At 43.3% G+C, this 66,536-nt stretch overlaps 1 protein-coding gene and 1 long non-coding RNA gene across 4 annotated transcripts; one reads left to right on the forward strand and one right to left on the reverse strand.

Moving 5' to 3' along the window:
- Positions 1-7,308: 7,308 nt before the first annotated feature.
- On the reverse strand, positions 7,309-39,928 carry LOC143817282 (uncharacterized). Its single transcript, XR_013224103.1, has 5 exons — positions 39,841-39,928; positions 19,856-20,122; positions 18,567-18,620; positions 16,169-16,282; positions 7,309-8,095 (listed from the first exon to the last, which is right to left on the reverse strand). It is a non-coding gene; the product is annotated as an uncharacterized LOC143817282 (long non-coding RNA).
- On the forward strand, positions 8,855-15,092 carry LOC143817270 (uncharacterized). 3 transcript variants are annotated; one of them, XM_077298536.1, is made up of 4 exons: positions 8,855-10,404; positions 12,706-12,837; positions 13,691-13,909; positions 14,897-15,092. In XM_077298536.1, exons 1-4 carry the CDS (start codon positions 9,144-9,146, stop codon positions 14,917-14,919), a joined length of 1,635 nt encoding a protein of 544 aa, XP_077154651.1. In that variant the 5' UTR covers positions 8,855-9,143; the 3' UTR covers positions 14,920-15,092. The 3 variants fall into 3 exon arrangements, with proteins under 3 accessions (XP_077154651.1, XP_077154660.1, XP_077154645.1); XM_077298545.1 differs by lacking the exon at positions 14,897-15,092 and having other exon boundaries at positions 8,857-9,192; positions 9,949-10,404; positions 13,691-14,490; XM_077298530.1 differs by lacking the exon at positions 14,897-15,092 and having other exon boundaries at positions 8,859-10,404; positions 13,691-14,490.
- Positions 39,929-66,536: the final 26,608 nt, after the last annotated feature.

Here is a 66,536-nt window from a genome sequence, read left to right on the forward strand (position 1 = left end):
TGTTTTGTTTAAAATTCATTGTGGTAATGTCTATAACCAAAATTAGAAAAATGTTGTCTCTGTCCAAATATATATGGACTTAACTGTATATCTATCCATTTATAGATAGATAAATCTATCTTTCTATAGATATATCTATCTAGCTATAGATCTATCTATAGATATATCTATCTACCTTTCTATCTATAGATCTTTCTATCCATCTATCTATAGATATATATATAGATAGATATATCTATAGATAGATAGATAATACCAAGCCCGATGTTTAGTAATAAACATAATAAAATGGTACATAAAGAGTTAAATAAAGACACACACAGAAAATCTGTGTTAGGCTGGGGTCACACTTGCAAGAAACTTGCATGAGTCACACACCTCAGTACCCGGCACTGCCGCCGACACTCAGACCGGAGCGTTCAGCTGCATAGAAATATATACAGTCGTACACTCTGGTTCCGAGTGCCGGCGGCAGTGCCGGGTATTGAGGTGCAAGACTCGTGCGAGTTTCTTCCAAGTGTGACCACGGCCTTAAACGCAATATCTGTTTAATTTAAAAAAAGTGGCGTGGGAGCCATGCAATTTTCTGTACCAGAGAGGGAATGCCAGCGACTGGGGACAGATGTTTGTAGCCTAGGAAGGGGTTAATACCCATGGATCTTCCCAGGCTATGAATATCAGTCCGCAGCTGTATATTTAGCCTTAACTGGCTATTAAAATAGGGGGACCCCCCAAAAAATGATGTGGGGTCCCCCTATAATTAATAGCCAGAAAAGGCTATGCAGACAGCTGCAGGCTGATATTAATAGCCTAGGAAGGGGCCATGGATTTTGCCCCCCCGGCTACAAACACCAGCTCTCAGCTGCCCCAGAAATGGCACATCCCTAAGATGCGCCAATTCCGGCACTTAGCCTCTCTCTTACCACTGCCCTATAGCTGTGGCATTTGGGGTAATAGTTTGGGGGTTGATGTCACCTTTGTATTGTAAGGTGACATCATGCTGGCTTAGTAATGGAGAGGTGCCGATAAGACACCTATCCATTACTAATTCTTTAGTTGTTAAGGGGTTAAATAAACACACAGCCAGAATAAAGTATTTTAATGAAATAAAACACTAAACAGTTTGCCATCTTTATTGTTACTCCTAATCCATGCGACGTCCTCGATCTCTTGTAAAAAAAATAATAGTAAACCAACAATATACTCCCTGTTCCAATGGAGTCCTAAATAACGAGTGTCCCATGACGATCTTCCCTATAGAGCTGTCACATCAGGAGATGTGACTGCTCTACAAGGCCTCCAGTGACACGCTGACAGGAGTCAATGGCTCCTGCAGTGTTATCATTGAGGGTTCACTGGAGTTCATGTTCTCACTTTACAGCACTGCTGTGTGAGAATTTTCTCATGCAGCGGTGCCACAAGTGACAGCTTGAACTCCATTGACCTCTGATGGCAGAGCGATACAGTGTGGGAGGATACCTACCATCATTGTATCACCGGAGCCCCTGGAGAGCTGTCACATCTACCAATGTGACAGCTCTACACGGGAGATTGTCGTGGGACACTCACTATTAAATGGATTACGTCGGAACAGGGGGTATACTGTTGGTTTATTATTTTAGTTTTTTACAGATGATCGAGGGCGTCAGGGATTAGCTGTATGGTGAGTATGTATGTGTATGTATGTACTGTATATGTACTGTATGTGTATGTGTGTATGTGTTTTTTATCGGCTAGCTGTCACTGTAGCAGGCATAGCCGGATGCAACTAGAAGTCCCATTGGACGATGCCTGCCTACATACAGACCCACACACACACACATCCCCACACACACACACACACAGCCCCGCACACACCCGCAGACCACCTTATACATGCAGATACATGCAGATGCACACAGACACTCCCCCACACACAGACAGCCCCGCACACACCCACAGCCCCCCCCACACACAGATACACACAGACACCCGCACACAGACACACATATTCTCCGCACACACAGTCTTCTCCCACACACTCTTCCTCCTCCCGATCTGCAGCGTTTCTCGCAGGCAACTCCGCAGCAAAACCGCAGATCTTTTTAAACCTGCGGTTTTGCTGCAGATTTGCCTGACTCAATGGTAGTCAATGGGTGCAGAAACGCTGCAGATCCACAAAAAGAATTGACATGCTGCGGAAAATAAAAAGCTGCAAATCCGCACGTATTTTTCCACAGCATGTGCACACCGATTCTCAATTTCCCATTGACTAACATTGGTGGTGCACTACACTACGGATTTGATGCAATTCTGCGCGTCCAAAAACGCATAAAAATCCATATCGTGTGCACATAGCCTATACTTCTGTCTAGTAACACCGGTAAATTAAAAGTGGTTTAAGCACAAAACATGTCAGTAGGTTGGCAACAGAAGGCACCCATTGTCCCATCACAGATGTCTGTATGGTGTATGTGGCAGTGATGCAAATACAAAGTACCTGATTTGTGAAGATTTTTGCAAGGATTCTAGCATAAAATAATATACAAATGTCTGTGAAACTTAAATTTGCTTTTGGTGTTTTATGCCAGTCCTGAACACCTTCACTAAAGTGGGCAAAGCTGTGGAGGAAAAGGGTTTGCTTAAGCTTCTTTGTCTAAAGGCTCATACAGACATATGTGCAAATAATAATAATAATCTCTTTATTTATATAGCACCAACATATTCCGCAGCGCTTTACAGACATTACCATCACTGTCCCTGAGGGGGCTCACAATCTAAATTCCCTATCAGTATGTATTTGGAAAGTGGGAGGAAACCAGAGTACCCAGAGGAACCCACACAAACACGGGGAGAACATACAGACTCCTTGCAGATGTTGTCCAGGGTGGGATTTGAACCCAGGACTCCAGCGCAGCAAGGTTGCAGTGCTAACTACTGAGCCACCGTGCTGCCCAAAAATCAAATTAATCTGAGCATGGACCACTAATGAACAGACTGGCCATGACTCTCCTGAATGGAGCACGACAGCTTTACATATTTCTATGAGGCTGTCACACTTGGATTGAGAGACCCACAGCCAGTCGGTGTTTAGAGGTTCGAAATCCGACAGATCCACAATCATCTACATGAGCCCTAAATAGTCAAAATTTATGCCAATTTAATGGTGTAAACTTAGCCAAAGATGTATTCCAATCTCTGACTGGAGTAACATTTCTGGCAGAGATGCATGCAGTTGTAAAGTGCGCCATGAAGTCATGAAGTGGCGTGCGCCTCTGTGAATTAGACGTATCTTACTGAAGAGGTCAAGTTCATTAATACTGGCATGCAAAATGCTAGTCTTAATGAATGAGGCCCAATGTATACAGGAGATAGGAGTATGAGTTGATCAGTAACAGGATCACTGTGGGTCTCGAGCACAGAAATAAACAGCAGCATCTTCCAGCTGAAGGTCACTTATATCCAGGTATGCCGTGTTCTTACTATTATCTGTCCTCATATTAAATCTTCCTGTAAATGATTCTGTGAAATAAGTATATCCATTCATAGGTTGTATATATCCCATGTACACAGGCTGATTTATTTGAACTTGTTTGAGCCAAGCAATCAACTCATGAGAAAACTTATATCCAGAAGTATTACATGATAACCGGACTTGTCCCCCATATTGTGCAGATACTGATTCTGGCTGAAGAAGCTGAACCTCAGCTCCGACTCCTGAAAACACAGAGAAATAGAGAAGTAATGACTGTATTATAATATATCTCCCCACATCACATGTTCTCTTACCCAAGTAATGGAGCAGGAGAAAGCTGCTGAGAATAAGCCTCATCTCATCTGTTACCACACGGTATTTCCTCTCTCTTTATATATACGTGATGTTTAGAGGTCGTATCAGTACAAGGTCACATGGCCAGAACAACTCTTCTTTACTTCTGACTTACATATAGGGTGATGTTACTCGAGTTGTTCTCCTTTAGTCCCTTCTCTCATTGTCAATTGTATGTATTTGTGCTCAAAGAGCCATAACTTTGTTGTTTTTCCATCAACCTAGTTGATTAAGTGCTTGTATTATTTCCGGATGTTTTCCAATTTTGAATGAAAGCATTCATCTTACCATATAATGTATTGAAAAACTGGGAAATAAATAGCGAGTGGAGAGAAATGGTGTAAAAAAAAAAAGCACAATTATGCGATTGTTTATTTTGGGTTTCATTTTTACAATGTTAATTGTGCTGTAAAAAATGATTTGGCAACATGATCATCCAGGTCAGTATGACTATGGCGCTACCCAACTTGTAAAGTTTTTTTTCATTTCAGAATCTAAAAAATCTAAGCTTTGTAAAAAAAATGTGTGTCAACATTTTTTGAGATCCATTGATGGACCTGTATGAGGGTCTGTTTTTTTCATGGCGAGCATACATTTTTTAAATTTAATTTTGGGTTACAGTGATGCAAAGAGAAAGTCTTGACTTTAATTCTATAGAATTTTATGAGAAGACCTGAAGCAAGTATTATGTAGAGGGCCTATGTGAGGGCCATTATATTATGTGAAGGACTATGTGGGGGCCATTTTACTATTTGAAGGGCTATGTGGGATTAAATATACTGGGGCAACAGGCCGTCCGCCCTGCTGGTGCATGGCCGCTGCGGCGGTGGTTGCCGCACGGCTCCGCTCCGTTAGGGCGTTAGGACCCACTACGAGGTTTGCCGTGAAGGGGCAGTGGGCTTCATACAGTCTGATCAGAATGTTAAACTGAAAACCTCATGTTCAGTATTTAAATTTTTGCCTAGCGGCTTTAGATCAACGTATGATTTTGGGATGTGCGGTTCATGCTCTTTTTTTTCTTTTTGCACATAGCATGTACTTGTCTCTTTTTTTGGACCAGCACTCCTCCCATTTGGCTCAGGTGATTTTAATTAGCAGGAGACTGCAAAGTAAGGGGTCTAGCCCATTTTGGCTCTCATTGAAGAGCTGGAGGAAGGTGAGTTTAAATGCTCCCTTCATTTTGGTGCTGGTGCTGTGTGGCGGCCATTGTTGCTGTGGCTTTGTGCTGGTGGGGCGGCGCGGTCTGGAGTCTTGGGGACTCAGTCTCGCAGCATGGGTGCTGTGGGGCAACAGGCCGTCCGCCCTGCTGGTGCATGGCCGCTGCGGCGGTGGTTGCCGCATGGCTCCGCTCCGTTAGGGCGTTAGGACCCACTACGAGGTTTGCCGTGAAGGGGCAGTGGGCTTCATACAGTCTGATCAGAATGTTAAACTGAAAACCTCATGTTCAGTATTTAAATTTTTGCCTAGCGGCTTTAGATCAACGTATGATTTTGGGATGTGCGGTTCATGCTCTTTTTTTTCTTTTTGCACATAGCATGTACTTGTCTCTTTTTTTGGACCAGCACTCCTCCCATTTGGCTCAGGTGATTTTAATTAGCAGGAGACTGCAAAGTAAGGGGTCTAGCCCATTTTGGCTCTCACTGAAGAGCTGGAGGAAGGTGAGTTTAAATGCTCCCTTCATTTTGGTGCTGGTGCTGTGTGGCGGCCATTGTTGCTGTGGCTTTGTGCTGGTGGGGCGGCGCGGTCTGGAGTCTTGGGGACTCAGTCTCGCAGCATGGGTGCTGTGGGGCAACAGGCCGTCCGCCCTGCTGGTGCATGGCCGCTGCGGCGGTGGTTGCCGCATGGCTCCGCTCCGTTAGGGCGTTAGGACCCACTACGAGGTTTGCCGTGAAGGGGCAGTGGGCTTCATACAGTCTGATCAGAATGTTAAACTGAAAACCTCATGTTCAGTATTTAAATTTTTGCCTAGCGGCTTTAGATCAACGTATGATTTTGGGATGTGCGGTTCATGCTCTTTTTTTTCTTTTTGCACATAGGATTAAATATACTATTTGGAGTTCTATATGGGGGACACTATACTATATTGAGGGCTATGTGGGGGCCATTATACTATTCGGATGGCTATATGTGGGACAATTATAATATTTAAAGGGCTATGTGGGGTGTATTGTACTATGTTGAAGGCAATGTCAGGTGCATTATACTATGTGGAAGGCAATGTTTGGCGCATTATACTACATGGAACGCTATGTGGGGGCCACATTATACTAAATGCTGGGTTATGTGGAGAGCATTATAATATTTGAAGGGCTACGTGGGGGTCATTATACTATATGGTGGTCTATGTGTGGGGCAATTATATTTGAAGGGCAATATGGGGACACTGTACTACATGGAGGGCTATTTGGGAGCCTTTATACTTTTGGAGGTTTATGTGGGGGCCAATATTCAGTTTGCAGCGCAATGTGAGGTGCCATTATACTGTCTGCATGGCTATGTAGGGGGCCATTATACTGTTTTTAGGGCTATGTGGGGGCCATTACAGTGTTTGCAAGGCTATGTGAGGGGCCATTTTATTGTTTGCAGGACTATGTGGCGGATCATTGTACTGTCTGCATGGTTATGTAGGGGGCCATTATATTGTTTGCAGGACTATATGGCGGACCATTATACTGTCTGCAGGGCTATGTGGGGGGGTTATACTGTCTTCAGGGCTATGCTGAGGGCTATTATACTGTTTCCAGGACTATGCTGGAGGTCATTATATTGTTTGCAGGGCTATGTTGGGGTCATGATACTGTTTGTAGAGCTATGTGGAGGGTCATTATACTGTGTAGAGTGCTGTGTGGGGGGTTCACAGTTGGGGTATAATACTGTGTTGGCGTCAACATACTTTGCTAGGGAGAGGTATAGTAGGGTCATCATACTGTGAATGTGGGGGTAGTTAGGAGGAATTCACTTTGGTGTCTCATACTATGTTTGGGGGCACTTTTGTTGGCATCATACATTAGGGAGACAATGAAAGGGGAATCTAGGGGCTTCAGAAGAAGGAAAATTACTTCAAAGTTGTGAGATATGCTCTTCTGTGACCCTTCTGAATATTAATTTTTCTTTTAGGAGGTGAGCTAGGGGGGACTTCTGCTACATGGTCCCATGATTTCTATGTATGCCCCTGAATGCACCTGAGTTATTTTCTAATAAATCAAGGGCATTTTATGCCAGTGTGCTTTATATTAAGACTGGCAGAAAATACACGTGTTTTAATAAACCTCCCGAATTGTCAGGAGGAATGGGCCCAAATTCCGACCAAATATTGTGGAAGCTTGTGGAAGGATATCCCAAATGTTTGACTTAAGTCATTCAGTTTAAGGGCACTGGTACCAAATACTGCTAGACAAAGAAAATAATTAGTAATATCTGAAAAATGTCTGAAAAGTTTAACAGTAAAATGCAAAAGTGCATGTTTTTACAAGCAACATCCAACCAATCAATGAAGATGAGAATATCCCTTTAAGTCCTTTATTTTATTACATGGAGAATGGTAATGGTATTGTTATGAAGGTGTTCTCACTCACATTAGATAAACTCCTTGTACAGACTAGAAAGGCTCTAGCTGCACACCTAAAAAACACCACCTAGGACCTGGCTCCCTAAAAGGCCATCAAGGGGTTTCTCATACCTCCTGAGGAACAAGAGGCCAGGCAACAACACACTACTAAATGGGAAAGACAAGTGTGAGGGGAGATACAAGACCCCAAGGTGAGAAACTAAGACACATTCAAATAAGTAGATAATTAATTACATAGTAGATAATTAAGAAAATATTACATATAATGAATATATGAAATTATGTCTTCTGAAATATTTTTATATGGTTCAAGGATAAAGCAGAAATTCATGTTAATTATGACATACAGTATCTGTCTTATAATATACTAAGCAAACTGAATAGTATACTTCTTTCTTCCAGAAACAACTCCACATCCGACACAGTAGTCCAGTCAATTTTGAGATGAGGCAGAAGCTAGGTCCTCTCCAAAAAGAAAACATTGCCTCTAGGTTTGTGTTTTTTCTGGGCAGATTTGGGGTGTTCACAGATGTTACAGTTGGCACAAATTAAAAGTATGCAGGTGTCATTTTTGCTATTAAAAAGCAGTCAGATTTCCTGGACATGTTTTCTAGATGTAATCTATATGTGAGTCCAGAGAAAGCTGCTGATCGGATCCATGTATGCAGACATCAATGAAGCCAGAAGTGTTACACCTTCACTTGGCACCACAGACGGGTCTGCAAAAAAATTAAAATATATAAGTAGAATGTTATATATTCTAGGATATAGGAAATGCTTTAGAATAGACACAATCATCTACATTATTTGTGACCACAGCCAAACTCTATTTTTATAAATTAAAGAACGTTTCCAGGACCTGCTATTGATGGACTGTCCTCCGGTAGTTGCAGGTAGCAATATATTTACAGTTATCATATCAGACACCGCTACTGAAACCTACTAATAAATAGGGTCCGTAGGGGACTGGTGTCTGTCATGTGCCAGAACATTCATAGCATTGTGGTTTCCATCATACGTGAAAATCACAGCATAAAAATAGCCTTATATTCCCACATATTGCATTGATTAATTGCTGAGCTGTTTAGAAAGTATTCCAATAATACAGAATATAAGGATCTTTGGAACGCTATGGGTGTTTTTGTCTTTTCTGCTCCTTTTCGTCTTTCTTTTAGTTCACACTATATTTAGACTGCATTGTTGCTGATCCTCCTCTGTTATTTTGGCTATTTTTTATCTGCCAAAAAACCTGATAGATCATGTATGTGAAATGTAAACATGTGAATGAGGCCTTATAATATAATGTTATTTCCTCAACAGTTACTGCTCTGTTTCCCAGAGAATAACACATTTGCAATAGGTCTTGGCTGGTTTTGTGCAGTTTAAGATCATATTTGCTTATTTGTAATAGAAATAATTTTCATATAACAGGCTTAAAAAATCTCACCTTTTGACGGTCAGTATGGTACTTTTTAGGGTCAGTATGGCAGGCACCGCACTGAATAAGAATGGTGCCTCTGACTGCGGTGCCTCTTGTCCTCACTGGTTTCCATGTTATTGAGTGTTGTCCCTACACACAGTTTAATAGTTATAAGGGGGCGGTGCTTTGACATGGTTGCGGGCCAATCATTATGAGTGACTCACTATCCCTTCCCCCCCCCCCTTCATGTTAATGGGCTATATAACGCTGGGTTATTTTCCTCTCCCCCTCCTTCCCTCATTTTCAGTGGGTCCCGGAGGTGCTTTTGTGCTGTCCGGATAGGAAGCATGGCAGACCCTCTTTTGGAGGCCCTGCGGTCTAGAATTGACAAAGAAGGTGAGCAGTGGTGGCTGTCCCTGGTTGCTGGACTCAATGCTCATCCCTCCAGCCCTGCGGGAGCGCTTTTAGCGCAACCCCCAGCAGCAGACATTCTCCTCACAGCACCCACAGTCAAACCCTCTGACCCACAAGTAGTCACTCACCAGGCGACGACAGCAGTCGACGGGCGAGGAGGCAGGCGGTCCGCACGGCGTTCCCGCCCTCCTGCACGCCTCAGGGAGAGCTCTCCTGTTCTGACAGGAAAATCACGACAGTGCCATGATAGGAGTAGACGCCCGCCCACAAAACTCCCGCCCTCACATCAGCTCTCAGCTATAGTAGCAGGGCCCTGCAGCAGGAGTGATTCACCTCAGGCAGTATTAACCCCTTCTGCCCTTCCCAGGCAGCCACAGCAGGTACCGTCCAGCCCTTGTAATACAGCTGTCATTACTGCTGTTCATTCTGAAGCCCCACATTCCAGCTCTGTGCCTGCTGTGATTGCTGTGGGGGGAAATCATAGTACACAGGCTTCAGGCTCCTCACGAGAGCAGATTAACCCTTTGCCTGTATCCACTAAAGATGTTGCCTCACAAGACTTACAAAAAAGTGTAACTTCTGTACATGATATAGTGTCAGCAGCTGGGGTTTTACAACACTTTTCTGCCCCTGCACAAGTTCCTCAGCATTATGAAGCTTTAACACCATCTGCCCCAATGTTATTTGACACTCAGCTTCATTCACAGCGTTTACCAACTGTTATTACTACCCCCATAGGTTCGCAACCGCAGCATGACAGTACCTTAGTGACCCATGCTCATGTTACACATTCGCACGAAAGAAGACACGACAGGCGTAAGCGCCGTAGGTCGTACTCAGCATCTTCCTCGTCCCCTCATTCACGCCGTAGCCACCGTACGTCTGACCAGCATAGGAGGCGTTCGGTTCACTCACATAGGAGATCAAGTTCACGTAGATATGCTAATTCTCGGTCCTCGAGGCGACGCTCACCATCATCTTCATATGAGATGTCCAGCGAGTCTGCGAGTCCTGATAGAGAGATTGGACCTGCCCGGGTCAGAAGAGAGTCTCAGGCAGCATCAAGGGTTTACAGCCCGGTCGAGCAGTGTGCACCTCCCGGGGCTTCAAGCCAAGGTCTCAATTTTTCATCTTCGTCTGCTGGAGCCGGAGTTCCTCCATCTATGGGAGTCCCTCCTCCAGTTGTTGGTTCTGGTGAGTGTTCATTTTCAAGCGTTAATTATCCTGATAGTACTACTTTAATGGCCGTTTTTAAAGCAATGTTGGATCAAATTCCAAAAGTGAATTGTCGTGAAAAAGAGGATTTAAAAATTAAGTCACTAGCCAGTGTACATAAAGATGCTTTTTATTGTGGGGTTAGCGCTCTTGGTTCGCATGTAGATGATGAAACAAAAATTAAGATCTGGAAAAACGAATATTTCGATATTTGGTCTTTGATTTCAGTAGATCAGCACACAGTAGATAAAGAAAGACGACCAGTTGAGAGGGTTTTTGATAGGAGTAAGCAAAAAGTGGCAAAAACAATAAACAATTGGTTACAGGCTTTTGCAGTATTAGGGTGTATTATGGGGCAAAAGCACCCCGAACGCTGTTCTGAACTATTCATCTATCAAGATATGATTTACAATTCATATAGGGCATATGGTGGTACGGCCTGGTGGAGATATGATGAGGAGTTCAGGAGGCGTTTGGGTATTCAACCTGAGTTAGGATGGGGGGTAAAAGCCACCGATGTTTGGCTCCGCCTTATGTTATCTCAGAAACAGCCCCCCTTTCCAACATCGACTGCTGGACACACATCAACAGGCACCAATTCAGTGGTCGTACGCAGACCCGGAGCCTGTTGGCTTTTTAATGAAGGGCATTGCCGATTTTTCGGCTTGTGCAAGTTCAAGCATGAATGCTCTGCGTGCGGGGGGGCCCACCCCGCCGCAAAGTGTACTCGTCCGGCAGGAAAATTACCATCCAAACCACAGCAAACCGATCGCAAGGACACCGGTGAGCGTAACCGCGATGGGCCCATGGCTAAATCGGTACCATAAAAAAGATGCAGCTGGGCAAATTCGTTTTGGTTTTACGTTCGGCTTTTTTATTCCGTTTAAACTCCAACGTACAATTTCTTTTTCCAAAAATTTGAAATCTGCAGCTTCCCATCCTGATGTTGTTAGAGAAAAAATTTCAAAAGAAGTATCATTGGGTAGAATGGCTGGGCCTTTTTCATCCCCGCCTTTTCCATATTTTAGGGTCTCCCCTTTGGGGGTTGTACCCAAAAAAGAACCAGGCACATTTCGAATGATTCACCACCTGTCTTATCCTAAAGGTGTCTCCGTTAATGATGGTATACTGCTGGAGGATTCTTCAGTAGCATATGCATCATTTGATAAAGCAGTAGTAATGGTCCGAGAGGCAGGCCCTAGAGCCTGGCTGGCAAAAGCGGATATCGACTCTGCTTTTCGGTTATTACCGGTTCATCCCGATTGTTTTCACCTGTTAGGCTGTCAAGTAGATGACCAGTATTACTATGATATGTGTCTCCCTATGGGATGTTCTATCTCATGCTATTATTTTGAGCTTTTTAGTTCCTTTTTGGATTGGGTAGTGCGTTACGAGACAAGCTGTAATGCTGTTACGCACTACCTGGACGATTTTCTTTTTGTGGGACCAGAGGATTCTAATCTATGTGCAATTTTAATTAACAAATTCAAAAAAATAGCGAGTGACTTTGGTATACCGTTGTCTGCGGAAAAAACAATCGGTCCTGTTCAAAAGTTAACATTTTTGGGCATTGAGATTGACACAGTTTCCATGGTATTTAGATTGCCATCTGAAAAAATTCAAAAAATCTTGAGTTTAATTCAAGGTTTTAGTGCAGTTCGTAAGGTAACATTGCAACAAATGCAATCTTTGTTGGGTTTATTAGTTTTCGCCTGCAGAGTCATGCCGGTAGGCAGAGTTTTTTCTCGCCGGCTGTCTTTGGCTACCAGAGGTGTGTCAAACCCTAGTCATAGACTCCGTATTACCAAGAGTATGCAGGCAGACCTGGAAGTTTGGAAATCTTTCCTGCAGACGTACAATTGTCATACTTGCTTTATGCCAAAAGAGGTTTTTAGCCAGGATCTCCAGTTATTTACAAGCGCAGATGTTTCTTCCGGTTTTGTCGTGGTTTTTGGTGATCAATGGTGTAAAGAAAACTGGCCTACATCTTGGCGAACTCTAGGTATTTGCCAGGATCCTGCCTTCTGTGAAGTGTTTTCAATCGTTCTATCTGTCGACCTTTGGTTTGACAGTTTAGCTAATAAGAAGATTGTTTTTCAAACTTCACACCCAAAAACCGCACTTTGCATAAATTTTATGTCTTGCACGTCCCTTCCAATCTTATGTCTGCTTCGCCGTCTTGCATTGTTATGCCTCAAATATAACATATGGCCTCGGGCTCAACAACTTTTAGTCTCTGATAACAGATTGTCTGACATGCTACCACATTTTGATTGGCAGGTTTTCAAGAACAGTTTTCCCAGCGCTCAACCGGTGGGCTTGCCTTGCCCCCTTTCTCTTTGGGAAACAGTGGCGAACAGTTGATGCCTCTGGTCCGTTCTTCAGTTGTCCCATCAACATGGCAGTCTTACGGTAAGGCATGGGAAGAATGGTGTTCATTGATACGTGGGAGGCCGGTACACTTGTCTGATCAATACAGATTACAAGTTACAATCGAATTCATTAGTCAACTTTTAGACAAAGGTATATCTGGATCATCGGCGCAGCAACGTTTATCTGGTTTAGCTTTTTATTTTCAGTTGTTAGGTTGGGTTGATGTTACTAAAACATTTCTTATCAGACAGGCATTGAAAGGGTGGAAGCGGGTGCAACCAAGTCGTGAATGTAGGCGCCCCATTTCCTTATCTCTCCTTCATACCATTATATGTTCAACTAATGAGATATGTTCTTCTCATTTCGAGTCATTATTATTATCTGCTGCATTTGGTTTAGCCTTTTTTGGAGCTCTTCGCATCAGTGAGCTCGTTCCTCAGTCTAAGAGTAGTTTGGAGGGAGGTTTATTGTGTGACGACGTGGTCCTAGTTAAAGACTCATTACGCCTTCGCCTCCGCAAGTCTAAGACAGACCCAGCAGGCAGAGGTACTTGGCTTTTGTTGCATCGCTATTCTGGGCAAGTTTGCCCTGTTCTTTTAATTATCGCCTATTTAGAGGTCAGACGTTTCGGTAGGTTTTTCCTTGTTCATTTAGATGGTTCGCCGTTGACTAGGTATCAATTTCAAGCATTATTCGGCAAGTGTTTAACAGCATCTGGGGTACCAGTTCGTGACTATGGTACCCACTCATTTCGAATTGGAGCTGCGACAGAGGCAGCTAAAGCAGGTTTGCCCGATTCAGAGGTACAAAGGATCGGCAGATGGCGATCAGCTTGTTTTTCAAGGTATATTCGTCCTGATCTATTAATTTAATCTTGTCATCTTCATTCCAGGTTCGGGCAGTCCAACTGTGTGGCTGTTAGGCCACTCCTACATATTTTGGGCTGGTCAAAGGGCTGAATTCCGCCCAGGCGGTAGGAACCTAGGCTTTCGAGGCCTGAATTTTTCTTGGCGGGGGATAAAAGGCTTACAGTGGCCGCAAGTTTTGCCTGAAATAGTGGATATCTCCAAAGAAGCCAGGAGTCCGGTAGTTCTTGTTTTACACGCCGGCGGTAATGACTTGTGTTCTTACAAAATTGCGGAGTTAATAACAATAATGAAGTCAGATATATCCCGTTTTCACAGCTTCTTTCAAGAACTTATATTTGTTTGGTCGGAAATAGTTCCTCGGTCGGTCTGGCATGGTGCCAGAGACGGCATGGCTATAGAGCGCACCAGGAGAACAATAAATGCCCGGATTTCGAAATTTGTTAGGGAAAGGTTTGGTGTTGTTATAAGACATAAGCAATTAGAGGGGGATAACAGAGCACTGTTAAGGCAAGATGGTGTACATCTTACAGATATTGGCCTAGATATCTTTTTATCAGGGCTACAAGATGGAATTGAGCAGGCTCTTTTGTTGATGGGTGGGGGTCGGAGTCATGTGTAAGGACACATGATCCTTCCGTGGCGGGATTTAAAGAAAGGACACATGGGTACGGCTCGTCGGCTGACGTGCCTGTGAATTGACAACAGGGCATTTGGCGGCGAGCGTGGTTAATTAATTTTATGTGCCTTTCTAAGTGGTTAAAAAATATGTTGACAGTTATAAGAAATGAATTAATAAAAGCTGTGACCGACCTTCACCCATCAATTATTGTGTTCTTGTCTTATTCGTATGTTTTAAGGGTTATGTGTGGAGGGATCATGGGTATGCTGGGTGGGGTCTCCGCAGTCTGGCAGGCACCGCACTGAATAAGAATGGTGCCTCTGACTGCGGTGCCTCTTGTCCTCACTGGTTTCCATGTTATTGAGTGTTGTCCCTACACACAGTTTAATAGTTATAAGGGGGCGGTGCTTTGACATGGTTGCGGGCCAATCATTATGAGTGACTCACTATCCCTTCCCCCCCCCCCTTCATGTTAATGGGCTATATAACGCTGGGTTATTTTCCTCTCCCCCTCCTTCCCTCATTTTCAGTGGGTCCCGGAGGTGCTTTTCCCACCCTCCCTCCCCTTTTTAATGTTTGTTTTGTAACATTGGTATTTTATTTATTTTAGATGCAAGTCACAGCGGGATTTAAAGAAAGGACACATGGGTACGGCTCGTCGGCTGACGTGCCTGTGAATTGACAACAGGGCATTTGGCGGCGAGCGTGGTTAATTAATTTTATGTGCCTTTCTAAGTGGTTAAAAAATATGTTGACAGTTATAAGAAATGAATTAATAAAAGCTGTGACCGACCTTCACCCATCAATTATTGTGTTCTTGTCTTATTCGTATGTTTTAAGGGTTATGTGTGGAGGGATCATGGGTATGCTGGGTGGGGTCTCCGCAGTCTGGTTTACCATATCTTCCATTGATTTGCTCCACAGACCCCAAAATCCCTTCATTGTTTTAAATATCTACCGTATTTTTGAATTATAAAATGCTCCAGATTAAAAGACGCACCCCAAATTTTGAGGAGAAATATAGGATTTATTTTTATAAAATGGTCCTGCTTCTTATAATCCATGTATCTTATTGCTTACCGGGGGTGGTGGCTGTGATGAAGCAGGATCCCGAGGTCCTGCTGGAGGAGGCAGGAGTGGGGTGATGCTGCAGGCTGGGATGAGGGGATGTTCCGATGTGCGACGTGCCACTGCGGGTATCTGGTGCTGCTGCAGGTGTCCGGCGCTACGTGGGTGTCTGGAAGTGCTGCCTGATGCAGCTCTGGGTGTCTCCGTTGCTCTGCCGACGTTTTGTAAAAGGCCAGAGCCCCGGCAGTTCCATGGTTTCCTGTGAGGTGGACTCCGGGAAAATGGCCGCCGCGGGGTGGCGCATGCGCAGATGGAGATCTTGGCACCAAGATCTCAGGAGATGAGATTTCAGCGCTGAGATCTCATCTCCCGAGATCTTGGTGCCGAGATCTCCATCTGCACATGTGCCACCCCGGCGGCCATTTTCCCAGAGTCCACTGCACAGGAAACCATGAAACTGCCGGGGCTCTGGCCTTTTACAAAACATCAGCAGAGCCCCGACAGCACCAGAGACACCCAGAACAGCACTGGGCAGCACCGTCGGACACACCCATAGCACCACCGGGCACATGCAGCACCGCCAGACACCCCATCATCCCAGCCTGCGGCCTGCAGCAACGGTACCTTACGGTAAGGTATATGCGCATTATAAGATGCACCCCCATTTTCCCTACAAATTTTGGGGAAAAAAAGTGCGTCTTATAATCCGAAAAATACGGTAGTTTGTTATAAATGTCTGTTGCCAGATATATCTGTATTGCCATTTATTTTAGGGAGTTTTTATAACTTTGATGAACTTATATTAGATGCTCACCTTACATTAAGATCTTTGCAGTCAAGATCAGGTTAAAGACCAGAATCTTGGCAAACAATGTCCTCATCCCCATTACGGTTATGGAGAGCATATTGATTTCCTCCACGCTCTGAACTGGAAAATAGCAGAAATTAGAGTATAAGAGGTAATCCATTAAGTTCATGGAATTATAACAAGTAAAGAATCAAGCATTTCCTAATTCTATATTTTCTAAGTTTCCCAGTTTCTTGGATATTGTACTTATTGAAGATGAAATCTTGGACATACTGCTAACCAGAACATAATTATACAATGTAAAGAGAACATACAGTATCATCAGGATCAGGCATGTTAAACTAAAGGTATGACATAAATGCGCTGTTATAGTGATTTAATAGGTTCTTTCACTGTAGAAATTTGCAGCCTGGTTATTCTTTACTCAATATTAGAAATTTTGGGTGCCAAAAGCTGTTTGCGTATTGGGGTGGGCCTGTGGGACAGGACTGTGGAAGGGGTCTTCGGCTGTGCCATGCCTCCCAGCTGCCTCGAATGTTCCTATATTCATACTGTTTCAAATTTTGTGCCAGCGCCATCTTAGCTGTGGGTGGAACTTGCACAGATTGATCTGGTTGCAGGCTTCAGTAAAATGGTGCTAGTATTGGTGCATTCACAGATTTAGATCTCAACTCACTGAGGCATTTCACTGAAGACCGCCGGGTGGTCAGTCTGCACATACTCCAACACCATCGCTGTTTTACTGAAGCCTGCAAGCAGACTAATCTGCGCAAGTGCCGCCAGTGGCCAGGGCAGTAGTGGGGTAAAATTTTAAACAGTATGAAGATAAGGACAACCGAAGCAGCTGAGAGGTCTTGGCAGAACCACCCCAAGGCCCCCCCCCCCCCCGATGCCTGAACTGCTTATTGCTTCCAAATTTCTAATAATTTTTAAAGACTATTTAGGCTGTGTTCACACGATGCAGATTTGATGCAGAACTGCAGCGGATTTTTCTGCGCAGAAAAGGTGCAGTCCCGCACTGTGATTTACAGTACAATGTAAATCAATGGTAAAAAAAAAAAGCTGTGCAGATGGTGCCGAAAAATCAGTTCGGAATTGCTGCAGATTTAAAAGAAGTGCATGTCACCTCTTTTGTGCAGTTCTGCAGCGTTTCTGCACCCCTCCATGATAAAAATCCGCACTGGTAAAATCCGCACAAAAACTGCACAATATCCGCAACAAAAACGCACAAAAACTGCAGAAAATCTGCACCTGTGGATTCTGCCAGGAGATGCAGATTTAGTGCAGAAAATTCTGCACCACATTTCCTACGTGTGCACATAGCTAACAGCGCCTTTATATCTATACCCTTAGTTTAACATGCTTGATCCTGATGACAGGTTCTCTTTAAGTCCAAGAAACTATTAACTAAATAAAGCATGCCTGTCGTTAAAGGTAGTATAGGACCAATTTTCTTCTGGACATACAAAATTGGCAAAGTAGCATGGTATGGCAGTCAATCACATGGAATGTCATCAATATAATGCATGGACTTACATGCATATATGAGCATATACTATAAAAGTGTAAAGCCCTTGTAATGGGAGCTTTCCGATCACCGCTATCCATGCCTACACGGCATCCACGATAATGACCACAGACACAGGTCTTGTGGATAACAGTTGCGTTTACTTTCGCAGGAACGGGAAAATATGACACGGAGTAAATGCTTCACAGCTCACAGGGTTAAACCACAGCACATACAGTACACTGTTAGATGCTGACATGGAATTGAGGCTTCAGAACTTTATGAACCTGCTCCTTTAGCTGTAATTCTTGAAAGTTGTTATAGAGGGATTCGATTCAAAGTCTTTTGTAGCTTTATGCGGAAGATTTTACATAGCAAGAGTATTTCACCGACCTGGGAGTCCTGGGGAATTTCTAAGCTTATCAGGCCTACCAGAGGGTTTTGGAGAGAGGGAGCCTCCACATGTGCTCTGCTCCCAGAGACAGCTTGTTTCAGACTGGGGTTTTCCCAGCTCTCCTGGTCTAGACGGGGTGGAAACAAGAATAACCCCTCCTCTTGAAACCTCAGTTCTCATGTCAGAACTTTACATTGTATATATTTCACCAGCAGATAGCGCTGGAACACAATAAATGAGAAAATACCTTGAAAACTACATGAATCAAATTAAAGTACATGTCTTAATAACAGTAAAAAGGTAGCTAGAATGGGAGCTATAGTGTACAGGATTACTCACGATCCAGGGGTATTTAAAGGGACAGTCATAACCTGGACCAGGTCACTACAATAGGGTGTATGGACAGGTGTTATCATACTGAAGCAACGGCTACCCTGCCTTCAGGGTATTTCCCAATAGTTCGCAGAATAGCAGTCAAATATTGCTTGAAACGCATAACTTACGACAGTTTCTCTCACGTCTGCTGTCTGTCTCTTCTTCACCTTGATTATCAGTACCTGCATGATAGGAAAAAATTTAGTGATCTTCTATTCTAATGTTTCTGTGACTAATGTATTGTAATTTGTGATCATATATCAAACATTTACTGTATATAGTAGTTAGAAATCTAAAATAAAAGACTTTGTATATAATATGGAAGCTCATGCTTAATATGCTGTTGGAAAATCATGCTACATTTTTTCCCTGTGATGGTTATGTATTTAGTTGACAAGTTTTGTTGTATTTGAAGTTGTGCAGTTTTAAGTGAAACCTGTAATGATGGACATGGTGTCTGATGTGAAGGCAGCATGTTACAGAGCTGAAGGAACAAAGCAGATTGATGTATTATATAAAACTGCCTACTGGACTCCTAAGCATAAAAAATAGTTGTCAGAAAATATTGGCATTTCTCTTTAGACTGTAACGCTCACAGGGTATAACTTTAGTTACAATCAAGTAAGTGGTGGAGCAGGGAGTCGATGGCTCTGTGCTCTGTAACAACTGTCACCAGTTTCAGTGTCCTGTTAACTGTTTTGCATCCCGATGTGATCCCAGGCCAAACCGACCCAAATGGCATTTGCCGAATGACCAGTCAAGTCGTGATCCCAGAGGGAGGCAAAATGACATCCGTTGAGAGCCACCTCAGACTGCTGCCTAAGGCGAGATGCTCATCTCACCTCTTGATAGAAGTCGGATAGAGTGAAGTAATAGAATATTCGAGTTGTAGAATATATCCAAGTTATATAATACTCGTTGGAGTAAAGTTAAGTGATAAGCTGCTTTACAGTTTCTTAGAGTAAAGTACCCTCACATCCATTCCAGTGGACCTACTTACCTTTTGAAAAAAATTACAAAATTAATACTAATTTCCAACATGATGTAAAAAAAAATGCTATTGACCTGAAAATTGTATTTGAAGATGTGTCCCATTTTATCGATCCTGACTATTTATGCATTTTTTTGTAGTGAAGGAAATCTTGCAGCATTAGATTATGTAGAGCCATTCAAAGATGTTCAATATAGACTAGACAGGAATTTTTTTCTTGTAAAGGACACAACTGTGTATATTGAGTTATAATGGGGTTTGGTAAATTTTGGAGAAGGCTTTAGTATTTTTGATTCAAAGAGCAAATTAGAGCCTTTAAAAACAGCAAAAAAAATGTTATTGTGACCACAGACTAAAAATGTCAAAGAATATTAATAATTCCAGTTAGTTTGAAAACTACAGCAGATAAAGAGTAAAATATATCACCGTTTGACTTTGCAGTCATGCTGGGCGCCAAAGTTTGAGGCTGCTTGACCTCACATGTAAAGTCTTCATACTTCACATTGTGAACACTGACCGCACTGTACAATCCCTCCTTGGTCAAGATTGTAGTAACATTTTCTTGTTTAGTTTCATTAACATAAATTTCAATATCCTTGGGGTAGAAATCTTTTGCCAAGCAGGCGATGGAGGAGAAGTCCCCTTTAGCTTTTAGCTCAAAAACTACTTCAGGAGGAGTGGTGGGCTTGTTACCTGCAATGTCAGAAAGATCGAAGTTGGACCGTGATAATTGTAGTAACATACAAAACAACATGGATGCATTTTAGCTACATCCTACCATCTTCCATATGGTCTTCCAGACGCAAACTGACAACCAAAGGCTCCTTTAGAAGAACTGATAATGGTCAGAACGTTTGTCAGAAATCTTTTACTGATAACTTATGTAAACAATGAGCCAATTACTTGACAAATGTAAAAAATGCTCATTCATTGCATGATTGGATCATTTATGCCAGCATTAAAATCATCATTTTCGGTAGCACATCAACCTATTTATGAAATTATACACAGCTCATTCTAGCACCTTCACATTTCTGTCCTTAATGCCCATATTATGGCTGTGCAATTCCCATACCACACTCTGGGTGTTGCAGTCATGTTATGGCCACTTGAGACTTCCTATAAAGTGGCTTCTTAGTTTTTATTTAAATTATATTTAGTGTCATATTGGAAGACAGAAACATTTAATGTAAAAACTTAGTTGTCTGTTTGCAAAAATGTAAGAAGATGTCAGTGAACTCTTTTTTGACATTCTACTAATTTACAATGGAATTAATATGTAATTCCGTGTATATTGCCAAAGTATATAACTATATATACAGATCGGCCATAACATGAAAACCACATGTGTGTAGTTTACTGTACTTGTTTATAAATAAATAAATGAATGAAAAAAATGATGTGGGGTCTCCACTATTTTTTTAAATAACCAGCTAAGGCAAATCAGACAGCTGCAGACTGATATTAATAAGTTGGGAAGTTGCATGAATATTGGCCTTTCCCAGTCTAAAAATACCAGCTCACAGCTTTTTTTCCCATCTGCTGGTTTTAAAATTGAAGGGGACAACATGTAATTTAAAAAAAAAAAATGTTTTTTTTTTTTTTTTTACTGTCAGGCTGTGTCACATGTTGAGCTTGTCAATAACAGCCATCCCATAACTTTACATGGCTGTGATGGAGCCAGATGTACACTCAACCTTAAAGCTTGCTGATTGACTGTGCTGCAGACTTTCAACAAGCTTTATTAGACTTCTGGACCCGAACAGGAAACCGTACATACAGTAAGTAGTCCTTGTTTAAGGTCCAGTACCAGACACTATTATTCCGGTAGAAACCTTTAACTTTCCAGTTCGGGCTCGCTTATACCTACTTTCTATGCTCATTAATGTCCATGACCGTAGCACTGGTTGGACCACTTTGGTAGCTACACACCACTGCATGCTGAGAACCCTCTACAAGAACTGTAATTATGGAGATGTTCTCACCATATCAATTGGCCTTCATAATTTGAACCTTGTCAATGTCGTTCAGATTGTTGTACTGTATATAGTGTTGGATATACAGTTAGGTCCATATATATTTGGACAGAGACAACATTTTTCCAATTTTGGTTATAAACATTACCACAATGAATTTTAAACAAAACAATTCAGATGCAGTTGAAGTTCAGACTTTCAGCTTTCATTTGAGGGTATCCACATTAAAATTGGATGAAGAGTTTAGGAGTTTCAACTCCTTAACATGTGCCACCCTGTTTTTAAAGGGACCAAAAGTAATTGGACAGATTCAATAATTTTAAATAAAATGTTCATTTCTAGTACTTGGTTGAAAACCCTCTGTTGGCAATGACTGCCTGAAGTCTTGAACTCATGGACATCACCAGACGCTGTGTTTCCTCCTTTTTGATGCTCTGCCAGGCCTTCACTGCGGTGGTTTTCAGTTGCTGTTTGTTTGTGGGCCTTTCTGTCTGAAGTTTACTCTTTAACAAGTGAAATGCATGCTCAATTGGGTTGAGATCAGGTGACTGACTTGGCCATTCAAGAATATTCCACTTCTTTGATTTAATAAACTCCTGGGTTGCTTTGACTTTATGTTTTGGGTCATTGTCCATCTGTAGTATGAAACGACGACCAATCAGTTTGGCTGCATTTGGCTGGATCTGAGCACACAGTATGTCTCGGAATACCTCAGAATTCATTCGGCTGCTTCTGTCCTGTGTCACATCACCAATAAACACTAGTGACCCAGTGCCACTGGCAGCCATGCATGCCCAAGCCATCACACTGCCTCCGCCGTGTTTTACAGATGATGTGGTATGCTTTGGGTCATGAGCTGTACCACGCCTTTGCCATGCTTTTCTCTTTCCATCATTCTGGTAGAGGTTGATCTTGGTTTCATCTGTCCAAAGAATGTTCTTCCAGAACTGTGCTGGCTTTTTTAGATGTTTTTTAGCAAAGTTCAGTCTAGCCTTTTTATTCTTGATGCTTATGAGTGGCTTGCACCGTGCAGTGAACCCTCTGTATTTACTTTCATGCAGTCTTCTCTTTATGGTAGATTTGGATATTGATACGCCTACCTCCAGGAGGGTGTTGTTCACTTGGTTGGCTGTTGTGAAGGGGTTTCTCCTCACCATGGAGATTATTCTGCGATCATCCACCACTGTTGTCTTCCGTGGGCGCCCAGGTCTTTTTGCATTGATGAGTTCACCAGTGCTTTCTTTCTTTCTCAGGATGTACCAAACTGTAGATTTTGCCACTCCTAATATTGTAGCAATTTCTCGGATGGGTTTTTTCTGTTTTCGCAGCTTAAGGATGGCTTGATTCACCTGCAAGAAGAGCTCCTTTGACCGCATGTTTACTTCACAGCAAAACCTTCCAAATGCAAACACCACACATCAAATCAACTCCAGGCCCTTTTATCTGCTTAATTGAGAATAACATAACGAAGGGATTGCCCACACCTGCCCATGAAATAGCCTTGGAGTCAATTGTCCAATTACTTTTGGTCCCTTTAAAAACAGGGTGGCACATGTTAAGGAGTTGAAACTCCTAAACCCTTCATCCGATTTTAATGTGGATACCCTCAAATGAAAGCTGAAAGTCTGAAATTCAACTGCATCTGAATTGTTTTGTTTAAAATTCATTGTGGTAATGTCTGTAACCAAAATTAGAAAAATGTTGTCTCTGTCCAAATATATATGGAACCTAACTGTAGATCACTCTGTTTATAATGACTCTATATAATATATGAGTTTCACTTTTTGTATTGAACAACTGAAATAAATTAACTTTTTGATGATATTTTAATTTTGGGAGAAGCACCTGTATGATCAGCATAATACATTGTGAAGTTTCCCACTGAGGCTTAAAAAATATCTGACTCCATCCTGACTTAAGACGGTTATGTATATCCTCTCCCCTCTGCACCAGTCTGACATCGTAAACTTGTTTACTGTAAACGATATCTATAACTCTGTACATAAGGGTATGTGCACACGTCCGGATTTCTTGCAGAAATTTCCTGAAGAAAACCGGAAATTTTCTGCAAGAAATCCGCATTTTTTTTTTGCGTTTTTTTCCGGTTTTTTCGTGGTTTTTTTAGCATTCTGCAAGCGTAATTAGCTTGCAGAATGCTAAAGTTTTCCAAGCGATCTGTAGCATCGCTTGGAAAACTGACTGACAAGTTGGTCACACTTGTCAAACATAGTGTTTGACAAGTGTGACCAACTTTTTACTATAGATGCTGCTTATGCAGCATCTACAGTATAATAATAGATAGAATGTTTAAAAATAATTAAAAAAATAAAAAAATGGTTATACTCACCCTCTGCAGACAGCCAATCTCCTCAGCGGCGTCTGTTCCTATAGATGCCGGTGTGGTTCAGGACCTTCGATGACGTCGCGGCTTGTGATTGGTCGCGTGAGTCACATGAGCGGTCACGCGACCAATCACAAGACAGCGACGTCATCACAGGTCCTGAACCACACCGGCATCTATAGGAACGGAAGAGAAAGCATGCACCGGAGAGGCGGGAACACTTCGGGGGCCAGCAGAGGGTGAGTATATCACTATTTTTTATTTTAATTCTTTTTTTTTTTACCAATTATATGGTGCCCAGTCCGTGGAGGAGAGTCTCCTCTCCTCCACCCTGGGTACCAACCGCACATAATCTGCTTACTTCCCGCATGGTGGGCATAGCCCTGTGCGGGAAGTAAGCAGATCAATGCACTCCTAGGTGTACGGAATCCCTGCAATTCCGCATTTTTAATGAACATGTTGCTTTTTTTTCTGCGATGCGATTTTTTAGCGGAAAAAAATGCAACATTTGCACAAAAAATGCGGAATACCCTGTAAATAATAGGAGGCATATGTTAGCGTTTTTTTCGCGTTTTTATCATGTTTTTATAGCGAAAAAACGCGAAAAAAACACGAAAAATCCTGAACGTGTGCACATGGCCTAACCCCTTCTCATGTACAGCACTATGGAATTAATGGTGCTATATAAATAAATAATAATAATAATCCTATGTTAGGTGTGGGTGTATTGCATACAGTGCAGTGTTATACAGTCAACACCTGCCTCCAAACCAGCTTTGATTGCTGCTGTTTAACCACTTAAATGCTGCTGTCAGTTTTTTACAGTGGCATTTAAGTGGGTCAGTACCAATGAGACTTTCGTTCCATCACCCCGCACAACACAATCACAAGATGCCAGTGAGTTGCCATGGAGGTTTATTGAGCTGGTCACCATCATCTTTGTAATTCCACAAAGCCGATACTGAAGTATTGCAAATTTGCAATATATTGTACAATTAACTAAATGATATCAGTCTCAAGTGCTAAAAAATAGTGTAAAGTACCAAAAAAAAAAAGATTTTAACCCCTCTCTGACATCCGACGTACTATCCTGTCCATGTGACCTGGGCCTTTCTGACCATGGACGGGTTATTACGTCATATCTTTAATGTGACACTGCGACCGAAGTCACAGTGATCGCATTAAAATTCCGGCACAATCTTAACTGTGGGAAGATGATGTCGGCATCTTGGGGGGTGTCCCCACCCACCTGCACTCATAATCGCTGTGATTAGCTGTTCAATTCTGAACAGCCAATCGCAGCCTCTCTCATTGTTTCAGCCAATCAGATTGGCTGAAACAGTGATGTTCCAGCCTAGGATCGAGTACTGATGTACTCAATCCTAGGCTGGTGCCTGGCAACACCAGGCATCGGCGAAAACCTCTCAGATTGACGTGATCAACCATCACATAGATTGTGCCAATCGCAGGGCACAGCCGCGATGTTACCGCGCTGTGCCCTGCCGGTGACCTGCCTATGATCGGTGCTGTAAGAGCACCGATCCTAGGCCGTTGCCTAGGAAAGGTCAGGTATGGCCTGCAGCTATTGATTGGTGCGATCGATGTAATCGTTGATCTCGTCTATCACAGGGCAAAGCTGCGGTGTGACCATGCTGTGCCCTGCCAGTGACCTGCCTGGGATCGGAGCTGTGAGCACCGATCCTAGGCGGGTGCCTAGCAACACTGTTGTCACCAGGGACATCATCGATCAAACCAATGACAGGTCACAGCAGCAGTGTGACCACTCTGTGACCTGTCTCTGACCTGACTGTGACTGATCTGCAGGTTCACACACTAGTTACATAGTTACATAGTTATTAAGGTTGAAGGAAGACTGTAAGTCCATCTAGTTCAACCCATAGCCTAACCTAACATGCCCTAACATGTTGATCCAGGGGAAGGCAAAAAAACCCCATGTGGCAAAGAGTAACTCCACCATGGGGAAAAAAATTCCTTCCCGACTCCACATACGGCAATCAGACTAGTTCCCTGGATCAACGCCTTATCAAGGAATCTAGTGTATATACCCTGTAACATTATACTTTTCCAGAAAGGTATCCAGTCCCCTCTTAAATTTAATTAATGAATCACTCATTACAACATCATACGGCAGAGAGTTCCATAGTCTCACTGCTCTTACAGTAAAGAATCCGCGTCTGTTATTATGCTTAAACCTTCTTTCCTCCAGACGTAGAGGATGCCCCCTTGTCCCTGTCTCAGGTCTATGATTAAAAAGATCATCAGAAAGGTCTTTGTACTGTCCCCTCATATATTTATACATTAAAATAAGATCACCCCTTAGTCTTCGTTTTTCCAAACTAAATAGCCCCAAGTGTAATAACCTATCTTGGTATTGCAGACCCCCCAGTCCTCTAATAACCTTGGTCGCTCTTCTCTGCACCCGCTCCAGTTCAGCTATGTCTTTCTTATACACCGGAGACCAGAACTGTGCACAGTATTCTAAGTGTGGTCGAACTAGTGACTTGTATAGAGGTAAAATTATGTTCTCCTCATGAGCATCTATGCCTCTTTTAATACATCCCATTATTTTATTTGCCTTTGTAGCAGCTGCCTGACACTGGCCACTGAATATGAGTTTGTCATCCACCCATACACCCAGGTCTTTTTCATTGACGGTTTTGCCCAGAGTTTTAGAATTAAGCACATAGTTATACATCTTATTACTTCTACCCAAGTGCATGACCTTACATTTATCCCCATTAAAGCTCATTTGCCATTTATCAGCCCAAGCTTCTAGTTTACATAAATCATCCTGTAATATAAAATTGTCCTCCCCTGTATTGATTACCCTGCAGAGTTTAGTGTCATCTGCAAATATTGAAATTCTACTCTGAATGCCCCCTACAAGGTCATTAATAAATATGTTAAAAAGAAGAGGGCCCAATACTGACCCCTGTGGTACCCCACTGCTAACCGTGACCCAGTCCGAGTGTGCTCCATTAATAACCACCCTTTGTTTCCGATCCCTGAGCTAGCTCTCAACCCACTTACACATATTTTCCCCTATCCCCATTACTCTCATTTTATGTAACAACCTTTTGTGTGGCACCGTATCAAAAGCTTTGGAAAAGTCCATATATACTACGTCCACTGGGTTCCCTTGGTCCAGTCCGGAACTTACCTCTTCATAGAAGCTGATCAAATTAGTCTGACATGAACGGTCCCTAGTAAACCCGTGCTGATACTGGGTCATGAGGTTATTCCTCTTCAGATACTCCAGCATAGCATCCCTTAGAATGCCCTCCAGGATTTTACCCACAGTAGAGGTTAAGCTTACTGGCCTATAATTACCGAGTTCAGTTTTTGCCCCTTTTTTGAATATTGGCACCACATTTGCTATACGCCAGTCCTGTGGTACAGACCCTGTTATTATGGAGTCTTTAAAGATTAAAAATAATGGTCTATCAATGACTGTACTTAGTTCCTGCAGTACTCGGGGGTGTATCCCATCCGGGCCCGGAGATTTATCAATTTTAGTTATTTTTAGACGCCGCTGTACTTCTTGCTGGGTTAAGCAGGTGACATTTAATGGGGAATTTTTATCACTAGTCATTTTGTCTGCCATGGGATTTTCTTTTGTAAATACTGATGAAAAAAAGTCATTTAGCATATTGGCTTTTTCCTCATCCTCATCCACCATTTCACCCAGACTATTTTTAAGGGGGCCAACACTGTCATTTTTTAGTTTCTTACTATTTATATAGTTAAAGAATATTTTGGGATTATTTTTACTCTCTCTGGCAATGAGTCTCTCTGTCTCAATCTTTGCTGCCTTGATTTGCTTTTTACAGAATTTATTTAATTTTCTGTATTTATTTAATGCCTCCTCACTACCTACTTCCTTTAACCCCTTCATGACCCAGCCTATTTTGGCCTTAATGACCTTGCCGTTTTTTGCAATTCTGACCAGTGTCCCTTTATGAGGTAATAACTCAGGAACGCTTCAACGGATCCTAGCGATTCTGAGATTGTTTTTTCGTGACATATTGGGCTTCATGATAGTGGTAAATTTAGGTCGATAATTTCTGAGTTTATTTGTGAAAAAAACGGAAATTTGGCAAAAAATTTGAAAATTTCGCAATTTTCACATTTTGAATTTTTATTCTGTTAAACCAGAGAGTTATGTGACACAAAATAGTTAATAAATAACGTTTCCCACATGTCTACTTTACATCAGCACAATTTTGGAAACAATTTTTTTCTTTGCTAGGAAGTTATAAGGGTTAAAATTTGACCAGTGATTTCTCATTTTTACAACAAAATTTACAAAACCATTTTTTTTAGGGACCACCTCACATTTGAAGTCATTTTGAGGGTTCTATATGGCTGAAAATACCCAAAAGTGACACCATTCTAAAAACTGCACCCCTCAAGGTGCTCAAAACCACATTCAAGAAGTTTATTAACCCTTCAGGTGTTTCACAGCAGCAGAAGCAACATGGAAGGAAAAAAATGAACATTTAACTTTTTAGTCACAAAAATGATCTTTTAGCAACAATTTTTTTATTTTCCCAGCGGTAAAAGGAGAAACTGGACCACGGACGTTGTTGTCCAATTTGTCCTGAGTACGCTGATACCTCATATGTGGGGGTAAACCACTGTTTGGGCGCACGGCAGGGCTCGGAAGGGAAGGAGCGCCATTTGACTTTTTGAATGAAAAATTGGCTCCAATCTTTAGCGGACACCATGTCACGTTTGGAGAGCCCCCGTGTGCCTAAACATTGGAGCTCCCCCACAAGTGACCCCATTTTGGCAACTAGACCCCCCAAGGAACTTATCTAGAAGCATAGTGAGCACTTTAAACCCCCAGGTGCTTCACAAATTGATCCGTAAAAATGAAAAAGGACTTTTTTTTCACAAAAAAATTATTTCAGTCTCAATTTTTTCATTTTCACATGGGCAACAGGATAAAATGGATCCTAAATTTTGTTGGGCAATTTCTCCTGAGTACACCAATACCTCACATGTGGGGGTAAACCACTGTTTGGGCACATGGTAAGGCTCGGAAGGGAAGGAGCGCCATTTGACTTTTTGAATGAAAAATTATCTCCATCGTTAGCGGACACCATGTCGCGTTTGGAAAGCCCCTGTGTGCCTAAACATTGGAGCTCCTCCACAAGTGACCCCATTTTGGAAACTAGACCCCCCAAGGAACTCATCTAGAGGCATAGTGAGCACTTTAAACCCCCAGGTGCTTCACAAATTGATCCGCAAAAATGAAAAAGTACTTTTTTTTCACACAAAATTTCTTTTAGCCTCAATTCTTTCATTTTTACATGGGCAACAGGATAAAATGGATCCTAAAATTTGTTGGGCAATTTCTCCTGAGTATGCCGATACCTCATATGTGGGGGTAAACCACTTTTTGGGTGCACGGCAAGGCTCGGAAGGGGAGGCGTGCCATTTGACTTTTTGAATGGAAAATTAGCTCCAATCGTTAGCGGACACCATGTCGCGTTTGGAGAGCCCCTGTGTGCCTAAACATTGGAGCTCCCCTACAAGTGACCCCATTTTGGAAACTAGACCCCCCAAGGAACTAATCTAGATGCATAGTGAGCACTTATAACCCCCAGGTGCTTCACAGAAGTTTATAACGCAGAGCCGTGAAAATAAAAAAATAATTTTTCTTTCCTCAAAAATGAATTTTAGCCCAGAATTTTTTATTTTCCCAAGGGTAATAGGAGAAATTGGACCCCAAATTTTGTTGTCCAGTTTGTCCTGAGTACGGTGATACCCCATATGTGGGGGTAAACCACTGTTTGGGCGCACGGCAGGGCTCGGAAGGGAAGGCACGCCATTTGGCTTTTTGAATGGAAAATTAGCTCCAATCATTAGCGGACACCATGTCGCGTTTGGAGAGCCCCTGTGTGCCTAAACATTGGAGCTCCCGCACAAGTGATCCCATTTTGGAAACTAGACCTCCCAAGGAACTAATCTAGATGTGTGGTGAGCACTTTGAACCCCCAAGTGCTTCACAGAAGTTTATAACGCAGAGCCGTGAAAATAAAAAATGTGTTTCCTTTCCTCAAAAATATTTTTTAGCCCAGAATTTTTTTATTTTTGCAAGAGTAACAGGAGAAATTGGACACCAAAAGTTGTTGTCCAGTTTCTCCTGAGTACGCTGATACCCCATATGTGGGGGTAAACCACTGTTTTGGCACACGTCGGGGTTCGGAAGGGAAGTAGTGACGTTTTGAAATGCAGACTTTGATGGAATGCTCTGCGGGCATCAGGTTGCGTTTGCAGAGCCCCTGATGTGCCTAAACAGTAGGAACTCCCCACAATTGACTCCATTTTGGAAACTAGACCCCAAGGGAACTTATCTAGATGTGTGGTGAGCACTTTGAACCCCCAAATGCTTCACAGAAGTTTATAACGCAGAGCCGTGAAAATAATAAATGTGTTTCCTTTCCTCAAAAATATTTTTTTAGCCCAGAATTTTTTATTTTTGCAAGAGTAACAGGAGAAATTAGACCCCAAAAGTTGTTGTCCAGTTTCTCCTGAGTATGCTGATACCCCATATGTGGGGGTAAACCACTGTTTGGGCACATGCCGGGGCTCGGAAGGGAAGTAGTGACGTTTTGGAATGCAGACTTTGATGGAATGGTCTGCGGGCATCATGTTACGTTTGCAGAGCCCCTGATATGCCTAAACAGTAGAAACCCCCCACAAGTGACCCCATTTTGGAAACTAGACCCCCCAAGGAACTTATCTAGATGTGTGGTGAGCACGTTCAACCCCTAAGTGCTTCACAGAAGTTTACAACGCAGAGCCGTGAAAATAAAAAATCATTTTTCTTTCCTCAAAAAAGATGTTTTAGCAAGCAATTTTTTATTTTCTCAAGGGTAACAGGAGAATTTGGACCCCAATATTTGTTGCCCAGTTTGTTGTGAGTATGCTGATACCCCATATGTGGGGGTAAACCACTGTTTGGGCGCACGTCAGGGCTCGGAAGGGAAGTAGTGACATTTGAAATGCAGACTTTGATGAAATGGTCTGCCGGCGTCACATTGCATTTGCAGAGCCCCTGATGTGCCTAAACAGTAGAAACACCCCACAAGTGACCCCATTTTGGAAACTAGACCCCCGAAGGAACTTATCTAGATGTGTGGTGAGCACTTTCAACCCCCAAGTGCTTCACAGAAGTTTATAACGCAGAGCCGTGAAAATAAAAAATAATTGTTCTTTCCTCAAAAATTATGTTTTAGCAAGTAATTTTTTATTTTTGCAAGGGTAACAGGAGAAATTGGACCCCAACAGTTGTTGCCCAGTTTGTCCTGAGTACGCTGGTACCCCAAATGTGGGGGTAAACCACTGTTTGGGCGCACGTCGGGGCTTGGAAGGGAGGGAGCACCATTTGACTTTTTGAATGCAAGATTGGCTGGAATCAATGGTGGCGCCATGTTGCGTTTGGAGACCCCTGATGTGCCTAAACAGTGGAAACCCCTCAATTCTAACTTCAACACTAACCCCAACACACCCCTAATCCTAATCCCAACTGTAGCCATAACCCTAATCACAACCCTAACCACAACACACCCCTAACCACAACCCTAACCGCAACACACCCGTAACCCTAATTCCAACCCTAATCCTAACCCTAATCCCAACCGTAGCCCTAATCCCAACCCTAACCACAACTGTAACCCCAACACACCCCTAACCCTATCCGTAACCCTAACCACAAGCCTAATCTTAACCCTATTTCAAACCCTAGCCCTAATTCCAACCCTAACTCTAATTCCAACCCTAACCCTAAGGCTATGTGCCCACGTTGCGGATTCGTGTGAGATTTTTCCGCACGATTTTTGAAAAATCTGCAGGTAAAAGGCACTGCGTTTTACCTGCGGATTTACAGCAGATTTCCAGTGTTTTTTTGTGCGGATTTCACCTGCGGATTCCTATTGAGGAACAGGTGTAAAACGCTGCGGAATCTGCACAAAGAATTGACATGCTGCGGAAAATACAACGCAGCGTTTCTGCACGGAATTTTCCGCACCATGGGCACAGCGGATTTGGTTTTCCTTAGGTGTACATGGTACTGTAAACCTGATGGAAAACTGCTTCGAATTCGCAGCGGCCAATCCGCTGCGGATCCGCGGCCAATCCGCTGCGGATCCGCGGCCAATCCGCTGCGGATCCGCGGCCAATCCGCTGTCAATCCGCTGCGGATCTGCTGCCAATCCGCTGCGGATCCGCGGCCGATCCGCTGCGGATCTGCTGCCGATCCGCTGCCAATCCGCGGCCGATCCGCTGCCGATCCGCTGCCCATCCGCGGCCGATCCGCTGCCAATCCGCGGCCGATCCGCTGCGGATCCGCTGCCAATCCGCTGCGGATCCGCTGCGGATCCGCTGCCGATCCGCGGCCGATCCGCTGCGGATCCGCGGCCGATCCGCTGCGGATCCGCGGCCGATCCGCGGCCGATCCGCGGCCGATCCGCTGCGGATCCGCGGCCGATCCGCTCTGTGTGCACATGCCATAACCCTACCCCTAACCCTACCCGTAACCCTAACCCTACCCCTAACCCTACCCCTAGTTCTAACCCTAGTTCTAACCCTAACCCTAGTGGAAAAAAAAAAAAAAATTCTTTATTTTATTATTGTCCCTATGGGGGTGATAAAGGGGGGGGGGTATTTATTTTTTTTTTAATTTTGATCGCTGTGATAGAACCTACCACAGCGATCAAAATGTACCTGTAAGGAATCTGCCGACTGGCAGATTCGGCGGGCGCACTGAGCATGCGCCCGCCATTTTCCAAGATGGCGGCGCCCAGCGAGGAGACGGCCGGACACCGGGAGGATCGATAAGTATGAAGGGGTGGTGGGGGGGTGGATCGGAGCATGGGGGGGGGGAACGGAGCACAGGGGGGGTGGGTCTGAGCAAGGAGGGAGCGGACAGGAGGACGGGGGAGCCGGCAGGCGGACGGAGGGGACCGGACCCCATAACGGAAGACGGGGGGGGCGATCGGTGGGCGTGGGGGGGGGGCACTTCAGTATTTCCAGCCATGGCCGATGATATTGCAGCATCGGCCATGGCTGGATTGTAATATTTCACCAGTTTTTTAGGTGAAATATTACAAATCGCTCTGATTGGCAGTTTCACTTTCAACAGCCAATCAGAGCGATCGTAGCCACGGGGGGGTGAAGCCACCCCCCCTGGGCTGAAGTACCACTCCCCCTCTCCCTGCAGATCGGGTAAAATAGGAGTTAACCCCTTCACCCGATCTGCAGGGACGCGATCATTCCATGACGCCACATAGGCGTCATGGGTCGGATTGGCACGGGTTTTCATGACGCCTACGTGGCATCATGGGTCGGGAAGGGGTTAATTCTCTAAATGCTTTCTTTTTGTCCTTATTGCGCCCCTTACAGCTCTATTTAGCCATATTGGTTTCCTCCTATTTCTAGTATGTTTATTCCCATACGGTATATACTGTGCTGAGGATTTCTGCAGAGCGGTCACACTGCTGGATCTCCTGCTGTGCTGGGCCTTGTGGTGCCACAGAAGCCTGACAGAAGAAAGAAGACAGAAGAAAGAAGAGAGACTATAACCATAAGTGTTTTGATCCCAGATCCCTGTCCGATCTCTCTTCATCAACCCCAATTTGAAAAAGTCAAACAGCTCTCCTTCCCTTCTGAGCTCTGCCATACACCCAGTGGTTCCCCCCACATATGGGGTATCAGCGTACTCAGGATGAATTGGACAACAACTTTTGGGGTCCAATTTCTACTGTTACCCTTGGGAAGATAAAAAAATTGGGGACTAAAAGATCATGTTTGAGGAAAAAACATGATTTCTTATTTTCACACCCTGGCATTATAAACTTTAGTGAAACACTTGGGGGTCAAAGTGCTCACCACACATCTAGATAAGTTCCTTGGGGTCACTTGTGGATGGTTTTCACTGTTTAGGCACATCAGGGGTTCTCCAAAAGTAACATAGCATCCAATCTCTATTACGGCCAATTTTGGTTTGAAAAAGTCAAACGGCGCTCCTTCCCTTCTGAGCTCTGCTGTGCGCCCAAACAGTGGTTTTCCCCCACATATGGGGTATCGACGTACTCAGGAGAAATTATACAACAACTTTATCTGTCCATTTTCCCCCTTTAACCTTGTGAAAATAAAAAAATTGTTGCTAAAAGATCATTTTTGTGACTAAAAAGTTAAATACTATGTGGCTGCTATATACATACATAGATATTCTAGAATGCGTTAGAATCGGGCCACCATCTAGTTACCTCATAAAGGGACAGTGGTCAGAATTGTAAAAATTTGCCTGGTCATTAACTTGCAAACCACCCTCGGGGGGTAAAGGGGTTAAAATTATAACAAAAAAATAATAGTAACATAAAAATTTGGATCAGCCTCATTTTACCAATCCAAAAAATAAAGACTTAAAAAACGTAGTTCTTACGCCTTGTCCATAAAAGTCTAATCTATCTACTATATAATTGTCTAAGGGTCACTTCCGTCTTTCTGTCCTTCTGTCTGTCACGGTTATTCATTCGCTGATTGGTCTCGCCAGCTGCCTGTCATGGCTGCCGCGACCAATCGGCGATGGGCACAGTCCGGAAGAAAATGGCCGCTCCTTCCTCCCCGCAGTCAGTGCCCGCTCCATACTCCCCTCCAGTCAGTGCTCACACAGGGTTAATGGCAGCGTTAACCGACCGCTCTATGCCGCGGTCAGTTAACGCTGCTATTAATCCTGTGTGACCAACGTTTTACTATTGATGCTGCCTATGCGGCGTCAATAGTAAAAATATCTAATGTTAAAAATAATAATAAAAAAATCGTTATATACTCACCGTCCGTCGGCCCCTCGGATCCACAACAGGCCTTCCCTGCTCGCGACGCCACGGTAACCGGTCCATGCTGCGATCTCGCGAGATGATGACGTGCGGTCTCGCGAGACCGCTACGTCATCATCTCGTGAGACTACAATGCAATCTTCAGACCGGAGCGCGCGACGAGCATCGGTAACCGGCTGCTTCGATCCTGAGGCTCCGGAAGGTGAGTATATAACTATTTTTTATTTTAACTCTTTTTTTTAACAGGGATATGATGCATACTACGTGGCTGGGCAATATACTATGTGACTGGGCAGTATACTATGTGGCTGGGCACTATACTATGTGACTGGGCAGTATACTACGTGACTGGGCAGTATACTATGTGGCTGGGCAGTATACTATGTGGCTAAGCACTATACTATGTGGCTGGGCACTATACTATGTGGCTGGGCACTATACTATGTGGCTGGGCACTATACTATGTGGCTGGGCACTATACTATGTGGCTGGGCAGTATACTACGTGGCTGGGCACTATACTATGTGACTGGGCACTATGCTATGTGGCTGGGCAGTATACTATGTGGCTGGGCAGTATACTATGTGGCTGTGCACTATACTATGTGGCTGTGCACTATACTATGTGGCTGGGCAGTATACTATGTGGCTGGGCAGTATACTACGTGGCTGGGCACTATACTATGTGACTGGGCACTATGCTATCTGGCTGGACAGTATACTACGTGGCTGGGCAATATACTACGTGACTGGGCAGTATACTATGTGGCTGGGCACTATACTACGTGACTGGGCAGTATACTACGTGACTGGGCAGTATACTATGTGGCTGGGCAGTATACTATGTGGCTAGGCACTATACTATGTGGCTGGGCACTATACTATGTGGCTGGGCACTATACTATGTGGCTGGGCACTATACTATGTGGCTGGGCAGTATACTATGTGGCTGGGCAGTATACTACGTGGCTGGGCACTATACTATGTGACTGGGCACTATGCTATGTGGCTGGGCAGTATACTATGTGGCTGGGCAGTATACTATGTGGCTGGGCACTATACTATGAGGCTGGGCACTATACTATGTGGCTGGGCAGTATACTATGTGGCTGGGCAGTATACTACGTGGCTGGGCACTATACTATGTGACTGGGCACTATGCTATGTGGCTGGACAGTATACTACATGGCTGGGCAATATACTACGTGACTGGGCAGTATACTATGTGGCTGGGCACTATACTACATGACTGGGCAGTATACTACGTGACTGGGCAGTATACTATGTGGCTGGGCAATATACTATGTGGCTGGGCAATATACTATGTGGCTGGGCAGTATACTATGTGGCTGGGCAGTATACTATGTGGCTGGGCACTATACTATGTGGCTGGGCACTATACTATGTGGCTGGGCAGTATACTATGTGGCTGGGCAGTATACTACGTGACTGGGCACTATGCTATGTGGCTGGGCAGTATACTATGTGGCTGGGCAGTATACTATGTGGCTGTGCACTATACTATGTGGCTGTGCACTATACTATGTGGCTGGGCAGTATACTATGTGGCTGGGCAGTATACTATGTGGCTGGGCACTATACTATGTGGCTGGGCAGTATACTACGTGGCTGGGCACTATACTATGTGACTGGGCACTATGCTATGTGGCTGGGCAGTATACTATGTGGCTGGGCAGTATACTATGTGGCTGTGCACTATACTATGTGGCTGTGCACTATACTATGTGGCTGGGCAGTATACTATGTGGCTGGGCAGTATACTACGTGGCTGGGCACTATACTATGTGACTGGGCACTATGCTATCTGGCTGGACAGTATACTACGTGGCTGGGCAATATACTACGTGACTGGGCAGTATACTATGTGGCTGGGCACTATACTACGTGACTGGGCAGTATACTACATGACTGGGCAGTATACTAGGTGGCTGGGCAGTATACTATGTGGCTAGGCACTATACTATGTGGCTGGGCACTATACTATGTGGCTGGGCACTATACTATGTGGCTGGGCAGTATACTATGTGGCTGGGCAGTATACTACGTGGCTGGGCACTATACTATGTGACTGGGCACTATGCTATGTGGCTGGGCAGTATACTATGTGGCTGGGCAGTATACTATGTGGCTGGGCACTATACTATGTGGCTGGGCACTATACTATGTGGCTGGGCAGTATACTACGTGGCTGGGCACTATACTATGTGACTGGGCACTATGCTATGTGGCTGGACAGTATACTACATGGCTGGGCAATATACTACGTGACTGGGCAGTATACTATGTGGCTGGGCACTATACTACATGACTGGGCAGTATACTACGTGACTGGGCAGTATACTATGTGGCTGGGCAATATACTATGTGGCTGGGCAATATACTATGTGGCTGGGCAGTATACTATGTGGCTGGGCAGTATACTATGTAGCTGGGCAGTATACTACGTCGCTGGGCAGTATGCTATGTGGTTGGGCAATATACTACGTCGCTGGGCAGTATACTACATGGCTGGGCAGTATACTATGTGACTGGGCAATATACTACGTGGCTGGGCAATATACTACGTGGCTGGGCAGTATATTATGTGGCTGGGCAATATACTATGTGACTGGGCAATATACTATGTGGCTGTGCTATATACTACGTGGCTGGGCAATATACTACGTGGCTGGGCAATAGCATATTCTAGAATACCCGATGCGTTAGAATCGGGCCACCATCTAGTAAAAATATAACATTAATTGAAAAAAAAACCCTGAATCACTAGAACTGCTATTTCTCGATCATGGATGCTTCCTCCAAAAATGCAATAAAAAGTGATCAAAGTGATTTGTAAAAAATGATACCTATAAAAATGACAGCTTGCCATGCAAAAAATAAACCCTTGTAAAATTACAGAAATATAAAAAGTTTCGGGTTTCAGAAAGTAGTGATAGAAACCAAGTTCGGTACCTTCATTATCATACTATCTTGAAGAATCATGTCTCCAGAGCATATTTACTGCACAGTAACCCCTGTAAAATGTAACCCCCTCCTCCCCCACACAAAAAATTGAAGATTTGTGTTATGTTTCCACCAGTTGCCTGCACTTGGATTTTTTCCCTGTTTTTCAGACCATTACATAGCAAACAAATAGTATCATTCAAAACTACAACTGGCTCTGCAAAAAATAAGCCCTGATATGGCTTTGTAGATAAAAACATGAAAAAATAGAAAAGTTGTCACTTATGGATGAATGGGAAGTAAAAAAGAAAGCACAGAAAAAAATTCTAATTTAGAAAGGGGTTAAATAAAAAATGCAATTTTTTTTAAATAATCAAAGTTAAACAAAGTAAATAATTTTCTTTGTTAACCCTTTCCCAACTTATGGTGTAGTGAAACTGAGCTTGTATCTATCCTGGCAGATGATCGCTATGTTATTCAGTCATCAATTGCAAATGGAGTAGAGTTCTGCTCACTGCTGTCAACCTGTTAAATGCTGCAGCCAATCTTTGACAATTTACAGCGCATGGTCTGGAGATGCGCTATTCTAACGGTACATTAGCACCGCTTTGATGTGATCACAAGATGTAGGTTTCCATGACAGCCATGGATCTGCTGAAGACTTCCATGCCTGTCATGACCTTCCTTGTGTTCATGTGAGACCATGATTATTGTACAAGCGATCAGCCAGTTGCAGGTTCAAGTCCCTTTAGGGGACAATAAAGTAAAAAGCATTTTTAAAAATATAAAGACCATTTTTTTTTAATCACCCCTTTTTCTCCACATTAAAAAATACACATATGTGGTATTGCCGTGTCCATAAAAATCTAAATGTTCAAAGTGTAAAATTATTTAACCCAATCGATAAATGACGAAATTAGAAAAAAATCGAAATGACAGAATCTTGATTTTTGCCCATTTCAACATAGGAAAAAAAAGTAGTAAGAATCAATTAGATCTACCCTAAAATGGTATCAATAAAAATGGCCAGTTCAGGGCAAAAAAACAAGCCCTCAAACAGCTTTTGCGTTTGAGAAAATGGTGACACAAGTAAAAAATGTTTTATGAATTTCCACATTTTTTTCACCACTTAAATAAAAAAGCAAAAAATGTATGTTTGGTATTACCATAATTGCACTGACGTGAAGAATCATATTACCAAATCATTTTTACCATAGAATGAATGCCATAAAAATGTAAGCCACAAAAAGAAGCAGAATCATGCTTTTTTTTTTGCAATTTCACAGCCTTTGATTTTTTTTTGCCATAGAAAAGTTTTGTTTCTTGGAGGAAGGAACAAAAATAAAAAAAAACTAAATTCGCCATGTCTGGAAAAGGTTAATGTAATGACCTTTTAAGAGCCTTAAACATTAAATTTCAGCATGTACAAACATACCAAATAATCATCGGTAGAACTGCATTTGTATCCCTCCAAAAGGAAAAAAATTACAAGAGGTGATCAGTAATTTCTGTGTATATCAAAATGGTTTTATTAAATAATAAAACTCACCCTGCAAATGAAAACCCACATAAATTTGGAAAAGTAAGAAACTGTGCAAGCTATTCATTCAGTATAATGTTAGTTGTTCACATTTTTTATGCTAAATGGTAAAAAGTGTTAATGTAAACAGAAAAACAGAAGGTCCAAATTGCCGTTTTTTTCTTCCATTCCCCTAAAATTTAACAAAAGTTAATTTATATGTTACATGTAACCAATATGGTTCCATTTGGAAATGAAATTCATCTAACAAACATAAGCCCTTAAAGAGCTACTGTATGTTGATGGAAAAGTCAAAAAGCTATGTCTGTCTGAATGCCGTGCTGCAAAAACGTAAGCATTTCACCAAAATTAATCCATTAATGAAGGGATGGAGGTTATGAAAAAATAGACATTTATAATATTTTTTGAAAATAATTAATACATTTCCTTTCCTTTAACTACCATTTTTATGCAATTTTTGGAATATTTCTAGTTTAATAATATTAAAATTATACATTAAAAATGTGTGTTCAACTAAATTGACAAATAATTCCTAATAAAATCTGTATTAAGGGTCTAATAAATTTGATCAATGCTTAGAACATTCAAAATATGGATGTAAACCTCACTCACTACTGAAAAACTTGTAGTAAAGAAAATCTCAGATTTTCAAAAAATGTTCTAAAAGCGATAGACATAGAAGGCAAATCTATATGTGCATAACATTTGTTTTTCTAAACTTACTTGGCAGGACATCAAGTCTTGTTCCAGATCCAAATATTAGACCATCTCGTTCCCAATAATACACAGTGTACAGTCACTGTAATAAAACCTACATTACTCCTAGAGAAAAATGACAAAATTAGTACATAAAGATCGATATTTGCTTTTGTGGGAAATGCTTGTAATGAGCTTGAATAGAAATGACAACATTTTCTGTAACTATGGTAAAAGTAACATTATATAATTAGATATGTGTCCCTTAAAATGTAAACTTTAAAGTTATGAATATAATGTTTTATGTTCTTTCTTTCTGCTTTGGTTATTGTCCTATGATGGATAGAACATAAACAAGTGATCTGATCACCTGGGTGTTTTGTGTTTAATCACATTTTTTCTCAATTTGTGTGCTTTTGGAGTTCATGATTTTTGTTCAGGTGACAGCCCTATTTTAATCACTGTGGGACCCAAATACACTGTGAAATAAGCTCATTCAGAAACTTCTTCCTGGAAAGCTCATATGTGTTGACTGTTTATAGGATTTTTAGACTTCAAAATTTGACCCCAAAATATATTCATTCTATAAAAAAAGACATAATATATAATGTATAATATATATTGAAAGGGTAGACCACTGAAACAGACTTTATACTTCATTTCAGCTCTGAAATGGAAGTCTCTTTGCTGCCCAGGTATCAGCAATGTTAGCATTTGCAGATTCTGCTTTCATAGGACGCAAGATGTCGACAGTTACGTGATTTATCAATTTTATGGTTTCCATCTATGTTTGGACATGTGAAGAACAATACCCGAATGCATTTAGCACATACAAAGATAGAGGAGAGTCACTGCTTGTATCTGTGGAAGTATCCATCTAATGTTCAATGTCGGAGTGATGGAGATGACGCCATTACTTGGCCTTGATAGTAGAAGGAAGTGTCACTGCAATGTTGGACTGGATGACTTGGGTCTTTCTGCCCAGTATATTAGCTGCACTGTAAGACATATACATATGTTTAATTACAAACCACATGTGGGTGCCTTAATAAAAAAAATAGCAAAATGTTTCCTTTTAATCGCCTAACAAGTTACTTTTACATATATAAAATACCAATATACCACCATGATGAAAGCAGAGAACCATTGAGCACAGATTTTTATATAGGTTGTAAATAACTTACAGTAGTGATCTCTCTGGTGTCTGATAGAAGAGTATCTTATGTTTACTTTAAGTCTTTGTAATAATTGAATAGTTGGAACTCTTTTACACATTAACCAATGTAATAAAACCACAGCCTTACTGTATTAACCAATAAAAGAAACTCCAGTACATCCAGAGTCTTCATGTGAATTCTCAACAGTAATCATCATGTATCATCTCCATCCTGTCATTTGTAGGTTTCTGATTATTAGACACATAGTTACATAAGGTTGAAAAAAGACACATTCAAGTCAAGCTTATAATTTAACCATGTTAGTCAAGAGAAAGTCAAAGACCTCTATGAGGCAGATGTCGATTGTCCCATATTACGAGACTAAATCCCTGGTTCAACATCCTATCTCATAAATCTAATCTCAATAGTAATAAAACCAACAAAATCAGCTAATTTTGAATAATAAAATGTGATGAATTTTCCCATGGACGAACTGTATTGATTAATAATACTTCCCTAGCACGTGTTGTTCTCCTTAGAAAATTATTTTATAAGTGATAGCCAGTGCTCCCATGTGCCTTGCATGGCTCACATCCTCAATCTGGTGGTACAGCGATTTCTCTACTACAATCCTGGCCTGGGTGAGCTGCTGCAGAAAGCACGGATGATGTGCGCTAACTTCCAGTGTTCGCACCCCCAGGTCATCGACTTGCATCAATACAGAGGTCTGTTATGATCTGGTGACCTTGGAGCAGCATGAAACTTTCTCTGGAGTCGGTGGAACCTGTACTGACCGCAAATCCTGAACTAACACCGCAACTAGAAGTAGCCGTGGGGTGTGCCTAACATACCCTAGACACCTCGACACAGCCGGAGGACTAAATACCCCTAAAGATGGAAATAGGAATGCTACCTTGCCTCAGAGCAGACTCCCAAAGGATAGGCAGCCCCTCACGAATAATGACTGTGAGTAGGAGAAGAATAGACACACACAGGTAGAAAACAGGATTTAGCAAAAGAGGCCACTCTAGCTAAATAGGAAAGGATAGGACAGATTACTAGGCGGTCAGTATTAAAACCCTTCCAAAAATATCCACAGCAGATAATACAAAAAGTTCCACAATCTAACTAAAGACATGGAATGTATATCTGCCACTCCAGAGAATCCAACAAGACTGAGAAAATACTGACACAATCTAAGCTGGACAAGAAAACACAAAGAATAGCACTGAATTGTGAAGCACACCGCATGTGTGCCACAGGAAAAAAAACCCAGACACTTATCTTTGCTGATTTGGCAGAAAGGCAGGAGGAACCAGGCAGAGGTCCTACACCTCCCAACAACAACTGACAACTGGCAAGGACTAATGAATCCTGCACACCTAAATACCTCAGTCAGAACTGCAATCAGCAGACACACCTGACCAGGACTGCAACCCAGGGACAAGTGCATTACCACCTACTACCACCGGAGGGAACCCAAAAGCAGAATTCACAACAGTACTCTCCCCTTGAGGAGGGGTCACCGAACCCTCACCAGAGCCCCCAGGCCGATCAGGACGAGACAGATGAAAAGCATGAACCAAATCAGCAGCATGGACATCAGAAGCAAAAACCCAAGAATTATCCTCCTGGCCATAACCCTTCCATTTGACAAGGTACTGAAGCCTCCGCCTCGAAAAACGAGAATCCAAAATCTTCTCAACCACATACTCCAACTCCCCATCAACCAAAACAGGGGCCGGAGGATCAACAGAGGGAACAACGGGCACCACATATTTCCGCAATAAAGATCTATGGAAGACATTATGGATAGCAAAAGAGGCCGGAAGAGGCAATCGAAAAGACACCGGATTAATAATCTCAGAAATCCTATAAGGACCAACAAACCGAGGCTTAAACTTAGGGGAAGAGACCTTCATACGAACATGACGGGAAGACAACCAAACCAAATCCCCAACCCGAAGCTGGGAACCAACACACCGACGACGGTTAGCAAAACGTTGAGCCTCCTCCTGAGACAACACCAAATTGTCCACCACATGAGCCCAAATCTGCTGCAACCTGTCAACCACAGAATCCACACCAGTCAGAAGGCTCAACCTGCCTAGAAGAAAAACGAGGATGAAAACCAAAATTACAAAAAAAAGGCGAAACCAAAGTAGCCGAACTAGCCCGATTATTAAGGGCAAACTCGGCCAATGGCAAAAAGGCCACCCAATCATCCTGATCGGCAGACACATAGCATCTCAAATAAGTCTCCAAAGTCTGATTAGTTCGCTCGGTCTGGCCATTTGTCTGAGGATGAAATGCAGAAGAAAAAGACAAATCAATGCCCAGCCTAGCACAAAAGAACCGCCAAAACCTAGAAACAAACTGGGAACCTCTGTCGGACACAATATTCTCCGGAATACCATGCAAACGAACCACATGCTGAAAAAACAACGGAACCAACTTTGAAGAGGAAGGCAATTTAGGCAAAGGCACCAAATGAACCATCTTAGAAAACCGGTCACAAACAACCCAGATAACCGACATCCTCTGGGAAACCGGAAGATCAGAAATAAAATCCATAGAAATATGCTTCCAGGGCCTCTAAGGGACCGGCAATGGCAAAAGTAACCCACTAGCACGGGAACAACAAGGCTTGGCCCGCACAGTCCCACAGGACAAAAGAACGCACATCACGTGACAACGAAGGCCACCAAAAGGGCCTACCAACCAAATCTCTGGTACCAAAAATACCAGGATGACCAGCCAACACAGAACAGTGAACCTCAGAAATCACTCTACTAGTCCATCTGTCAGGAACAAACAATTTCCCCACAGGACAGCGGTCAGGTCTATCAGCCTGAAATTCCTGAAGAACCCGCCGTAAATCAGGGGAAATGGCAGAAAGGACCACCCCTTCTTTCAGAATGCCGACCGGTTCAAGGACCTCAGGAGAATCAGGCAAAAACTCCTAGAAAGAGCATCAGCCTTAATATTCTTAAAACCCGGAAGATACAAAACCACGAAATCAAAACGGGAAAAAAACAAGGACCATCGAGCCTGTCTAGGACTCAGCCATTTGGCAGACTCGAGGTAAATCAAATTCTTATTATCGGTCAGGACCACAATACGGTGCTTAGCTCCCTCAAGCCAATGTCGCCACTCCTCAAACGCCCACTACATAGCCAACAACTCCCGATTGCCGACATCATAATTGCGTTCAACAGGCGAAAACTTGCGGGAGAAGAAGGCGCACGGTTTCATCAAAGAACCAACAGAATCCCTCTGAGACAAAACGGCCCCTGCCCCAATCTCAGAAGCATCAATCTCAACCTGAAACGGAAGAGAAACATCTGGTTGGCGCAACACTGGAGCAGAAGTAAATCGGCGTTTAAGCTCCTGAAAGGCAGAGACAGCCGCAGAGGACCAATTCGCCACATCAGCGCCTTTTTTCGTCAAATCAGTCAAGGGTTTAACCACGCTGGAGAAGTTAGCAATGAACCGGCGATAAAAATTTGCAAAACCCAAAAATTTCTGAAGGCTCTTCACGGATGTGGGTTGAATCCAATCATGAATGGCCTGAACCTTAACCGGATCCATCTCCATAGATGAGGGAGAAAAAATAAAGCCCAAAAAAGAAACCTTCTGCACCCCAAAGAGACACTTAGACCCCTTCACAAACAAAGCATTGTCATGAAGGATCTGAAATACCATCCTGACCTGTTCCACATGAGACTTCCAATCATCGGAAAAAATCAAAATATCGTCCAAATATACAATCAAGAATTTACCAATATAAGTTCGGAAGATATCATGCATGAAGGATTGAAAAACAGATGGAGCGTTAGTGAGCCCGAATGGCATCACAAGGTATTCAAAATGGCCTTCGGGCGTATTAAACGCAGTTTTCCATTCATCACCCTGCTTAATACGAACAAGATTATATGCCCCCCGAAGGTCAATCTTCGTAAACCAACTAGCCCTCTTAATCCTAGCAAACAAATCGGAAAGCAAAGGTAAAGGGTATTGAAACTTGACCGTGATCTTATTCAAGAGGCGATAATCAATACAAGTTCTCAAGGAGCCATCCTTCTTAGCAACAAAAAAAACACCTGCTCCCAACGGTGAAGAAGATGGCCGAATATGCCCTTGACTCCTTAACATAACTCCGCATGGCGGTATGTTCAGGCACAGACAGGTTGAAAAGTCGGCCCTTGGGAAACTTACTGCCTGGAATCAAGTCAATCGCACAATCACAGTCCCTATGCGGTGGAAGGGAACTGGACTTGGGCTCATCGAATACATCCTGAAAATCAGACAAAAACTCTGGAATTTCAGAAGAGGAAGAAGAGGAGATTGACATCAAAGGAACATCATTATGAACCCCCTGACAACCCCAACTAGTCACAGACATAGATTTCCAATCCAACACAGGATTATGTACCTGCAACCACGGGAAACCCAGCACGATAACATCATGCAAATTATGCAACACCAGAAATCGACAATCTTCCTGATGGGCTGGCGCCATGTGCATGGTCACCTGTGTCCAAAACTGGGGCTTATTTTTAGCCAAAGGTGTAGCATCAATCCCCCTTAAAGGAATAGGGTTCTGCAAAGGCTGCAAGGGAAAACCACAACGCCTGGTAAACTCAAAATCCATTAAGTTCAAGGTGGCGCCTGAATCCACAAACGCCATGACAGAAAATGATGACAATGAGCAGATCAAGGACACCGATAACAGAAATTTAGGTTGTACAGTACTGATAGTAAATGAACTAGCGATCCTTTTTGTCCACTTAGGGCAGACTGAAATGACATGAGAAGCGTCGCCACAATAATAACACAACCTATTCTGACGTCTGAATCCTTGTCGTTCCGTTGTAGACAAAATCCTATCACACTGCATTGGCTCAGGACTTTGCTCTAAGGACGACGCCACAGCGCACACAGTTTGACGCTCCCGCAAGCGCCGATCAATCTGAATGGCCAGAGACATAGAATCACTCAGACCGGAAGGCGTGGGAAACCCCACCATAACATCTTTAATGGATTCAGAAAGACCCTTTCTGAAAATTGCAAAGCATCATCATTCCATTTAGTCAACACAGACCATTTTCTAAATTTCTGACAATACAATTCTGCCGCCTCTTGACCCTGAGACAGGGCCAACAAGGTTTTCTCCGCTTGATCCACAGAATTCGGTTCATCATATAATAATCCTAAAGCCTGAAAAAAGGAATCTACATTAAGCAAGGCCGGATTCCCAGATTCCAGGGAAAATGCCCAATCCTGTGGATCGCCACGAAGCAGGGAAATGACAATTTTAACCTGCTGAATGGAATCACCGGAGGATCGCGGTCTCAGAGCAAAAAACAGTTTACAATTGTTTTTAAAACCCAAAAATTTGGACCTATCACCAAAAAACAAATCAGGAGTAGGAATCTTCGGCTCTAAAGCAGGAGTCTGAACAATATAATCAGAAATACCCTGTACCCTAGCAGCAAGCTGGTCTACACGAGAAGCTAATTCCTGAACATCCATGCTGGCACAAGACTCCTCAGCCACCCATAAATAAAGAGGGAAGAAAAGACAAAACAGACTACAGAAAAAAAAATGGCTCAACACCTTTCTTCCCTTCTTCTGAGATGCATTTAACTCATTATAGGCCAGTTGTACTGTTATGATCTGGTGACCTTGGAGCAGCATGAAACTTTCTCTGGAGTCGGTGGAACCTGTACTGACCGCAAATCCTGAACTAACATCGCAACTAGAAGTAGCCGTGGGGTGTGCCTAACATACCCTAGACACCTCGACACAGCCGGAGGACTAAATACCCCTAAAGATGGAAATAGGAATGCTACCTTGCCTCAGAGCAGACCCCCAAAGGATAGGCAGCCCCCCATGAATAATGACTGTGAATAGGAGAAGAATAGACACACGCAGGTAGAAAACAGGATTTAGCAAAAGAGGCCACTCTAAATAGGAAACGATAGGACAGATTACTAGGTGGTCAGTATTAAAACCCTTCCAAAAATATCCACAGCAGATAATACAAAAAGTTCCACAATCTAACTAAAGACATGGAATGTATATCTGCCACTCCAGAGAATCCAACAAGACTGAGAAAATACTGACACAATCTAAGCTGGACAAGAAAACACAAAGAATAGCACTGAATTGTGAAGCACACCGCATGTGTGCCACAGGAAAAAAAACCCAGACACTTATCTTTGCTGATTTGGCAGAAAGGCAGGAGGAACCAGGCAGAGGTCCTACACCTCCCAACAACAATTGACAACTGGCAAGGACTAATGAATCCTGCACACCTAAATACCCCAGTCAGAACTGCAATCAGCAGACACACCTGACCAGGACTGCAACCCAGGGACAACTGCATTACCACCTACTACCACCGGAGGGAACCCAAAAGCAGAATTTACAACAGAGGTCTTTGTCTATGTCAGTTAACAGGTTGATATGCAATGTGCCGACATGGTGGAATTCCACTCTGCACATGTTGCAGTGACTGTGGCAGCAGCAATGAGCCCTGATGCAGTATGTCATGTCGTATAGCCTGGACCAACGCAGCACAGATGTTGCGTATATCACATTTGCGGAGTGGACACAGATTTAGGACCTCTGCACCCTTCTGCACAGTTTCGAAATGGCTACTAAGATGGTTAGCGCTGATGATGCTGTCATCAGCATCACTATTCCAGTCATCTACATGCTGGAGCAGAATTTGAATATCCTGTGGGGGAAGGTGGTGGTCCTAGAGGAAGAGGATGAAGCAGAGGAGGATGCGGTAGGGATAGCATTGTCTCTAAGTTCCAGACTGTCATCACACAAGCGAGTACCAAGGGACGGTGGATTACTGTGATCAAGGAGGGGCTGGTCATACTACGCAAACTGTTAGTGAAGGTGCAAGAGAAGAAGAACAAATGGAGGAGGAAGAGGTGATGGGAGAGTAACTGTCAGGAGACGTAGAGGATAATCATCCTTTCTCTGTTGTTCGTGGTTGGCTGGAAGGGACGGAGGAAACAAGCATCAGTGTTACCCAGCCACTATCACAGCATGGGCTTGGACCTCATGGAAGAGCCCAACATATGAATGCCTTCTTGTTGCACTATCTGCAACATGATCCCTGTATAGTTATGATTCAAAATAGTGCCTTATACTGTGTTGCCACTCTGTTAGATCCACATTATAAGACCAAATTTTGCCAGATGCTTCAAGCCCTGGAAAGGGACCCGCGAATGCTGAAGTATCGAAACATGCTTTTACACAACCTTAAGAGAGATTTTCCCCAAGACAGCAGTGAGGCACACAGTGTGCATCACAGCACTTCACTTCTAACCTCGGGCACGTCAATTCATCAAAGACAAAACATTAGCAGCAGCAGTAGTAGTGTAAGTGGCAGAAGTCTGTTCTGTGAGTCCTTTGACACATTTTTTAGACCAGCTTGTGCACCAGCACAACAGAATCCATGTCTGACACGTGGTGATTGATTGGAGATGAAAGTGCAGGAGTATCTAGAACTCAATAATAATACCGTCATGGAGATTTTGGAGCCTTTCACATTTTGGTCTTCAAAAATGGATCAGTGGCCGTAGCTCACCTCTCACGTCTTGGAGGTTTTATCATGCCCGGTAGCCAGTGTTCTCTCAGAACGTGTCTTCAGCGCAGCTGGTGGTGTCCAGATGGATAAGCGCAGCCAGCTGTCCCCTGAAAGTTTAGACCGCCTAACTTTCATCAAGATGAGCAAGTCATGGATCTCCAAGGACTTTTGCAAACAAATCACAGACTGTACAGACTAGTCGATGTTGTAGTTTTTAGTGTGCAGCATTGATCTTGCGTAATGGCAGTCTGTGAAATGTTTAGTGGGGATTCTGTGCCTGATGTTGCTGCTGCTGCAGATGTTAACACTAATTTGTGGAAATGTGAACACTCCTAGTTGGGTCTCCATCTGTTGGGTTGGCTGTAGTTGTATACGTGTCAGTCCCTATTATACTATTTTTACTCTCGGGAAATTTATGCCAATTTGGTGGTGTCAGGCTCTAAATTTTTTAAAATTTGAAGACTTCTGGTTGGGTGTACATCTGCTGGGTCGGCTGTAGTGGAAGAAATGTTGCTTCCCATTATACTATTTTTGCTATGGTGAAATTGATGCCATTTTGGTGGTGTCTGCCACTACTTTTTTGAAATGTGGAGACTCATGATTGAGTCTTCATCTGCTGAGTTGGCTGTAGTGGAAGATGTGTCAGTCCCTATTATACTATTTTTACTCTTGTGAAATTGATGCCACTATGTTGGTGTCTGCCACTAATTGTTGGAACTGTGAACACTCCTGGTTGTGTCTCCATCTGCTGAGTTGGCTGTAGTGGAAGAGATGTCACTCCCCATTATACTATTTCTACTCTGTTGAAATTGATGCCATTTTGTGTTAGCACCAGGCCAGATCCCTGCCCTGACAGGCAGGGCTGCCAGTGTGTCACTTCACTCCCCTGTGCTGCGGTCAGTTCCTCCCTTCCCCATGCTCTGCATGCTTCCAGCCCGTCCTCTAGTCATGTACTTAGGGCACGCATGTGTGCACTCCCGCCCTCTTAAAGGGTCAGTGCATACACTTGCTATTTCCTCTGCAGCCAATAGCTGTGGGGCATTGGGTATATATTGCTTCCTCCCCACTGGGGAGGTGCCTGAACAACCTTCCTGTTTCAGTCTAAGTTGTGTAAGGTCGCATATCAGTACAAGTCCTGTTTGCTATACTCTAGTGCAAATCCTGCTTGTTGCACTCGGATGAAAATCTTGCTTTGCTGCACTCTGATGCAAATCCTGTCTGCTGCACTCTGATGCAAATCCTGTCTGCTCCACTCTGATGCAAACCTCTGTCTGCTGCACTTGGATATGAACTTGGTCAGCTGCAGTCTGATGCAAGCTCTGCCTGCCGTTGGTCTGTCCTGGAGTGGCACCTGGCGTTTGTCGGGAGCCAAGTCTAACCTCACCATCATAGGCTCTAGAATAGTAAGGTCATCGCTTAGTCTCATCCCTCCAGGCTCTCCGCGGTCTGTGCACAGTCACTCCACAAACCACAATCGTGACACTTTGGTTGTGTCTGCTCCTAAATATTTTAAATTTGAAGACTCCTTATTGGGTCTCCAAATGCTGGGTTGGCTGCAGTGGAAGACTTATCGGTCCCTACTCCCTATTATAATATTTCTACTCTTGTGAAATTGATGCCACTTCGGTGGTGTCAGGCCCTAATTTTTTTAAATTTGAAGACTTCTAATTTGGTCTACATCTGCTGGGATGGCTGTGGGGGAAGATATGTCATTCCCCATTATGCTATTTCTACTCTGGTTAAATTGATGCCACTTTGGTGGTGTCTGCCACAAAATTTTGGAATTGTGAACACTCCTGGTTGGGTCTCCATCTCCTGGGGTGGCTGTAATGGAAGAGATGGCTTTTTGGTGGAAGATATGTCATTCCCCATTATGCTATTTCTACTCTAGTGAAATTGATGCCACTTTGGTGGTGTTTGCCCTGAATTATTTTACATTTGAAGACTCCTGATTGGGTCTCCATCTGCTGGGCTGGCTGTAGTGGAAGATGTGTCAGTTCCTATTATACTATTTCTGCTCTTGTGAAATTGATGCCACTTCAGTGTTGTCAGGCTCTAATTTTTTTAAATTTGAAGACTCCTGGGTAGTGTTGAGCGATACCTTCCGATATCCAGAAGTATCGGTATTGGATTGGATCGGCCGATATCCAAAAAATATCGGATATCGCCGATACCGATAGCTGATAGTGATACCAATGTAAGTCAATGGGACACAAATATCGGAATGTAAATAAGCCCTTTCTGTCCATCTACATCCTGTTCCAGAGGGGGGAAGACTGTGTGCTGTGCATGGGCGGAGACTGCGCGTGTCTGTGTGTGCGGGCGGGGTCTGTGCGGGCCTGCCGGGGATCTGTACGGGCCTCTCGGGGGTCTATGCGGGCTGCAGGGTGTCTGTGTGGGCTACTGGGGCTCTGTGCAGGCTGCCGGGGCTCTGTGCGGGCTGCTGAGGCTCTGTGTGGGCTGCCAGGGCTCTGTGCAGGCCTGCCGGGGCTCTGTGCGGGCTGCCGGGGCTCTGTGCGGGCCTGCCGGGGCTCTGTGTGGGCCTGCCGGGGCACTGTGCGGGCTGCTGGGGCTCTGTGCGGGCTGCCAGGGCTCTGTGCGGGCTGCCGGGGCTCTGTGCGGGCCTGCCGGGGCTCTGTGCGGACTGCTGGGGCTCTATGCAGGCTGCTGGGGCTCTGTGTGGGCTGCCGGGGCTCTGTGCGTGTGTGCAGGCATCGTCCGATGGGACTATAAGTCCCACTGGACGATGCCTGCTACAGTGACAGTGATTCACACATTAGACAATGATGGGACAGTAGTAGTCCCATCATCCGGCTAATGTGTTGAATGTAAAAAAAACCTGTTGAATGTAAAAAAAACCATACATACTACATACATACTACATACATTACATACATACTGCATATATACTACATACATACATACATTACATACATACTACATACATACTACATACATACATGCATTACATACATACTACATACATACATAGTACATACATACTGCATACATACTACATACATACTACACATACATACATACATACATTACATACATACTACATACATACATACATACCACATACAAAACATTCATACATTACATACATGCTATGTTTTTTTGAAGCATATTAAATATCAGAGATATATCGATGATATAGTGGTAATTTGGGATGGCACAGAGGAGACTTTCAGTAATTTTGTAGGACATCTGAATCAAATTAATGATATGAATATGGTTTTCACCTCAGTATTTGGAGATAAGCTGCTGGAATTTCTAGATGTCGTTATAGACATCAAGGAAGGTAAAATTTGTACATCGCTTTTCCGGAAACCAGTGGCAGCTAATATGTTAATGCATTATAATAATTTTCACCCCGCACAAACGAAAAGGGCTTTACCTTACAATCAGTTTTTGAGGGTGAGCCGGGTGAATAACACTGAGGAGAGTTTTCATTATCAATCGGAAGAGATGGGGGCTAGGCTCAGACAAAGGGGTTACCCGGAGAGGTTGTTAAAATCCTCCTTGAGTTAAAAAGGAAAGAGAGGAAGGTTTTAGGAAAGAACGGCTGATTCAAGGGCAGGAGGCAGAGAAAAAATTCACTTTTTGTTTTAAATACAGTAGTATGGACCAACAAATCAGGTTAGCCATAAAAAAGAATTGGCACCTGCTAGGACGTGATAAGGAGTTGTCGGAGATTGCAGCCAGAGGTCCCTTAATAGCTAACAGGAGAAGCGCTAGGTTGAGAGACAGATTGGTTAGAAACCGTATCACTAAATTGAACACGAACTGGCTGGATGCAGCGGTCCCCAAAGGAAATTTTAGGTGCGGACATTGTTTGTGTTGTAAGCAACACATGGTAGATAAGATTCTGCATATAGGAGCGGTGAAACACACCGTCAAAGATTTTATCACATGCAGGACGGACCATGTAGTTTACATTGTGTTCTGTCCTTGCAGGCGATATTACATAGGGAAGACCGTTAGACCAATGTTTGTCCGGTTCCGAGAGCATTGCAGATCTGTAACATCGGGGAAAGGAGTCCCACGTTTAATCTCCCATGTGAGAGAAGAGCATGGAGGCGGCACTGAATGTCTCACCTTTGCCGGGATCGAAAGGGTTAGCTTGCCCCCTCAAGGGGGTGATCTGGACAATCTGCTCTTGAGGTGTGAGGCCAGGTGGATCATGCGCAGTAATGCTATGGGTCCACTTGGCTTCAACGATAGAGTAGATATGTCGATATTCCTCTAGGGAATGTAGTAGCGAAACGGTATATAGCACCATAGGTATTAACTCAGTATATCTTGTTACCATTCATAGTCCTTGAGACTTATTGATTAGTTTGATTTTGTAAGTATTGTTAAAGCTTTATTTTGTTTTTAATGTGCTTTTTAGTATTTGTATCTTCATGGTTTGTGGGAGGGATTTGGTAGTGGGGTGTGTCATGGCCGGTACACTATATCCGCTGTCTGTCCTGAGCACAAATCGACCCGTAGAAGCACAGGCACAGCGTGAAACGGCCGTCGTCCTCCCCTGCTCACACGAGCTTTGGCTCTTTCTCCCCCGGCCATGAGTTTTATCTGGATGTACAGTGAATAAAGAAGTAATTTTTTGAAGACTGGTGAGTGCCCTCAGCTTTGTTCTTATATATATCATACACATGGAAGTCTTGTTTCCTGGAGGAGCACCCGAAGTCGTGAGTTAGCGGCATATGTATGAGTGACGTCTGATCACAGACCCTGGATAGAGTCTCGGATTGAAGATTGTGCCGCTCATTTTTTTCTTTGGTGATTGTATTGGACATACATGCATATATATAGACATACAGTACATTAAACATAGAGAACATACTCACCATTACTTGTCATTTTGATCCCCGAAGCCAGTGTCACCTGTAAAAAAGATTAAAATAACAAACAGCCAATATAGTCCCTGTCCGCAGAAATCCACGAGTGTCCAACGACTATCTCCCGTGGAGAACGGCAGCATCAGCTGATGCGACTGCTCTCCAGGGGCTCCAGAAACACAATGATGGGAGGAAGGTATCCTTCCGCCACTGTATTTCTCCACCGCTGTAAAAAAAATAGTCCCTAGTCTCACTTTTGGCATTGCTGTGTGAGAAATTTTCCCACGCAGCAATTGCCATAAAGTGAGACTTTGAACTCTAGTAACCTCTCAGTGATGCACTGCAAGAGCCATTGTCTCCTGTCAGTGTGTCACTGAGGGTCCTATAGACCAGTGACATCACCCAATGTCACTGTTCTATAGGGGAGATCGTCGTGGGACACTCGTTACTAATTGAACTACGGCGGACAGGTAGTATACGGTTTATTATTTTACGTTTTCTGCAGGCGCTGAAGTATGGTAAGTATGGTTAAATGAAGAATATTAAAATACTCTGTATGAAACAGGCCATAATGAGCACTTAATTTAAAAAAAGGAAAAAAAACAGCGTGGGCTCCCGTGCAATTTTTTGCGCCAGAGGGGGAAAGCCGACGGCCGGGGGCCAATATTTGTGACCTGCTATGAATATCAGCCCGCAGCTGTCTGCGTAGCCTTTACTGGCTATTAAAATACGGGGACCCCCCAAAAAAATGACGTGGGGTCCCCTATATTTTATAGCCAGAAAGGCTACGCTGTTGTGAATTTGCTTTTTGCTCCCTCTAGTGGTTACTAGTTTTTTGACTCTGGTTTTTCTGTCATTCCTTTTATCCGCACCTGGGTCGTTAGTTAGGGGTGTTGCTATATAAGCTCCCTAGACCTTCAGTTCAATGCCTGGCAACGTAGTTATCAGAGCTAGTCTGCTGTGCTCTTGTCTACTGATCCTGGTTCCAGTTATATCAGCTAAGTCTGCCTTTTGATTTTTGCTATTTGTTTTGGTTTTGTATTTTTGTCCAGCTTGTTCCAAATCTATATCCTGACCTTTGCTGGAAGCTCTAGGGGGCTGGTGTTCTCCCCCCGGACCGTTAGACGGTTCGGGGGTTCTTGAATTTCCAGTGTGGATTTTGATAGGGTTTTTGTTGACCATATAAGTTACCTTTCTTTATTCTGCTATCAGTAAGCGGGCCTCTCTGTGCTAAACCTGGTTCATTTCTGTGTTTGTCATTTCCTCTTACCTCACCGTTATTATTTGTGGGGGGCTTCTATCCAGCTTTGGGGTCCCCTTCTCTGGAGGCAAGAAAGGTCTTTTGTTTTCCTCTACTAGGGGTAGCTAGATTCTCCGGCTGGAGCGTGTCATCTAGAATCAACGTAGGAATGATCCCCGGCTACTTCTAGTGTTGGCGTTAGGAGTAGATATATGGTCAACCCAGTTACCACTGCCCTATGAGCTGGATTTTTGTATTCTGCAGACTTCCACGTACCTCTGAGACCCTCGCCATTGGGGTCATAACAGTTTGCCAGGCCAGTATTAAATGTTCATGCGGCCGATTTAGTTCGTGCCTTTCATGCCGCTCATCCTGATCGCCCTGGTGGTCGTGGTGAGGGTTCGGTGACCCCTCACTAAGTGGGGGGTACTGTTGTGAATTTGCTTTTTGCTCCCTCTAGTGGTTACTAGTTTTTTGACTCTGGTTTTTCTGTCATTCCTTTTATCCGCACCTGGGTCGTTAGTTAGGGGTGTTGCTATATAAGCTCCCTAGACCTTCAGTTCAATGCCTGGCAACGTAGTTATCAGAGCTAGTCTGCTGTGCTCTTGTCTACTGATCCTGGTTCCAGTTATATCAGCTAAGTCTGCCTTTTGATTTTTGCTATTTGTTTTGGTTTTGTATTTTTGTCCAGCTTGTTCCAAATCTATATCCTGACCTTTGCTGGAAGCTCTAGGGGGCTGGTGTTCTCCCCCCGGACCGTTAGACGGTTCGGGGGTTCTTGAATTTCCAGTGTGGATTTTGATAGGGTTTTTGTTGACCATATAAGTTACCTTTCTTTATTCTGCTATCAGTAAGCGGGCCTCTCTGTGCTAAACCTGGTTCATTTCTGTGTTTGTCATTTCCTCTTACCTCACCGTTATTATTTGTGGGGGGCTTCTATCCAGCTTTGGGGTCCCCTTCTCTGGAGGCAAGAAAGGTCTTTTGTTTTCCTCTACTAGGGGTAGCTAGATTCTCCGGCTGGAGCGTGTCATCTAGAATCAACGTAGGAATGATCCCCGGCTACTTCTAGTGTTGGCGTTAGGAGTAGATATATGGTCAACCCAGTTACCACTGCCCTATGAGCTGGATTTTTGTATTCTGCAGACTTCCACGTACCTCTGAGACCCTCGCCATTGGGGTCATAACACTACGCAGACAGCTGCGGGCTGATATTCATAGCCTAGAGAGGGGCCATGGATATTGGCCCCCCAGCTACAAATACCAGTCCGCAGCCGCCCCGGAAATGGCGCATCTGTGAGATGCGCCAATTCCGGCACTTAGCCCCTCTCTTCCCATTCCCGTGTAGCTGTGGGATATGGGGTAATAAGGGGTTAATGTCACCTTGCCATTGTAAGGTGACATTAAGCCGGGTTAATAACGGAGAGGCGTCAATAAGAAGCCGATCCATTATTAATCCAATAGTAATAAAGGGTTAATAAAACACACACTCATTAGGAAAAAAGTATTTTAATATTCTTCATTTAACCATACTTACCATACTTCAGCGCCTGCAAAAAGCGTAAAATAATAAACCGTATACTATCTGTCCTCCGTAGTCCAATTAATAACGAGTGTCCCACGACGATGTCACCTATAGAACAGTGACATCGGGTGATGTCACTGCTCTATAGGACCCTCAGTGACACACTGACAGGAGACAATGGCTCCTGCAGTGCATCACTGAGGTTATTATAGTTCAAAGTCTCACTTTATTGCAATTGCTGTGTGGGAAAATTTCTCACACAGCAATGCCAAAAGTGAGACTAGGGACTATTTTTTTACAGCGGTGGAGGAATACAGTGGCAGAAGGATACCTTCCTCCTGTCAATGTGTTCCTGGAGCTCCTGGAGAGCGGTCGCATCAGCTGATGCTGCTGTTCTCCACGGGAGATCGTCGTGGGACACTCGTGGATTTCTGTGGACAGGGAGTATATTGGTTGTTGTCATTTTAATCTCTTTTACAGATGACACTGGCTTCGGGGAACAAAGTGACAAGTAATGGTGAGTACGTACTCTATGTTTAATGTACTGTATGTCTATATGTATGTATGTACGTAATGTATGAATGTATTGTATGTAGTATGTATGTCTGTAGTATGTATGTAGTATGTATGTAGTATGTATGTATGCAGTATGTATGTAGTATGTATGTAGTATGTTGTATGTAGTATGTATGTAGTATGTAGTATGTATGTATGTAGTATGTATGTATGTAGTATGTATGTAGTATGTTGTATGTATGTAGTATGTATGTATGCAGTATGTATGTAGTATGTAGTATGTATGTAGCATGTATGTATGTAGTATGTAGTATGCATGTATGTAGTATGTATGTTGTATGAATGTAGCATGTATGTAGTATGTATGTATGTAGTATGTATGTAGTATGTATGTATAGTATGTATGTAGTATGTATGTGGTATGTTGTATGTACGTAGTATGTTGTATGTATGTAGTATGTATGTAGTATGTTATATGTATGTAGTGTTTGAATGTAGTATGTATGTAGTATGTATGTAGTATGTAGTATGTATGTAGTATGTATGTAGTATTTTTTTTTTCATTCAACACATTAGCCGGTTGATGGGACTACTACTGTCCCATCATTGGCTAATGTGTCAATCACTGTCACTGTAGCAGGCATTGTCCGATGGGACTTGTAGTCCCATCGGACAATGCCTGCACACACGCACAGACCCCCCGGCAGCCCGCACAGACCCCCGGCAGCCCGCAGAGACCCCCAGCAGCCCACATAGAGCCCTGGCAGCCTGCAAAGAGACCCGGCAGCCCTCACAGAGCCTCGGTAGCCCGCACAGAGCCCCGGCAGGCCCGCACAGACCCCCGGCAGTCCACACAGAGCCCCGGCAGGCCCGCACCGAGCCCTGGCAGCCCGCACAGAGCCCTAGCAGCCTGCACAGAGCCCTGGCAGCCTGCCCAGACCCCCGACAGCCCACACAGACCCCTGGCAGGCACGCACAGACCCCCAAGAGGCCTGTACAGACCCCAGCAGGCCCGCACACACACGCAGTCTCCGCCCACTCACCGCCCACACTCCATTATAGTGCATAATTGCACTTTAGGATCTTCCGATTCCGGTATACGATATCGCAAAAATATCGGAACTCGGTATTGGAATTCTGGTACAGCAAATATCGGACGATACCCGATATTTGCAGTATCAGAATGCTCAACACTACTCCTGGGTCTACATCTGCTGGGCTGGCTCTAATGGAAGAAATGTCACTCTCCACTAGACTATTTCTACTCTGGTGAAATTGATGCCACTTTGGTGGTGTCTGCCACTAATTTTTGGAAATGTGGAGATTAATGATTGGATCTCCATCTGCTGGGTTGGCTGTACTCTCGTGAAATTGATACCACTTCGGTGGTGTCAGGCCCTATTTTTTTCAAATTTTAAGACTCCAAGTTTCCATCGACAATCACAGGGGATGGTGTTAGAGGTGATTCTACTGAATATACAATGTATTTTTTGAGGAGAGAGCGATAAAATACATTATGGATCCTAAAGGTAGGAGGTAAATCAAGGCAATGCTACAGGATTGATGATGGCTAAGATCTTATAAGGACTGATAAACCTGGGACCCAGTTTCCATGATGAAACCTTCAGCTTAATGTTCCTAGAGGACAGTCACACCAAGTCACCAACACACAGGAAAGGGAACCATCAAACGTCTCCGATCAGCCATACTCTTATATTTGGATCCAATCTTCCTCAAATTATTCATAACTCCTGCCATATGAGAAGGAAACAGCCTTACCAAAACCTGTCAGATGACAAATGCACTTGCAGGTGCAAACTACTGTTAGAAACAGCCACCCACTCACCTACAAAATTGTGGCGGGGTTGGCTGCCCAGTAGAAAAATGCACACTAATGAGGCTTGCGTAGAACGCCAGTCACACAGGTATGTGTGGTGCAAATTGGTGTTTCTATCAGTAGTTTGCACCTGTGCTGCCCCTGTATTTATTAGTGGGGGCCTGCAGTATCCGGCGATTGCATTTGTCATCTGACAGGTTTTGCTAAGGCTGTTACCTTATGGTATGTTTTTCTCAATTTTTCTATGTTAGCTGTTTTTGAAATTAGTGTTAGGACCCCTGTCATATGGTAGAAATAGAAGATGAAAACCATTCTTCCTCTGGTAATTCAGAAGGGCGATTACCATTAAATGAACTAAACTGAGGAAGGAATCCATGTGCCCCGAAAAACAGGGACTTACCGGTTGATTTCGGACAACGATTATTTACAGCAAAGTCAACTAATGGTAAATAGGTAACCCAGGCCTTCAGATACAAAACACCTGAGATATGTCTCTAGATTCTGGTTAACCCGTTCCATCTGCCCATTAAACTGTGGGTGAAATGCGGAAGAAAATGACAAATGGATCCCGAGACGGTTTCAAAATGCTTTCCAAAACTTGGAGACAAACTGCACCTCTCGATCAGAAACAGTATCAGTTGGGATCCCATGTAGTCTAATTATTTCCCTGACGAAAACTTGCGCCAAGGATTTGGCATTGTTTAAAGCTGGTAAAGCGATAAAATGAGACATTTTACTGAATCTATCTACCACCACAAGAATTACAGTATTCCCCGTTGACACTGGTAGATCCATGATAAAATCGAACAACAAGTGAGTTTAAGGTCTGCCTGGGAATCTCCAATGGTTGGAGAGCCCCCAACAGAAGAGTATGAGAGGTCTTAGAATGCACGCAGACATTACAGGTGGCTACATACTCCCAGACATCCTGATGAGCCCCTGGCCACAAAAAAAGCTGAGTAAGCAGATCAATAGTGGTTTTATTACCAGGATGTGCGGTCAACACTGTTTTGTGATGTTTGCTGAAAACTCTAAGATGCACATTAACATGAACAAACAGTTTACCAAGTGGACAGTCAGCAGGGGCATCCCCCTGAGCATCATCAACCTCTGTTTCCAGATCAGAGCATATAGATGCCATAACCACCCCTTTTTGAAGAATCGGTACCGATTCACATTTCCTCCCCAGGAAAGAAACACGATAAGGCATCTGCCTTAATGCTTTTGTTCCCCAGCCTATATGTAACAAAAAATGTTAAACTTTGTAAAGAACAATGGCCATCTTGCCTGTCGTGGTATTAGACATTTCGCCGATTCCAATTATACAAGATTCTTATGATCCTTAATTACCATAATTAGGTGAACTCCTCCCTCCAAAAAATGAAGCCACTCATCAAACGTTCATTTGAGTGCTAAGAGTTCACTGTTACCTATGTCATAATTTTTCTCAGCAGATGACAGTTTTTAAGAAAAATAAGCACATGGTTTCCATATACCAGGAGATGCACCCTGCGACATTACAGCCCCCACTCCCACCTCAGACGCATCGACCTTAACAATAAAGGCTGAGAGATGTCAGGCTTTATAAGAAATGGCGCAGAAGAAAAACACCTTTTCAATGTATCAAATGCTTCCTTGGCAGGAGTGGACCACTTAGAGAAATCTGTCCCCTTCCTGGCCATATCCATAAGAGGTTTGGCTATCACCAAAAAGTTCTTTATGAACTATGGTAGTAGTTGGCGAAACCAAAAAAACCTTTGTAATGCCTTCAAATCCTCCAGACGATCCCAATCCAATACCGCCCGGACTTTTGCCAGATCCATGTGAAAACTTGTAGAAGACAACACATATCCTATTAAAGGGATATCCTCAACCGAGAACATACACTTCTCGGGTTTGACATATAATTTATTGTCTTAGAGTATATGTAAGACTGCCTGACCTGTACCTATGCGACACAAGGTCAAGTGAATAAATTAGTATGCCATTCAGATGGATAAACACGAATCTGTCTACCAGGTGACTAAAGATGTCACTTATAAAATGTTGAAAGATGGCGGGGACACATTCGTCAACCCAAAAGGCATCGCAAGATTCTCATAGTGTCCCTCAGATGCATTGAACTCTGTTTTCTACTCATCCCCCTCTTTAATGTGGATGAGCTTATACACCCCCCTGAAATCCATCTTAGAGAACCATTGTCCCCCTACAATTTGATTAAAGAGATCTGGAATGAGCGGGAACAGATAAGGATCATGGACAATGATCGTATTGAGTTCATGGAAATCCAGGCAAGAACATAATCCCTCATCTTTTTTCTTTATAAAAAAGAGCCTCACGGCAACAGGGGATGAGGATGGTCTGATATTACCCTTAACCAGGCTTTCTGTGATGTAGTCATTCATGGCCTGTCTCTCTTGACCAGAGATATTATAGAGTCTGCTCTTGGGCAGCTTGGCACCAGGAACGAGATTAATAGCGCAATCAGGACGGTGGGTAGAGAGTTCTTGGCACCCCTGCTCTGAGAATATATCCCCAAAATCCAACAGGTAACTAGTCACGGACTGTGTATCCACCCTAGCCAAGCGGTTACCAAGCACTGTGACGTCCTGATTAAGACTCCATCGCCTGGGTTGGCTGTAGCGGAATAGGTGTCGGTCCCTATTATACTAATTCTACTTTGGTGAAATTGATGCCACTTTGTTGTCTGCCACTAATTGTTGAAAATGTAAACACTATTGGTTGGGTCTACATTTGCTCTGTTGGCTGTGGTGGAAGAGCTGTTGCTCCCATTATACTATTTTGACTCTGGTGAAATTGATGCTACTTTGGTGGTGTCTGCCCCTAATTATTTTAAATTTGAAGACTCCTGATCAGGTCTACATCTGTTGAGTTGGCTGTAGTGGAAGAGGTGTCTGTTCCTATTACACTATTTCTACTCTCGTGAAATTGATTAACTTTGATGGTGTCTGCCACAAATTTTTGGAAATATGTACACTCCTGGTTGGGTCTCCATTTACTGGGTTGGCTGTAGTGGAAGAGGTGTCGGTCCCCCATTATTCGAGTTCTACTCTATTGAAATTGATGGCACTTTGGTGGTGTCTGCCACTAATTTTTGGAAATGTGTAGACTCCTGGTTGGGTCTCATTTATGTGTTACCTGTAGCAGTAGGCCTCCAAGACCAGCAGGCCTCCACTGCCATTGCATCAACTACCCATGTTGCTAGTGTTAAATTTTTCTGACAAAAGTAGTCTTCAAAACTGATATTTTTGCCACCTGAGAGTGGTTGATCAAAGCAGGTTGAACTGTTGCATGTGGAGTCAGGGCTCCCAGCACAGCAGAGCTACACTGATCCCTCACTCACCTTGTCTTAATATGAAAGTCAATTCAAAGCTGTAAATCCTGGCCCAGACTCTGATACCTCATGCATGGCTGATTGCTGCTGTGTCATTCTAAAATTTGTACTGTGGGTGAATTGAGGCAACTTTCCTGGTGTCTGCCCCTAATTTGATGTTTTTTTGGCAGCTTTTGGGCCCGTTTTATGATGTTGTGTATCCATTTGTTTCTGCTCCCCATTGACTCCACTGATGTTTGGATATGTTCAGCTAATATTCAACGAATAAATCAGAGAATGTTGAAAAATCGACGGTCGTAATCCGAACCGAACATAGAAATATTTTCTCATCTCTAGTCGTCTGTCTTTATGAGTTAGTGGGTGGGAGCAGCTTCTACTATATCTTTCATATCATTAATCAACACCCCCCATCCATTGTGGGAGATTTAGAGGCAACAGCCAAAGAATAAATATATGTTATAAAATTTTATTAATTTATTACAAAGACAAAGATTAAAATTAACAAGGGAATATGACAAAAAAATCCGAGGATAGTACAAAGAGTAGCACTCAAGGCAACAGTACACACATAATGTTATTAAGCAATACTAAGGCACCCAGTTGGCCCAATATCTATATGCCTAAAAACCAAATAAAAAATGGAAACTGCATAATAACAGTTAGAGTTATTGGCACACACATCCATAGCCTTGTCTGCCCTATTTTGTGCATTGCCACATTATAAATAGGATCCTGTTATTATGCAGTTTCCATTTTTTATTTGGTTTTTAGGCATATAGATATTGGGCCAACTGGGTGCCTTAGTATTGCTTAATAACATTATGTGTGTACTGTTGCCTTGAGTGCTACTCTTTGTACTATCCTCGGATTTTTTTGTCATATTCCCTTGTTAATTTTAATCTTTGTCTTTGTAATAAATTAATAAAATTTTATAACATATATTTATTCTTTGGCTGTTGCCTCTAAATCTCCCACAATGGATGGGGGGTGTTGATTAATGATCATAAGTATGGGGGTGTTGCCTCATAGTTTGGATTTTTGTTATGTATATATCTTTCATATACAGTAAACAGACAAATGAAGCAGTCCTGTTCTCCTGTTTCTCTATAGCATATCTTCAGAAGGAGCAGCATGGAGGACATTATACAGCAGTACTGAGCAGTTTAACTGTGACTCCATCACTATAACACTTATGATCAGGGTCGGACTGGGCATCGGGCACTTCTGGCAAATGCCAGAAAGGCCAGTGCCTGTAGTGGGCCGCATTGTCAGCTACGTTGTTAAGTGTCAGTGTCATCGGGATGCCCACACTGTACTAAAAGCCTGTATACCTGCCTTTTCATATTCTTTTGCCCCACTTCCATCTTATCTACATCCTCCTCTTCTCAGTGTGTGTTATTTTAGTGCCTTACTTATGTCCTGCACGGTGTTCTCTCTCTGCCACACTTCTGGTCTAATGCAATCACAGCATGACGTCATCTTCTCCGGCATGAGCGGTTTATTCAAACCAGGCTTGCTCACACCTCCTGCATCTTCAGCAGCAGCAGATGGACATCTGTTTTCCCTTGCCTGGTGAGTGCTTGTGATGCCTCCTCCCCCTGCTCGTTTAGGCTAGTATCACCCAAGCATTCGGAAGAGCTGCGGATGAAAGCCTTCTTCCTCCGTGAAGCCCCACCCACTGCCGCGCCTTTTCCTTCAGCTCCACATACGTCTGCATGCATCCTGCGTACCCTATCTTTAGCATTAGGTACACAGGCCATGCGGATGTATATGGATGCATCCACATGCGTCATCTTGATGCTGCGCAGACCTGTGTCAAATGCAACATGTTGCATTTTGTTGCGTTCGGCGCAGCTTCAAAACGATGCATGCAGAGGGGACCTAGTGAATGACTTGCATAGAGCTGGGACCACCGTAACAAAGGCTACCATCAGTAACACACTACTCTGCCATGGATTCAGATCCTGCAGTGCCAGATGTGTCCCCCTGCTTAAGCCAGTACATGTCCGGGCCCGTCTGAAGTTTGATAGAGAGGATTTGAATTATCCAGAATAGTGTTGGGAGAATGTCATATGGTCTGATGAAACCAAAGTGCAACTGTTTGGTAGAAACAAAACTCGTCGTGCTTGGAGGAGACAAAATGCTGAGTTGCATCCAAAGAACATCATACCTACTGTGAAGCATGTGGGTGGCAGCATCATGCTTTGGGGCTGTTTCTCTTCAAAGGGACCAGGACAACTGATCTATGTACATGAAAGAATGAATGGGGCCATGTATTGTGAGATTTTGAGTGCAAACCTCTTTCTGTTAGCAAGTGTATTGAAGATGAAATGTGGATGTGTCTTTCAGCATGATAATGATCCAAAGTACACCACCAGGGCAATGAAGGAGAGGTTTCGTAAGAAGCATATGAAGGTCCTGGAGTGGCCTAGCCAGTCTCTAGATCTCAACCCCATAGAAAACCTTTGGAGGGAGTTGAAAGTCCGTGTTGACCAGCGACAGGCCCCAAACACCACTGCTCTAGAAGAGATCTGCATGGAGGAATGGGTCAACATACCACTAACAGTGTTTGCCAACCTTGTGAAGACTTTCAGAAAATGTTTGACCACTAACATTGCCAACAAAGTATACACTGCCTTGCAAAAGTGTATCTTCCAAGACAATGATCTAAACATAAAGCAAAATCTAAAATAGAATGGTTCACAAATAAATGTATCCCAGGTGTTAGAATGGCCAAGTCAAAGTCCAGACCTCAATCCAATCGAGAATCTGTGGAAAGAGCTGAAAACTGTTGTTCACAAACGATCTCCATCAAACAGCACTGAGCTCGAGCTGTTTGCCAAGGAAGAATGGGCAAGAATTTCAGTCTCTCGATGTGCAAAACTGATAGAGACATACCCCAAGGGACTTGCAGCTGTAATCACCGCAAAAAGTGGTGCAACAAAGTATTAAGTTAACCCCTTACTGACCTCGGACGGGATAGTACGTCCGAGGTCAGCTCCCCTGCTTTGATGCAGGGCTCCGCGGTGAGCCCGCATCAAAGCTGGGACATGTCAGCTGTTTTGAACAGCTGACATGTGCCCGCAATAGCGGCGGGTGAAATCACGATTCATCCGCCGCTATTAACTAGTTAAATGCCGCTGTCAAACGCAGACAGCGGCATTTAACTACCGCATCCGGCCGGGCGGCCGGATATGAGCGCATCGCCGACCCCCGTCACATGATCAGAGGTCGGCGATGCTTCTCCATTGTAACCATAGAGGTCCTTGAGACCTCTATGGTTACTGATCCCCGGCAGCTGTGAGCGCCACCCTGTGGTCGGCGCTCACAGCACACCTGATTTTCTGCTACATGGCAGCGAACAGCAGATCGCTGCTATGTAGCAGAGGCGATCGTGCTGTGCCTGCTTCTAGCCTTCCATGGAGGCTATTGAAGCATGGCAAAAGTTAAAACAGAAAGTTAAAAAAAATGTGAAAAAAATAAAAAAAAATATAAAAGTTTAAATCACCCCCCTTTCGCCCCAATCAAAATAAATCAATAAAAAAAAATCAAACCTACACATATTTAGTATCGCCACGTTCAGAATCGCCCGATCTATCAAAGAAAAAAAGCATTAACCTGATCGCTAAACGGCATAATGAGAAAAAAAATAGAAACGCCAGAATTACGTTTTTTTGGTCGCCGCAACATTGCATTAAAATGCAATAACGGGCGATAAAAAGAACGTATCTGCACCAAATTGGAATCATTAAAAATGCCAGCTCAGCACGCAAAAAATAAGCCCTCAACCGACCCCAGATCATGAAAAATGGAGACGCTACAAGTATCGGAAAATGGCGCAATTTTATTAATTTTTTTAGCAAAGTTTGGATTTTTTTTTCACTACTTAGGTAAAAAATAACATAGTCATGTTAGATGTCTATGAACTCGTAGTGACCTGGAGAATCATAATGGCAGGTCAGTTTTAACATTTAGGAACCTAGCAAAAAAGCCAAGCAAAAAACAAGTGTGGGATTGCACTTGTTTTGCAATTTCACCGCACTTGGAATTTTTTTCCCGTTTTCTAGTACACGACATGGTAAAACCAATTATGTCGTTCAAAAGTACAACTCGTCCCGCAAAAAATAAGCCATCACATGGCCAAGTTGACAGAAAAATAAAAAAGTTATGGCTCTGGGAAGGAGGGGAGTGAAAAACGAACACGGAAAAACTAAAAATCCCAAGGTCATGAAGGGGTTAAAGGGGCCAAATAATATTGCACGCCCCACTTTTCAGTTTTTGAATTTCCACAAAAATGTAAAGTAACCAATAAATTTCTTTCAACTTCACAATTGTGTTCCACTTGTTGTTGATTCTTCAATAAAAATTTACATTTGGTATCTTTATGTTTGAAGCATGATATGTGGGAAAAGGTTGAAAAGTTCCAGGGGGCCGAATACTTTCGCAAGGCACTGTATATAACAAAATATTGAGATGAACTTTTGTTAATGACCAAATACTTATTTTCCAACATAATTTGCAAAATACATCTTGCCAAATCAGACAAGGTGATTTTCTGGAATTGTTTTCTCATTTTGACTCTCATAGTTGTGGTCTACCTATGATGTCAATTACAGGCCTCTCTCATCTTTATAATT

The sequence above is a fragment of the Ranitomeya variabilis genome, chromosome 1 (assembly GCF_051348905.1).
Source record: "Ranitomeya variabilis isolate aRanVar5 chromosome 1, aRanVar5.hap1, whole genome shotgun sequence".
NCBI classification, from domain to species: domain Eukaryota; kingdom Metazoa; phylum Chordata; class Amphibia; order Anura; family Dendrobatidae; genus Ranitomeya; species Ranitomeya variabilis.

Bases quoted from the DNA above. Each gene is read 5' to 3' on its own strand.
- LOC143817270 (XM_077298530.1), top strand. From the start codon at position 9,144: ATGGCAGACCCTCTTTTGGAGGCCCTGCGGTCTAGAATTGACAAAGAA. The intron at 10,405-12,705 runs GTGAGTGTTCAT...TTTGATTGGCAG, and splicing joins TCCTCCAGTTGTTGGTTCTG to GTTTTCAAGAACAGTTTTCC. The intron at 12,838-13,690 runs GTAAGGCATGGG...TCTTCATTCCAG, and splicing joins ATCAACATGGCAGTCTTACG to GTTCGGGCAGTCCAACTGTG.